A 72,089-nucleotide genomic window follows, 5' to 3' on the forward strand; every position below is an offset into this window, starting at 1 on the left:
AACAATGTGTTCTGAGTAATTATTATGAACATTTAGGTGTTTTACGAAATTAGGAAGTATTATGTAGCTTATGTAGCTACTTATGAAAGCTTATGTAGCTAATTCAGCCTGCCACTGGGCAGATGCTCAAACTAGCCTAATAGATCAGTGCAGAGATTTGGTGTCACTAGAGTCTTTACAGGAATCAGTCTTGTGCTCTAGACTTATCAATGACCACAACAGCCATCTGTTCAGAATACGGGCCGGATCCAAGATTAAGTGAACCTCGTGGCAAGAAGAAACAGACTAACAAAGATTTTATTTTAAATTGAAGCTTATGTAGCTACTTCAGCCTGTCACTGGGCGGATGTTCAGACTAGCCGAAGAGATCAATGCAGAGATTTGTGTATAACTAGGATCTTTGCAGAAATCAGTCTTGTGCTCTAAATTAATCTATAACCACAACAATCTGCTCAGCATACGGGTTGTTGCTAGATCGGATACATTTGCGGCTGGAAGTTAACAAGAATTATTTATATTATTTATTAAATTTCCCATTTATTGTATTTTATTAATGTCTACCCCCACCCCAACCCTATACCCAACCGTCCAAGTAACGTAAAAACAGTAGATGTTCAGAGTATTATTTATGTTATCTATTAAATTACATAATAAATTGTATTTTTTAATGCCTACCCCCACCCCAACCCTAAACCCAACCGTCACAGTACTGTAAAAATATTAATTATTGTTATACAGCGTCATAAAAAATGCTGCTATATTAATGTGCATATCACACTTCCGGCCGGCCGCATATCCGATCTAGACTTTACCCAGCATACGGGCTGGATTCAAGAATAAATGAACCTCATGATAAGGAGAAACAGACTAACATAGATTTTATTTTAAATTTAAGCTTGTGTAGCTACTTCTAGTGATGGGTCGTTCATGAACGATTTGTTCATTTTGAACGAATCTTCAATATGACTCACGAACTACGAGTCCTCTCAGGGAGTGATTCGTTCATTCGCGTGCACACATTTGTGCAAGTGGTATCGTTCATTTCAAGTCTTTTGAGTCGTTCATCGCGGAAACGCTGAAGCCAATCATATGCGTTTAGAGCCAGAAAAAAAAAATTATCCGTTTATCTCTCGAGTCCTCTAGCAGGTCTGAGTAATTCGTTCATCATGGGCCAATCATATGCGTTTAGAACCGTAAAAAGGATTGAACTGTTCATCTTTCGAGTCCTCGGGTTTGAGTCATTCTGTCACATGATGAACGAACTACTCAAGAACCAGAAGACTTGAAAGGTGAGCTAATTATCATGGCTCCTATCGGCTCAGACTGTGCACATTGGTTAAGATTATATGTGACTGTCAGTGTAACGTGAACGAACCACTGACATTTAAAGACATGAAGAGGTAAGCTGAGCAAAGACACAACAATACCTCATAGACAAAAGAGCAGGTAATCACTGAATTTTTATTTTCTCCTTTTTATAGTATTCTATTTATGAGTTATTTGTTGTGTGATCAACCTTTTGGGCTAGTTGTAGATGTGTTTGAAAGCAATTCGTAACATTTTAATAATATTTTGGCAAATTGAACCAAATGAACGAAATGACACAAGAAAAGTTTTTTTTTTTTTTTCAAAATTTGTTCATTTTTATAAATGAGACTCAAAGACCCGAGTCAGTCAAATTATCCGAACTTCCCATCACTAGCTACTTCAGCTACTTCTTGTGCTCTAGTCTCATCAATAACAACAACTGCCATCTGCTCAGGATATGGACGGGATTCAAAATTAGGTGAACCTTTGTGGCGAGTAGAAACTGACTGATGTGGATTTTGCTTTAAATTGAAGCTTATGTAGCTACTTCAGCCTGTCACTGGACGGATGTTCAGATTAGCCAAAAAGATCAGTGCAGAGATGTGTGTATCACTAGGATCTTTGCAGGAATCAGTCTTGTGCTCTAGACTCATCAATATCCAGAACAACCATCTGCTCAGCATACGGTCCGGATCCAAGATTAAGTGAACCTCGTGGCGAGGAAAAACAGACTATCATAGATTTTACTAAGCTTATAAAGTTTGGAAGATAGGGTCGCAGTGGTGCAGTAGGTAGTGCTGTCGCCTCACAGCAAGAAGGTCGCTGGTTCGAACCTCGGCTCAGTTGGCCTTTCTGTGTGGAGTTTGCATGTTCTTCCTGCAATCGCTCCGGTTTTCCCCACAGTCCAAAGACATGCGGTACAGGTGAATTGGGTAGGCTAAATTGTCTGTAATGTATGTGTGACATCCGCTGCATAAAAACTTGCTGGATAAGTTGGCGGTTCATTACGCTGTGGCGACCGCGGATTAATAAAGTGATTAAGCCGACAAAAAAATGAATGAATGAGTTTGGAAGATTTTAAACATCGTGTATTTGTGTTCTCCAATATAATGGGATCAATTTATTCCTCATTTTTCTCTTTCATGACCACCTCTATAATGCTTAGCAAACATTGATTTTTGGCATCAGAGGAACCTCTAAGTCAGGCATTAGCTTCAGCCTGTCATGAGAAGAGGTGTGTGTGTGCTCATGCGAATATGTGTGATCTGTTTAAATCATGCGTACAATTTCAGAGCCGCTTTCTTTCCAAGTAACATTTCATCCAATTAAATGTAAAAATGACAACTTATTAAGGGAATGGCATGCTCTGATGGTTCTCTGGCTTTGGTGGAGGTGCCTATCAGTGTAAAAAAAAAAGGATGTAAAACAAGAGACATCATCAGATTTTGACTCTCTCTGGAGTGAAAGATCAGCACATGTTCAGGATTGTGTAGGTCTGGTGTGCTTTTTATAATGAGGTGAAAAAGTACTATGTGTGTAAGTGCTGAAAGTGCTCTCGTTATTTCTGTAGCACTTTTACAATGTAGATTGTGTCAAACATAGATGAAGAAAAGTAAAAAATACATGACAATTACCATTGCAGCAAAACAGGCAGGCAGGAGACTAGGTAAAATACAGGTATATCCTAAAGTAGCCACCGCTTAATGTAAGGTTAATCATCTAAAGTGAACTGTATTGACTTAGTTACCTTAAGTTTCCATATGTAGGCTACAATTAACACTGAAGAGTAGTTTGGAAGGGCAACACCAGAAATTTACACCGTTTGGGACACAATTGAACCCATATCGATGTTAAAAACAGCATGTGTACACTTGGATTTTAACACTGTAACTCCACAAGGGCTTACACCAGAAATTCAACACCTCATCATTTGCTGTAAAGTGGAAAACAAACATTAAGGCTGGGATGCACATCGTCTCTCATCAGGTTAGTGTCGGAGCAATTTGGCCTGATTCAACATGTAGAATTGGTGAAGGATGAAGAGAGTGCTCTGATTGGTTATTCAGCAACAAATCAAAGCCCGAAAAACAAAATCTGAAGTGATGTAGCAAGTAAGCAAGTCAAGAAATAACACAAGAGACCAGGTATAAGTTCCCTACATTTGTCAAATACTTGCACATTGGAAGGTTATAATTGCTAGATAACGGATTGGTTGGTGGTTAATTCTCATGAGGCAACCCTTGATAAATAAGGGATTAAGCCGAAAGAAATTAATGAGTATATTAACGTATGTGTGTGTGTGTGTGTGTGTGTGTGTGTGTGTACATGTTTTTGTGACATATGAGGACACAAATCTTTATAATGACATAGGTATGACACAGTTATTACAAAAAGGAGGTGAAATATGAGGACATTGGTGACGTTCTCATTTCTCAAAATGCTTATAAATCCTACAGAATGAGTTTAATCAAAGAGTAAAGCTGTACACAGTCTCCTGTGATGGTTGTGTTTAGGGGTAGGGTGGGGTGAGGGCAAAACAATATATGGTTTGGACAGTATAAAATGAATGGACACCTATGTAATGTCCCCACTTTTCACAAAAGCAAACATATGTGTGTTTGTGTGTGTATAAATTGAGAATCATGTTAGTAGTATTTTACAGTTTGGCTTTTAGTACGGAATATATATAGGCATCTTCTTCACATAGTGAAATATTAATGATATGTCTGTTGATCAACAACAGTGTGTATGCCAAGCATTCCAGATTGTCATGGTCCAATGTGATTTGAAGCCTGGGGGTATTCGTGTACCTCTTTTTCCCTTGTGAATGTCTTTTTGGTTTGAAGAAAACTGATGATCTAGTAACGTGCCACTCAATTCAGTACCAGATGTTAAATAACATGCCAGTCATGAGATAAGAAGCTATATAACCCTTTCCATCTCTCTCTTAATGGAGCGTTATTAAGTCACCCTAGAATGAAGGAGTGAGCCCTGAGTGAAGGTTTAACAATCATGTATGGAGCGGTTTGTGTTCCCTTTGATCAACAGCAGTTCAACAAGGGCAAATTTAACGGTGGATTGAAACCGTGCTATTTTTCTTCAGGCAGCAGGCTATTGATCGACCCCATTTCTGCTGCTCTATTAATCTTGGTGGCCAGAGGTCATGTGATCCGATCCGGCCAATCAAGAAACAAGACTAGATTTTACCGCTCCAAATAAGACACTGGTAGAACACTTGAACCAGCGCAGCCCTCCAACCTCCGCTTTTATAAAGACGAAAACATCCTTTTGATCAATTGACCTCATCTTCCAACCCTGAAAACAGGTTACAATCGAAACCTGAAAATGGGATTCAACTATCACAAGTTTCTATCTGAAACACCATGAGCAGATCATATACTACACTGTAAAAAATATTGTAAATGAACAGTTTTCTGAAATTTTGTATGCTAAAAATTGCCTGCATTGTATGAGTGTGTGTGTGTGTGTGAATTGGAATATTCGGCACAGTAAGCTCTGGCTAATATGAATTTGAGCCAATAACGGCCCAGAAAAGATATGACAAATGTGGCCCTTTTATCCTAAAACAAATGTGAGCCACCTTTGGTGAATATTCCCCACAGTAAGCTCTGGCAAATATGGATTTGGACCTATAGTGGCCCAGAGAAGATATGGCAAATGTGGCCCAGTTTTCCTAAAACAAATGTGGGCCACTTTTAGCAAATATTCGGCACAGTAAGCTCTGGCTAATGTGCCTTTAAGCCTAAAGTGGCCCAAAGAAGATATGGAAAATGTGGTCCAGTTATCTTAAAACATATATGGGCCACTTTTGGCGAACATTCAGCACAGTAAGCTCTGGCTAATATTTATTTGAGCCAATGGTGACCCAGAGAAGATATGATAAATGTGGCCCAGTTATCCTAAAACAAATGTGAGCCGCTGCTGGCGAATATTCCGCACAGGAAGCTCTGGCTAATATGGATTTGGACCTATAGTGGGCCAGAGAAGATATGAAAAATGTGGTACAGTTTTCCTAAAACAAATGTGGGCCACTTTTAGCAAATATTCGGCACAGTAAGCTCTGGCTTATATGTATTTGAGACAATAGTGGCCCAGAGAAGATATGACAAATGTGGCCCAGTTATCCTAAAACAAATGTGGGCCACTTTAGGCAAATATTCAGCAGAGTAAGCTCTGCCTAAAGTGGCCAATAGAAGATATGACAAATGTGGCCCAGTTATCTTAATACTTATGTGGGCCACTATAGTTTGGCATACAGTTGAAGTCAGAATTATTAGCCCCTCTGAATTTTTAGCCCCCTGTTTATTTTTTCCCCCAATTTCTGATTGACAGAGAGATTTTTTTCAACACATTTCTAAACATAATAGTTTTAATAACTCGTTTCTAATAACTGATTTATTTTCTCTTTGTCATGATGACAGTAAATAATATTTTACTATGCATCTTTCAAGACACTTCTATACAGTTTAAAGTGGCATTTAAATGCTTAACTGGGTTAACTAGGCAGGTTAGGGTAATTAGGCAAGTTATTTTATATCAATGGTTTGTTCTGCAGACTATCGAAAACAAATATAGCTTAAAGGGGCTAATGATATTGACCTTAAAATGGTGTTTAAAAAATGTAAAACTACTTTTATTCTAGCCAAAATAAAACAAATAAGACTTTCCCCAGAAGAGAAAATATTATCAGACATACTGTGAAAATTTCCTTGCTCTAAAAAAAAATCAACGGGAGGCTAATAATTCAGACTTTAACTCTATATTCGGCACAGTAAGCTCAGGCTAATGTGGCTGTGAGCCAGATGAGATACGACAAATATGAGCGAGTATCTCTGGCTAAAGATGGTGTGAGCTCAAAGCAGCTCAGGTAAGATGTAGCAAGTATAATACTATTATCCTCAAACATTTAATAGGTCACTTTTGGTAGAGATAAAGTACAGTGATCATTTTATTAATTAAAGGGGTCAAACCATAGCTCTTTGACATGGCAGATATGGGTACTAATTTGTGGCTCAGATCTGGCAAACAGGGGTGGACCACCCTAGAGCCATTATTCCATTCAGTATGTGGTTTGGATGTAAGTGTCTGGTGTGGGCCAGAATAAAAGCAAACTGTGGCCCAGAATAGGGTCAGTTCTGGTTCATTTGGTTGAATTCTGGCTGATATGGGGTATTGCTATGGCTCAATTGTGGCCCAGATCTAGCAAACAGTAGTGGATCGCCCAAGTGTCACCATTCCATGCGGTATGTGGGCCGGATGTAAGTGTCTGGTGTGGTCCAGATTTGAGCCACATGAATTTTGTGAAAATAATGTGCCATAAAATAACAGAAAACCCTATGTGAACCACAAAACCTGGGGTCCGTTCTTCGTAGGTGGATTACTCAGTTAGCTGGATTTGGATATTGACGATTTAACACGATCCAGGATCGTTTCGTTCTTCAAAGCTGATCCGAGAGTTGTTGTCATAGCAACAGTTCTGCTAGGTCAAACCTGATCGGGAGCAGGTTCAATTCATATAAACAGGATTAGATCAGCCCAGTTCAAGCAAAGATAATACTGAAAGTATGTTCCGAATTCTGATATTTTTCTTACAGTAGTAGTTATATACACTTGGGAAAATGGTACATATTTTTTAACTATATATATAAAGTTATAGTCATTAATAAAATAAATAAAGTTATACATATTAATAAAACGTATGCAATCTGCACCCTCGAAATAAAAGTACAAAGACTGCCATCTGGTGGTGCAAAGAGAAAATTTATTGATATGAACTTTTTAGATCGCTTTAGTACAAATTGTGTATAATAGAAATGCACAATATGACTTTTTTTAAAGCAATAATACATTTCAGCAGTCATAAACATGTTTTGGTAGTTAATATGCCAGTGATTTGATGCTTCACAAAAGTTGCAGACGCCTTTACCAATATGAAAATGCTTTTGTAAATAACTAGTTATTCTTTACACCGATTAAAAAACGGCTACTATTATAAAGAAAATCTTTTCTAAATGTAGAACTACATTGATTTGCATTGAAATACATGATGAATACTCTTGTCTTGACAAATGAAAGTGTAACACCTGCAGCTCACAACAAATGTGAAAAGTTCTTGCGTGTCATATTTAACAAACCATACTGCTAATTTGATGTAATTTTGCTCACATGGATAATTGAATATTAATCAGATGATGTCATTACGCTGCTATGCCATCAGCCAATCGTTGCATTGTTGATCATGATTTCAAGGATCGATAGATCTGTCCTTCACAACACACGCAGCGATCTCAGATCAGTTCATCCAGACAATCTAATCTGATTCGCGAACTTGTTTGAAGAACCAAATTAGCGAGAGATCAGTTATCAAGATTAAAAGATCCAGGATCTGCCAAATAATCTTAGATCATTTAAGCGAGGTACGAAGAACGGACCCCTGAAACCGGAGACATTTTTTTACAGTGTAGATAACTAGACTAACTAATGGACATCTAGACTAACTAATGGATATCAATGCACTCTAATTTGTTATTTCAATCTAAAACATGATTTTTAAAAATTAATCTCATCATCTTTCAACCATAAGAAACTCTTAGAGGTTACAGCCAAAACCTGAAATTGGTATCGAACTATCACAAGTTGTAATCTGAGGCAGAGTTTTTATCTGCGTTTGGACACATTGGAACATCCGCAACGCAAACAGTTTTTGACTCTGAGTTAAAAACCACAGATGAACCTGCTGATAAATTCCACTCGTTTTCTCCTTGCAAACAAACCAAATGCTGCCAGGAGTTTATCGGAGCGCTCGTAACAAAGCCAATCTCGTTGATGATGGCAGATGTGGGATACGGCAGGGGAATCCACGTGTTCACACAAAAGTTTTCCGCTACCCGAGGGGGGAAAACGCTCATATTGGGTCTCTGTTTAAGAGTCTGTCTGTTCAGACACCTGGTGGCAGACATCTGCAGATCTGCCAAGGCTGGCTCGGTGGCTGCGGTGAGATCGTTTGAAAACGTGCCATTTGCGGCAGATCAAAAAGCCTGATATTTAAGTCCAACTGGCCTGGGGTTTTTAGGTGCTGCCTGAAAGCTGCATGTGCCAGCTGAACAGATCAGCATTTCCTCTGTAGTTGCATGTTTGCAAAACTATGTTAAAATACCTTTCCTTTCCTAGAGTCAAACGCAAATGAAAATGCAGTTTTTATTGACTCAGCATCATGTCAGTTGTTATATTTCCATCCGTTTGTTTTTTATGTAAATTTTGGGATAGGAATACCAAGATTCTGAAAAATTTAAATAAAAACAAAATAGTAAGGTGTGTTGTATATCTGAGAAGGGGATATGCTAGAATACTTAACTAGAAAGTCATTTTTAACCTTGATCTGCATTTGTATATATTTTTACGAGTCAAAATTATAATTTTTTTGTTTTGCCAAAAATCATTAGATTATTAAGCAAAGGTCATGTTCCATGAAAATTAGTTACACCTTACTGGTACCGGGTTGAATCCCTCTTTGGCTTCAGAACTGCCTTAATCCATTAAGACATAGATTCAACAAGGTACTGGAAATATTATATTGACACGATAGCATCACACAGTCGCTGCAGATTTGTCGGCTGCACATCCATGATGCGAATCTCCCGTTCCATCACACCACATAGACAGGACTTATTGGCCTGAATACCCAATTGAGTTTAGTATTTAATTCAATAAAACAGAATTTTTGCATTCATTATATCTGTTTTCCATGTTAATGTTTCAGGCAGGTCATAGCAAGGGCGGGACAGAATCCATGGACATTTTTGGAAATTTTAAATTTTTTTTGGATTTATGCAGAATGATTTTGAGAGTATAGTCAGAACCCCTGGTTTTTCGCGATTCTGCGATCGCTGAATTCAACGCAAAACCAACAAAAAGTTGCAAATTTTTGCGATCCTGCAAAATTCTTCATTAAATGCAAAAATAATCAAGAAAATGTAAATAATCTCATAAACATCCATTCTTAACCATTTAATCAAGATATATATATATATATATTTCAGTTTGCAATTTATTGCACACGTGATGTATTCGAGTGTCTCTCTTGAAAAAAATGCCATCTCGCCTGCGCCCTCGCATTCATTACATCACATTACATGTAATAGAGAGCGAGGGTGACTTTTCAGCCTTTGCAGTTAGCAGATGCAGATGAAGTGCGAGTGATTTACATGTGACGTCATAGCAAAGATGAGACATCCTGTGGCGCGAATTAGGCATTTTGTGCGTTTAACGACTTCAGACTGTAAAAGGAAGTTGGAGCAATCAGAGTAATTAAACAGATAGAAATTGGTTCATGAATGATGGCCGCTAGACATGACTGAATTGAAGGATATTATTTGTGCTTTATATGTTTGGGTGGTATTATGGTGTGCGTCAAATCGATAAATGTTTTCGTTTACTCTTTCCTTGCAATTAACGAGAGAAAACGTTTCTCTGCCAATGAAGAGTTTTAACGCAATCCGTGTTTTAGGTATATTGTGGTAGGGGAAGCCCTAACGCATGTGCAGGGCTTAATTTGTGCCTGGATCTGGATCCGGCACCTCTGAAATCTGATCCAGCACCTCATTTTATTGATCCCCCTCCCCAACCGCTCTCCTACCCTATCTGCTGTTAACTTTCACTTTCTTCGGCGACTCCCTAACCCTTTTCACTTTCGACCGTGACACCCCTCTGCTATACACCCCCAAACCCCCTGTCCCAAACCTCCCACCCCGCTCTCCACTTTCGTGTGCGACACTTCTCCATCCCCGGGTAACATGCTGGATCTGTTACCCCGATCTGTTCCGGGACCTCGCAATTCACAAATTAGGGTCTGTGCATGTCCTATGTGTGACATGATGTCAGGTTCTCCAGGGAGTAAAATCTGAGAAAAAGATTGTGGATAAAAATAAGAGCTATACAAACTTCCTTTAGCTTAATTTCTACCGTTTTAGATCTTGTTTTGTCTAAAGAAGCATTATTTTTATGATTTGTGTCCTTGTCATCGTTTCATATTGCACACCTAACAAAGACTAATACTACCTATTATGGTAAATTTTATATAAATATTGCAAAATTGTGTGCAAACTTCTGGGAATCATCGCCACAAAATCTGTAGTTTTTATTGCAAAAAATCGGAAAAAAAATTCATGAAAACTAGGGTCTTACTAGGCCTGTATAGTAGCTTTAATGTAAAATTTAATGTAATAACATGAAATAAAATACTTACTTTTATGTAATTAGAACCACTTATTTGGTAAACGAAGCAAGTCTCTTTTATAATATATGTACTAAAAGACAGAAAATATTACTTTACAAACTGTGTTGTAAATAAATCACAGAAACATTAGTCTATACATATTTCTATATTATTAATATTATCCACAGCCATTTCACCCTGCAGCCCAAGACAGCAGGGCTGAGTCTGGTCAGTACCTGGATGGGAGACCTCATAGGAAAATCTAGGTTGCTATTGGAAGTGGTGCTAGTGAGGCCAGCAGGGTGCGCTCAACATGCGGTCTGTGTGAGTCCTAATACCCCAGTATAGTGAAGGGGACACTACACTGTCAGTGGGTGCCGTTTTTCGGATAAGATGTTAAACCGAGGTCCTGGCTCTCTGTGGTCATTAAAAATCCCATCGCACTTCTCGTAAAGAGTCTTGGCCAAAATCCCTCATTGACCCTTACCCATCAGCCATCATGGCCTCCCAATCATTCCCCCATCCACCAAATTAGCTGTATTACTGTCTCTACACTCCAACAATAGCTGGGGTGTGGTAAGTGTACTGGCGCTGTTGTCCTGCGGCTGCCGTCGCATCATCTGGATCACACTGGTGGTGGTATGGATAGACCCACCCACCTCCCTCATGATTGTGAAGCACTTTGAGTGCATGGCCATACACAATAAATGCGCTATATAAATACACATCACACATTTCTAAACGAATTTCCATACAAATTACTATATTATCCAATAAATATATACTTACCCACATTTAAATAACTTAATAAATAGACTCAATGGGCTTTAAAAAATTCTAGACCTAGTCATAACAGACTTTTGCAATGATATATAACATCATAAATGTATTTACCCTTTAGACCAATTGAATTTAATCTTGCTTAATATGAATATTCAGAAAAAATCTGACTGAGCCCAAACTTTTGAACAGTAATGTAAGTCATGCATGTTGCTGATGGGAGAACTCAAACAGCATCTGTACAGCTCAATCTCTAATGAACCTACAGTGGAAAAACACTTTGTAGCGAGACTCATTTGTGTCTCAGATTTCAAGTCTTGTTGCGTGTCCATAAGGCTGTTCAACCTTTTGATTCAGTGTCCAAATGCCATCTCGCGCTCTCTATCCCATATGCACACCCTCCTCGTTTCATCTTTTTAAATGTCAAGTTTTGCATAAAGTCCAGAGTGATGGGCAAATTACCACAGCCGCTTTCAGAGCTCCAGAATATCTCATTGCGATAATCTTTTTCAAATGTCTCCTCCTGCCAGCTTTTGCTTCTCTCTGTGGCCGGGTCACGTCAGGAGACTAAAGGATAAATTCTTGAATTGTTTCAAATTAGTTTCCTTTACTTTAAGGAATGGATAATTGCTTAACTTTATTGCTGGTCGCCATAAATATGCTCATTCACTCTTTGCAAAAAGGATTAGTTCTCACAAAAATGAAAATTCTGTTATTAATTACTAAACTTCATGTCATTCAAATTCCTCTGAGACCTTAATTCGTCTTTAGAACACAAATTAAGATATTTTCAGGACAAATTTAGACCCAGAGATGACCCATGAAATTAAAATAAAGTTTTTTTTAGATGTTAAGATCAGTATTGTTAGTTTTTAGATATCTATAAGCTAGTGTGCTCCAAAACAGTGACAAAGATTGTGTTTATGAGATATAAAACCGATATAAACATATGAGGCATATGCAGTTCGTCACTTCTGTCTAAATGGATCAATGTTTTTTTTCCAACTCATATTTCACTTTTTTATAAAATTGTGACCAATCAAATGCCCTCTAGTATCTGACATGCCCCACCCCCTTTAAGACGCTTCACATTTGATGCACTTGAGCTCAACCACTCTCACTGTCAGAGTGGTGATAAAACAAAATACTATTGGCTGTTTTATAAAAAGGGGAGGAGGTACACTGTCTCACCCTCTCTTCATGATTTGGTTGAGATTACATCAAACATCGAATACAATGCACATTTCCAAGCACTTTACAGAACCTTAAAAGCCCAAAAAAGTAACCAAAAACATTGTCAAAACATTCCATGTGACTTAAGTTATTCAACTATAATCATACGAAACTTGAAGAAGACATTTGTATACTAAAAAAAACTGTAAATATGACTATTTTTCTCCTAAAAAATGTTTTATCCATGTCAGGCTGTCAAGCGTATAACTATCAGAGTCAGCTTTACAACATATACGCATCATATTGCCCAGAGTGAATATGCTACATCATCTTTTGCAGAAAACATAGGCAACAAAGTTGTTTTTACAATATTGTGGTGTACAAAATTGTTATTGCAGCTTCATATAATTACATTTGAGCCACTAAAATCCCATGGAATGTTCTGACAATGATTCTGGTTCATTTTTTAGACATTGAATGTCTCTGGACAACTGGTATCTACACTGTAAAAAATGCTGGGTTCCACAAAATAGATTTGTGTTAGGGTTAAGTAGATTGCACATTAAACAACTAAGTTGTACTCCAAAAACCTTAAGAGTTGTGTTGTTTCTGTAATAAATGATTCTGGATTACAGGGTTGAGGATCCAATGGCAGTGTCTTTATTAAAAATAGAACGGTCAGGCAGGCAATGGTTATAAGAGTAGGGATAGCTGATTTGAAACTGACGTTTCAACACAGTGTAGATATTGCAAAGTGCAAGTGATTTGAAACACTGCACCGAAGCATGATCCGAAACACCCAGGTCATGTGACTAAGGTGAATAGAAACACCCAGGTCACATGACTAAAGCGTTTCGAAACACCCAGCTTATGTGACTAAAGCGTTTCGAAACACCCAGGTCACGTGACTAAAGCTATTCAAAGCATTAGAGTCCCTGTGCTGCTAATGAGTTAAAATCCTGACTTGTAGAAATACTCTAAAAATTATAACTTGATGTATTTTATTAATGTAGCCTGTTTATGACCAAAAACAAGGCATATTTATTCACAAAGTGTTCATTCGGATGTCAGACCAATGTTAAAACGAAACGTGTTAAAATGACTTTTTAAAACTAACATCTCAACTCCACTATGTGGGTTTAATACCTCAATTTGCTGAAGCTGTTTCAGAGCAATACATAAAAATTGCCACTGGGTGTCACTGTAAAGATGGGTTTCGAAATGCTTCAAAGCTTCGACACATTTGCTTCGACTGTTTCAGTGTTTCATGAAGCCTCGCTTTGCCCGCCACTACACAGGAGCAAACAGTATCACAAGGTGATCCAAAGGAGTAGTCAAAAGCAAGCAAGAGATGGGTTCATGCAGCTAACATTAAAAAAAATCAATAAACTAGGCGAGGGTCTGGAAACACGGCAAGGAAAAACAAGGTAAATTAAAATAAAACGCTTCGTAATGTGTACAGATTAGCAAGACTCAGCACTGTGTGTGTGCAAGTGTGGTGTTTTAATAGTCCAGGATATTAGTCGTTGATGAGTTACCAGCTGTGGGTGTAATCAGTGTCAACCAGGAACCGTTGTGTGGGAAGTGCATTCTAGTTCATATGTAGTTATCAGCTATCTGCAGTAGCTAATCATGTGATTTTTTTGAACAAACAGCAAATGCCTATTTATTATTATTATTATTATTATTTTTTGTCTACACTGTTAAATAATGCTGGGTTCCAAACAGTGTCTTCATGTTATCCCAATGCAAATCAATTAAGTTAATTTAATGGTTTTTACAATTTTAAGTTGATTGAACATAAAAATAAGTCCTCCCAAAAAACTAAAGAGTTGTGTTGTTTCAGTTAATTTAAAATAAGTAGTTTGGAGGGTTAGATAGCTCCAGGATTTCATCTAAAATTTTCTAATTTGTGTTTGACTATGAATGAAGACTTAAGAGACTGGATTAGTGTGTGTAATTAATAACAGAATTTTATTTGTATTACTTTAATCCTATTTTTACTTGAATCCTTCAGTGGTTCAAATGATTTACTTATACATGTTATTTGTTATGATGCTTATATCAGTATTGTAATGCTATGTGAATAACTACTGTATACCTGCTGGCTTTAGAAGACTTGGATTAAAGTGCATGAGTGGACAACATTTAGACATTTATTATCTACTTTTATAGTGCTTTTACATTCTTATACAAGCTTTCATTATTGTATGGAAAAGATAGGCCAGCAAATCATATAACATTTGTTTTGTTTGGCCGAAAAATAAAGATAAGCACTTTGAGTGCACTTTAGGATGCCTTAAGAGGATCATATAGATTGTGACCTCTGCCATTTGAGAGTGCTGAATGTCTCTTTGTTTTGTCTATTTTGCTTACAGTGTTTGTGTGTTTGTACGAGTGTGTGTGTGTGTGTGTGTGTGTGTGTGTGTGTGTGTGTGTGTGTGTGTGTGTGTGTGTGTATGTGTAATTAAACTCACTTGACGATGAGGGGTCATGTAGGTCAGGTCCATAGTAGTTTTGTATTTGTTCGTATATGGTGTGTTTTCCTGTGTGGGTGTTTGTTTGTTGTTTCGGTGAATGATTTCTTCAGCGAGTGAATCTTTAAGGTTAAAGGTCCTCAAGGAGCTTTTAAAGGTCTATCATGGCAGCCGATGGCAGTTCATTGATTGGTCTAATGCTTGGTTCACTTGTAGGACACGGATGTGAGGGTACGTTTTCTACAACACAAGGCCACAACGCTGATGTTATGCACTGTTTTGTCTAAAAATGAAGCATTAAAGGAAAGAAGAAAGAAAATCACTAATAAAATCTCAATGTCACTTTTTTTCTAGACCCTGTTTCCATGTTTTGTTAACATGCTTGTTCAGTGATGGGATTACAAGTGGTCTGTTGAGATGCATTACTGTTTTCATCTATTATTTTATGCATCCAAATGCATCTCTTATGAGCACTTGTGTTTTGATTTTGTTGAGATGTTGCTCTACATTGCTTTTGTGGGGTATTCAATGTGACATATGTACCATGACTTGTGAAGACGTTTAAAGGATGTAGAAGGTAAACTACAGGTTCGTTCATGGTTCATATCTTTTGCTACAACACACACAGTGAGGTATTAAGACCTTATTTTGTGTCTTTTCTGGCAGTTTGATAACATTTGACTACATGTGCATTTGAATTTAAAATGTTAAATTTTAAATTTTTAATTTAGATTGTCACTTATTGCAATTTCAAGAGTTCACACTTAGCTGATTATTGATTAAAGCGAGTTTGGCATGCTGTCTCAGGAGAAAGCCCTGACCTCATAAGATCGTCGAGCCCGGGGCTCCCTCCTGTTTTCAGGGCAAGAAGGGAGTTAGAGCCCAGGTAGGTCTCGAGAACTCCCCCTCCTCCCCTTTGTTTAGGGATGACAGATCACAATTTGCATTCTAGAGATGTAATGCTGGTTAGGAGTTTGGCTATAGTGTTAATTTAGATTGATCAATTCATTTATGACACGTTTTTTGGACTGTGAGAGAAAATGGGAGAACCCGGGGGAAACCCACATGAGCATGGGAAGAAAATGTAAACATCACACAGAAACAACAGCTACTCTGTTAAGGACTCAAACCAGAGATGTTCTTGCTGCAAGGCAACAGTGCCAACCACTGGGCCACCGTGCCGCCCTATAGATGGAAAGGTGGAGGAGAAAGAGGGAAAAGGGTGGAAAAGTAAATTCTTTAAGGCGAAGATAACTGTTGTCAGAAACTCCTGGTTAATTATAGTGAGTTGGGGATCATCTAATTGCTGAATCATGCATTAGGTAATTCACGACCAGCTGGGTTTAATCATAATCACGTGCTCCTCTCGAAATTAGTTTATAAATAATCTTCACTTCGAGTACCTCAGGAGGTGATTGAAAGTCTACAGCTTGTTAAACTTTGCTGATATCTGATTCCTTTTTAGAATTGTGGGTACATTTAATGTATTTTCAATGCAGTAATCAAATAGAATGAATCCGCAAATAATTTACAGTGAACTGAGTTATTTTTAATTATTAGTGCAATAAAATTCAAAATGTTTAAATTTGACAGGGAGTAGGCATGGAACGATAACTGTTTTCAAGGTAGAACTTGGTTTGGAAAACTCAATGTTTTAAAACCGCCAAAATTTTCTGCTATACCGTTCCTGTATGTCAGATTTTATATTTCTGATACACAACAGTATCTCCAGCAGAAAAGGTCTCCAAAAATGCATTTTTAAATAGTAAAGAAATAAGTGTTTCTGAAACTAATGAAGGACAGCTGAAGTCAAGGATTCTTTTGAATTATTCAGCCTGACGTGTTTAGCTTTCCAAAATATTTTAAATGTTTCTCAAAATAAAATATTTTGTGCTTTAAAGAGGAAAAAAAAGTTTTTACTTTTATACCTAAACATTTAAAAAGAGCATATAGAGCAGTAATCACTATACCGTTGTAATATTGTTCGTTGTTGTGCGGGAAGAAGAATACAGGGTCGGCGATATCAGGGAAGTAATATACTTTTATTTTTTAAATGCACAACACGTGTAGCAGTTCTCTCTCCTCTGTGTTCTCTCTCCTCTCCCCAGCTGCTCCTTCTCTTCTCCTTAAGAAGGGTGTCTATCCGGCTCAATCACTAGAATAAACAGGTGTTATTTATTATTTCTGATTGGCCTGCTGATTAGCCGCCGGGCTCTGAGCATGCTCTCCCCCCTCATTGGGTGGTTGATCATGCCCACTTCTCCACAACCGTCAAACCATGAAATCGAATATTTTTTATCCAAGGTGGTCTTACCATCAGAATCTTATACCGGCCCATACCTAACAGGGAGCATTTGTTTGCAATTGTTGTTTAAGGAGATGGAAGTGCACAATGAAAAAGTCAACCTGTTATTGTCAATTCATTTAGTGATTTAAAAAAGTTTAACAAAAAGTTAACAGTTGTGTAGTTAATTGGCAAACTTTGTTATAAAGGCACATCAATCATAGGTTTGATCTCAGGAAACACACACATTAAAAATGGGTACGCTGAATAGATGGTGCATTGTGTTTCAAAGCTTCTACCAAATACAGTACAACCCAGGCTCATTCTGAAAATGTTCCGCTTTCTAGAAAGCGATTTATTTATTTTTTAATAAAATTTATTAATTCATTTTTTATTATTTATTTACTTTTTGCTGTATTGTTCTTGCCAATTCCACCAGAGAGTGCTGTATGCCCTATTCAAGATCTCAAATTTCTCTCGCGAGTACCATTCGTGCCTACTGTTCTCGCGTAAATTTACCAGAGGTCACTGTCAACTGACTGACTGACCAACCGATCGATCGACTGACTAACCTTCCTCCTTCCCTAACCACCACCGATAGTGTATTCAAAAGCACCGACTGACTCGCCCACCCTCTTCCCTAAACCTAACTGACAGTTTTAAAAAGCAGTCCAGAAGAAAAAAAGCCTGTTATTTACTTGTGGGTAGCATGATCGCCTCACAGCAAGAAAGTCGCTGGTTCGAGCCCTGGCTGGGCCAGTTGGCATTTCTCTGTAAAGTTTACATGCTCTCCCCGTGTTCGCGTGTGTTTCCTTCGATTCCCCCCGCAGTCCAAAGACATGCACTATAGGGGATTTTGGTAAGCGAAATTGTCCGTAGTGTATGTGTGAATAGAGTGTATGGGTGTTTCCCATTAATGGTGGAAGGGCGTCCACTGCATAAAACATTTGCTGGATAAGTTGGTGGTTCATTCCGCTGTGGCGACCCTTGATTAATAAAGGGACTAAGCTGAAAAAAAATTAATGAATGAACGAATTAATTTACGTTTCCTCTTGTGTGGGTCCACATTGGTCCTAACAACTTTTCTTAAGTCTCTTATTTCAGTTTTTAAAGATTCCTCGAACTTTCAACATGCATTTCCAGATTGTACTCCATGTGTCATTCTGCTAAGCTGATGTTGGAACACCTAACTACAAAGTACTGAACCGTATCTAGTTAGTTCAGACTTAAAACCAATAAAAAAAAGTCCATTTCATTGTCCTGCTGCAAGAAAAACCATGGCTGCAGAATGTCACTCCCACAGATGTCTTTTGAAACAAGGATACATTCATTAGGAAGGGTAATTAAGCTAACAGCGGGAGATTCATTCAGGTTTCCGTCCTCTGATGTGTCTGTAATGAGGGAGAGTAGGAACGTGCCATGTCCTGTGGCTGGCATTCACACGTCCACCGCCAGATTGGGCTCCTATGATGTTCTGCTTTGTCCGGAGTGATATGAATGGCAGCCTCTGTTGGGCGTTGTAAAACTCTACATTGAGGCTACATCCAGATGAAGCCAGAGTTTTCTCTAACCGATCTTTTTTGTGTCGATCTAAGAAAATTCTCAAAAAAATCTTCGCACACACAGAACGATTTAAGCAGAATGCAACCTTTGTAGTATACATGTCAGACCAGTATGTAATGCTGTAATTCCCACACAGAAATTTACAAAAACAATGTAAGAATGGGATATGTTGACCTCTGTAGTGCAATTCACAATAAAAAACAACCACTTCCATATTCCAAGTGTCGTTCCAGACTGAAGTGCTCAAAACTGGCCACTTCAAAGGAGTCTTTCCGAATTAGGTATTCTGTAGGATACAACCAGGGCTTAATTTGTGCTGAAACAAGCTGGATCCGGCACCTCTGAAATTTAATCCGACACCTCATTTTACTAAGGCCCCTCCTCACACGCATCCCCTCCCCCTTTACCCCGCTCTTTCTTTCTTCCGCGACTCCCCAACCCTCTTCACTTTCGTCTGTGACACCCCCCCAACCCACTCTTCACTATCATCCGCGACACTGCCCCCACTCCGCTCACTTTGACTTTCATTTGCGACAACACCCCCCACCCCTTTCCTTCCTTTATGTCTATGACAAGCCACCATTACCCCCCCTGCTCTTCAATTTCATCTGTGACACAATTTGCAAATTAAGCACTGGGTACAACTGATGGCCACTTCCAGGCCCCATGATCCTTTGTGAAAGAACGCTGTTTGGTGTTTAAAAGTACGTTTTTTTGGAAGGACCTCGAGCTTGGTGATAAACGGAATTGAAATAGCAAATGAGATTGTCATGCACATCTTTGGTGTGCATGGTGTGAATTGTCCTCCTGAGGTCAGAGGGTGCTCTTGTGGAAACTAGGGGTTGAACAATTTTAGATTTTTGGAAGTCGACTTTTATGTCATCAAAGTCGAGTCAACGTTGACTAGTCGATACACTTCCCTAATATTAAGAACAATATTAATAATAACTTCTTACATTTATATAACACTTTTCTGGACACTCAAAGCGCTTTACGCATTGGAGGAGAATCTCCTCATCCACCACCAGTGTGCAGCGTCCACATGGAGGATGCGACGGCAGTCATATTGCGCCGGACCAAACACCACACACTAGCTGATTGGTGGAGAGGAGACAAAGTGATGAAGCCAGTTATCATATGGGGATGGTTAAGAGGCCTTGATAGATAAAGGCCAATGGGCAAATTTAGCAATGATGGTGGTGTTTAACCTCTACTCTTTTTCGAAGAACATCCTGGGATTTTTAACAACCACAGAGAGTCGGGACCTTGGTTTAACGTCTCATCCGAAAGACGGAAAAGTTATTCATAACATAATGCACAAAATGCACCAATATGATATAAAGGTGCTTAAAAGCCTGCTTGTAACCAGGAGATGTGACACTGACAACAGTTTTATTGACAGGATGGTCAGGCATGCAATGATCAACACAGGAGCAAACATATGTATGAGGGCAATCCAGAGTCGTAGTCTAAATAACAGGCAAATGGTCAGAAGGCAGGCAGCATACAGGAATGATCAAATAAAACAAAGCAAAGGTTCAAAACATGAAAGATAAGGCAAGGAAAATGCGTTATAATGTCACTAAACAGATAACAAGACTCAGCAATTAGTGTCTCAAAGTGAGCTGTATATATTTGTGTGTGTAATCAGTACTTGAGCAGCATCAGCTGTGTGTATGAAATCAGTCAGGATCAGGAACCGGGTGTGTGTGTGTGTGTGGTGCATGACTGGTTCTTGTAGTCCATTTACCAGCAGATTTGTAGTCCTATGTGAGTGTGAATGTTTTCCAGCGATCTCTGGTGGTTAGATTGCAGATGATCGTGACACTGCTCAAGTCGAGCGTTTTTTTTTGTGCTTACTGGCTCATCTTAGTTATCAGACGTCTCCTCGCTGCACATGTTTACCGTGTTCACCAGGGATGATGTTTACACATGCTGTGAAGTTTGTACCATTACTTTTCCAGGCTTGCGTAAACGTGATTGTCTAGCATATGCTCTAGGGCAGGGCTGTCCAAACTTGGTCCTGGAGGGCCGGTGTCCTGCAAAATTTAGTTCCAACTAGAGATCTGCGCGGGACTAAATTTTGAATCCTGTTCCCACCAGCTCCCGCCAGGTTTTAGCCTGAACCCGACCGCTCCCGCTTATAATCAGCATTTGTTGTCCGCCCCATTTTCTACCCGACGCGCCCGTTCCCGCTAACGAGCGGGGGGAGAACAGAGAACAAAACCGAAAACCACCAAGCTATACAGAGTCCAGACAGCCTATAACAAGCTGTCTGTATAAACACACACACACACACACACACACATAGACAGCACAAAGCTCTCTTATTCACGCACGCGCACACACGCAGACACACACGCAGCAACAAACAAGCTAAAAGCAGCATCACGCTGTCTCATTCACACACATACATATGCGTGCTCGCTCGCTCAGGAGTCGGGAGCAATATTGTTGGACCACCCGCTCCTGTCCAAAATTTAACCAGTGACCAACCGATCCCGTGCTTTATTCGTTAATATTTTCCGCAGCAATCTGGTCGGGTCCCGCGGGTGTACCAGACCTCTAGTTCCAACCCCAATTAGGCACACCTGAAGCAGCTTATCAAGCTCTTTCCAGGTATAATAGAAACTTCCAGGCAGGTGTGTTAAAGCTAGTTGGAACTAAACTATGCAGGACACCGGCCCTCTAAGTTTGGACACCCCTGCTCTAGTGTATTTGCATGGAGCGAATCTTTGATGCTGACATAAGAAAAATAACACTTTAAATAATCGGAGGGCAGTTTCACTCAGTTTCATTCATTCATTCATTCACCTTAGTGTACAAAGCTGCCATGTAGTTCAGATCAAAAAACACTTGATCTGTGCAGCTTGACTAGTCGACGTCCATCAAAAAGCGCCACGGCAGAACATTAAAGTCAACTAGTCGATTAATTGACTTGTCGGTGCAAAACTCACAAAACTCTGCCTTTATGTTACAATTTTATTGTATCTACAGCTAACTGCACCTCCATGTAGATGGAGTCTTAATAGAAAATAAAGATCCTTCTTATAGTTTTATGTAGGTCCTTGTTTTTATCCTTTATGTTTAAAAGCAAACTAGAATATGTTGGCAGCTATATAAAGAATAGCACATCTTTTTTTTCATTTTGGGTTATTGTTTTTTTTCTATCATTGCTGTTTTTCACCCTCATCCAGGGGCAGGGCAATAAGGATCTCTCAGTCAAGGCTGCCGAGTGAAAATATTGCGGAGGGGAGAGCAGTAACGATTTCAATAAGGCCTATCATCTCTCATTCCCAGTGTGGCTGAACTCCGAATGGGAACAGCTCTCAGGGGAATGGATATTAGAAAAGATGTGTCAAGGTCTCCTCCGCTGGTTCTCGCTGGCTCTGGAGCAAAGGGTGCCAGAGAGAATAGAGGGTTCGGTTGGGGAATTGTGTGTAACCTTTCCTGGCTTTAAAACAATCAGAGGCTATATCCATCTAGGCGGGCTATAATAATCAGTTTCAGCTCTGAAATGACTCCATCATTGGCGAATATGGCTTGGAATGGCGGTAACACAGTTTAGCTAATCTACGACATTTGTTTCAGGGAATGTCTAGAGGTTTGTGGACTGGGTTGTAGCTAGTTTTTTTTTCGCTTGGTACATGACAAATTTGCCAGTGTTTTTTTTTTCTTGTTTGATTTTTAAGTTTAAAACTCTGTTGTTTATTTGTATGTATACATCATATTTATTGCATATGAAAAATCGCTTAAAATTTGATGGCCTGTAAGTTTTATATTTATTTATTTATTTATTTAAAATAAATGTGGGCAGCTCTGTGGCTCAGTGGTTAGCACTGTCGTCTCACAGCAAGAAAATTGCTGGTTTGAGTCCCAAACAATGACTGTAAAAAATATGGACGACGCGACAGCCCCTTTTCCTATTGAACGCCTTGAGGGCACAAACTGTCGCAAAAGACTGCTGAAATTGGAGCCTTGACATGCGCAGAAGGACTGTCTGATGGAGCCAGAGGAGGAGCCGCGAAAATGAGCGGAGTCGAGCTTCCAACCAAACTCTTTATGTAAAATCAACCACGCCCCCCGAACTGCTCAGCATGCGTTTGCTGTCATATCAACACAAATGGATGTAATAACGTTAACAAATATGAGGGTTTTTTATATTCAATCGCGCCAGCTCCGGGCCGCAGCGCATAACCTACTCGCGGCGTCGCGGGCTGATTCAGGCTCGCATGCGGTAGCGCCGGCTCGCTCGGCCGCCGCATCTGGCTCGATTGACTCGGGCTGGAATCGGGCAGTGAGTCCAGGCATCCGGAGTAGGTCCAGCAGAGGTAGTCAGTCTGAGCTCTGAGCGGTAAGTCTCCGGCAGGCGAGAATCTAGCTGGAACTGGCCCCGAGTGTATTTTGCTATCTGGGTGGCTAGGCGTGTATCAGCAAACTAATAAAGCCCGAAAAAAGCCCTGCCCTTAGCGAATAAACAGTGTTCCACCAGGATCATGTATGTCAGAAACTGTAGTTTAATGCTGAACTCATTTTGTCATGGTAAAATAACACAGAAATCGAATAATAACACTTCAGTCTCCTGCCGAAGCTCAGACGCGCTTTGAGAAACTGTCAATCACAGCTGTCAATCACGATGACACGCCCAGCATTAAATTACTGCTAAAAACAAACTGTTTACAAAAATGAAGATCTGCTTCTATTTCAGCACAATAACCAGTGCCTTAATCGACCAGAACCATCTTTCGGGACATTTTATTGCAAGTGTAATAATTTTTTTTATTTGGGCTCAAGTCTCCTTCATTAACACGGAGGAGGCGGGCTTTATGACTTGTACTGCAGCCAGCCCCCAGGGGGCGATCTAACGGCCGAGACCTTCACTCAAACGCAGACTTGCGGCACACTTGGAGTATATGCATGAATTCTCAGTGCAAACGGAAGTTATTTCACATTAAAAGGAAGTAGGTCAATTTCAACTTAAAAGTCCTTTGAGCATAAATGAACAAGATCATTATTTGTCATCAATCTATGTTATTGCAAAGCTTAGGAAACAGAAATCATGCAAGTAATCGAGGAATTACATCTGTTTAATAATGAAAATAGATTATGGTAATCATAAAAAATATAAAAAGATAATGCTAAGGAATGCTCCAGCAAAATGAAAGGTTTATTATGCAATTCAAGAGTTCAGACTTAGCTGATGATTTACAAAGCTTATTTGGCATGCTGTCCTGGGAGAGAGCCCCGAGCTCAAGGGCTCCTCGAGCCCGGGGCTTCCTCCCGTTGGCAGAGCAAGAAGGGAGCCCGAGCTCGGTGGATCTCAGAACTCCCCTGCCGCTGTAGCTAAGGGAACGTAAGGAATTAGACAAGCTTGATTGTTAAGTATGTTGAATGTCTTTGGATGGTGGGAGGAAACCGGAGAACCCGGGGAAAACCCACGCGGACACGGGAAGGACATACAAACTCCCCACAGAAACACTCACCGGTCCTATAGAACTAGGACCGGCAGTATTCTTGCTGTGTGGTTCACAGTGCTAACCACTGGACCGCCGTGCCGCCCAATCGCAGGTAAAGGAGGAGAATAGGGGAGGAGGGGGGTTTCTTCCAAACGAAGATAAAGTGAACTGAAAACTGAGGCTATTTATGGTGCCTTAGGGCTCATATGATTGGAAGATTAGTGATTAGCAAATACGAGACTGGACGTGATAAATCATAGGCACGTGATCTCTCGAAATTAGTTTATGAATAAACTTCACTTAAATTATTAGAAAGCTATGGGTTTAATAAATATAAGGTTGCATAAGTAATTATTTGGAATAAATACTGTTTGTTTAATATTAGTTTTTTATGTTTGTTTTATTATTGGTGTCATCATTCGTCATGGGTTACGATACACACTTATGTCCAGTAGGGAGCAGGAATGCACTTGTAATAACCTGATTCGTGAATTTTATTTTGTATGTTTGCGCGAGTGTTATTTGAGTGTTATTTGGGTGTTTATATATATATATATATATATATATATATATATATATATATATATATATATATATATATATATATATATATATATTATTTGGGTGTTTATATATATATATAAAAAAAAATACAGCTATGATCACTTTTAAATGAACATGCTGTGATTTAATTTGTCAAAGATAAGGCTATTGTGTGCGAAATACCACATGACGAATGCTAGGAGGAGCTGATTTATAATGTAAAGCATATATATATATATATATATATATATATATATATATATATATATATATATATATATATATATATATGTATATATGCTTTACATTATAAATCAGCTCCTCCTAGCATTCGTCATGTGGTATATCGCACACAATAGCCTTATCTTTGACAAATTAAATCACAGCATGTTCATTTAAAAGTGATCATAGCTGTATTTTTCATCTTCATCATCACCTTTAAAAGGGAAGATCACTGTTAGCAGTGTTTTGAACACTTAAGGGCACTCAAAAGAACATGTATGGCTGATTTCTGCCAGTGACATCTTACGTGCACTTCTGGCATTTTGCTGTCTGTAGAAGTCTTAAGACTAACATATATTTAGGGAAAGCTTGTTTCTGAGCCTATTCTTGTATATTTTGGAACATTCAATTTGGGTATTTGTTCCAAATCTTAAGTTAAAATAATAGAAAATAGTGAACATAAAATTGTTCACTCAAACTATTAATTAGCTCTTAAATCTATTGCATTTTTAACATCTATGGGTCATAATTTTTGCTGCTTGAAAGTTTTTCAGTTGAATCAATTGAACTTTTCTAGTCATCTCAACTCAAACTGACTAAAATTGTTACAAAGTTAAACTTTGTTGAACTCAAAATATTTAGTTGAAACCTGACTAACTATAAAGTGAGTTTAAAAATGTATTTGTAACATGATTAAATAAAAAAAAATATTCTTTTTTTTTTCAAGTTTTTAAAGTGTATTATTTTAGCAAACATCATTTGGTTGTCTGAAGTGATGACAGTCAAATATTAAGTCTATAAGTGTTTGTGTGTCCTACATAGACTCACCGGCCACTTTATTAGGTACACCTGTCCAACTGCTCGTTAACACGAATTTCTGATCACCCAATCACATGGCAGCAACTCAATGCATTTAGGCATGCAGACATGGCCCAGACAGACTGCTACCGTTCAAACCGAGCATCAGAAAGGGGAAGAAAGTTGATAGTCAAAATATACAGCTATAGACATAAGGAAGTTTAGAAGTTTTATAGAAGTTTATGTTGGGGAAAAAACTGTATGGATACAAGTAGAGCTGGCTTGTTTTTTTACAAATTATTTAAAATATTTAGCTAAGAAATAAAATCTAAAATATTTTAATTGTTCATTAATAATGTATTATTAGTATTACATTTTTATTTTATTTATTTATTTATTTTTTTGAGAGAGAGGTCAAATAAATATTTTTTCCATCTGGGTAATTTGAAAAAAACCCTTAGTCTTTAGCGCTTTATGAGTCTAAAATTTCATTCAAAATGGTCTTAAAATGTCTTTTAAAAAGGTGAAACCTGTAAGAAAAAAAGTATGAAATCAGTGTACAATCAGTAACTGGTCACATAATAAATAAAAACAAGGAAATGATGTTGATTTTATAATGTTTAATAATTCACCAGTATAAAAGACACACACATGACATATATAGTGCATTTGCATATGTGTATAATAATAATATAATAACAATACATTCATTTGCCCTGCATTATTAAAGAAGTTGACAAGGCAACAATACAATACAAAAATCAATTCAATTCAGCAGTCCTCAGGTGTGCTGGGGTCGCTGAGTTGTTTCTCCTCTTTTACTCCATGACCTGAAACATAAATCAGTGTTATTTGTCTAAATGCATTACATTTTGGACACAGTTTAAAGGATTAGTACACCCACAAATGAAAACCCCGCTTTTAATCACTCATTCCAATCCCCTGAGACTTTTGCTTATCTTCTGTATTTTTTTGTAGGCTTACAAATATGTTCTTGGACCCTTATATGATTAGAGTAAGTCACATCCATTGTTTAAAAATTTTTACTTTTTTTGATTTAAGAAAGAGGTGCTTAACCGTGTTCCTGAAGATCTACCTTCCTCCAGAGTTCAGCTCCAACTCTGATCAAGCACACCTGAAGCAATTAATTAGTACCTGAACAACACTTGATCATTACAGGCAGGTGTGTTTGATATGAGTTGCAACTGAAATCTGCAGGAAGGTAGATCTCCAGGAACGGGGTTGAGCTCTCCTGATATCTTAATTTGTTTTCTGAAGATGAAAGTCTCAGTGGGTTGGAACGACATGAGGGTGAGTAATTAATAACAGAATTTTCTTTTTGGGGGGGTAAGGTAATGCTTTAAGACTTAAGATCAGCGGTGTCCAAACTTTTTTCATGAAGGGCCAAAAACCAGTCTTGATTGAGCTTGTTGGACCAAAGTATACAAAACTCATTACATTAAAGTTGCTATTGGTGATTTCCTAAGTCATTCAACATTTAAACAAAACTAGAGAGCATTGATTTATATTAACTAATGGAGTGTATATTCGTACAGTAAAAACAATCCTATTTATAACCAAATGGAGTTACACTAGTCAAGCTGCACCTGTTTTTTGCCTTGATGTGCATCACCGATGTGTTCCTCTATTTATTGAGTGACTATTTATATTTAATATAACATTTAATCGAATCATTTACTTTTAGTTTGCGTTTTTGTTGTCATTCTCACACTCTTCTAAGATTGTATGTTGGGCGAAATCAAAGGGCAAATCAAGTTACCAAGGGGCCAACTTTGGCCTGCCGACTCTAGTTTGGACACCTCTGCTTAAGATGATCAACAAAAATGAAAAGGCTTCATACCTTAAACCAGTTATGGAGATGCATCTGCTGCAGAGCGAGTCTCTCATCTGGGTCTGGCTGCAGACAACCGCAGATCATCCGGCAGCATTCTGTGCAGAAAGAAGAATGGGATGTTTAAGGTTAATAGTTTATAGACCTTATTCTACAATGCCGAAGTGCCTTAGTATTTCCGATTTAGTTGCCTACGGGAGAAATGACTAGGAATCATTAACAGTCAAACTGCTCGCTCTACAAACAAGCGTGTTCATGACTGTACATAAAAAGTAGAATGATATAATAAGACGATGTCGGTGTGCAACATTAACCAGCATAGCAAGCAGTTTATAACGTCTTAAAATCAGATTACATTACATTATCAGATAGATTACAATGGTTGCACTCGCTCGTACGTCAAAAATAGTTACAGTATAAGACCTGCTCTCTTTACACTTTGATGAAGCTCTCACCTTTTGACAGATCAGGGCTAGTCCAACGATAGTTCCTGATCAAGGAGTGGTCGGAGATACTAGGTAAAGCCCCACACATCATTGCAAACAGGACGATCCCTAGAGACCAAACAGTCGCCGGCTGTGCATGGTACCTGCCATACATTTCATATTCCGGAGGGAAATATTCTCTTGTGCCTAGAAAAAAAAAGATATCATCCAATGGTTTATATATTTAAACAGAATCTTTAGTGTGTGGTTTTTATGACAACAAAGTTCATAACACTTACCACAGAAGACTTTGTAGCCGGATCTCTTTACGGTCGAACCACAGCCGAAGTCTATTAGCTTTACCTCCAAAGTGTCTGGATTCACCAGGAGGTTTTCAAGTTTTATGTCCCGATGGAAGACACCGCGATCAAAGCAAACGCTCGCAGCATGAATGGCCTGCCACATTATATGGCGTCCCATCTTCTCATCAAGAGGTTTGTTGTTGTGGTTTAAGAAGCGAAGCAAGTCCATACAAGGTGTGGGTCGCTCCATGATTATAATGTAGTGGTCATCGTTGTCCTCCCAGTCTATGAGTTTGATTATCTCGGGGACGTAGGGACCATTGTTGGCCATGATTGCCAGGGCAATTTCTGTAGGGAGGGGTTTGGCATAACCAGGCTAAAGGAGAGAAATGATGACAATTAGATGGTTTCCTAAAGCTCACTTAATAAAAACTCAATAGTAATCTGACATTAGCATACATATAAGGCTCTGAAACAAACTAATCAAGTGGATTTATCTAAATACTGTTGTAAATGGAGTCTTTAGCTGATCTACTTTTTTTTTCTTCAGATGTTTTATGTAGTAGGCCAATAGTTTCACAAAACCATTTTGTTTTCACTTCTGTTTTAATTTCTACACGATAAAGTCTAGTTTGAATGTAAGCTGCTCGTTCTTCATGTGTGCTGTCATCTTTGTTTAGATCATGATTCAATTACAGTGGTTACCTCTAATTTCAAATGGAAAGCACACAGCAAAACAAAAGCCTTACTTTACTTGCTTACGTACTTACTAAAAGGACATGTTTTCATTTACTATATAATGTCTTTAATCCCATTTTGTCCCATGCTAAGAAAATCAAATCTAGAATCAAATCAAATCATGACATTGAATTGTTTCTGGACTACTCACCACCTTCATTTCCTTCATCATCGGTGACTTTACAGTATATTTCACAGCAACCTGATCAATAAAGCAAAGAATTAGCAGTTAGCATGTGGTAGAAGTTTTAAATAAAGCAATGATAAAGAAATGTTCTGTTAGTGAAAGCACCTCAAGTCCATCCCTGCGGCGTGTGGCTTTGTAGACTGAGCCGAATCCACCTTTGCCCAGCTTGTCACCAATTTTGTAATGCCTTAAAATGATGTCTGGTAAAAAATAAACAACTCTAGTCAGTATGATGTACAATTTTAGATATATATATATTTTTTTTCACGTGTAATACTAATAACAATTTTTATCTTACCATTTTCTGTGACGTCCTCCTCTAGCTGCTCAGCAGCAGGGACATGGTCCTCTAAAGCAGAAGCTGTAATATGAATCAAGTCACCGTTATGTAAATAGCACTTTATATAATACAGATTTTTTAATTAGTCTATGAATGTGAAGTCACATATTGAGACTTATTTTAATTTCATCCCACTCAGAAATCTGATATATGTAAATTTGATATACTGTGTGTGTGTGTGTAGCCACAAATAAACATATATAATTATAGCTAATATATTTGTACATATTACATATTTGCTTATTTTTTACTGCTTATTTTTGTACATATGTATGTATTTATAATGCAAAAGGTTGAAAAAACATACATAAACGACAATTTTTGCAATCATTTAACATATATGGCTATGATTAACTTGTATGTCATATTTGTAATTTGCATATATTTTATATATCACATTTCTATAGACCATTTTGAGGGATGTAAACATTAACAGTGGTTCTAACATATATCCTGTTTTAGATTTTTTATTTCCACAGCTTCCGAGAATACAAAAATGTCCACATATTGATAAATATTGCTGTGATGGCTGTTTTAACGTTAAGTTATGATTGGATTTGCCTTTTGTTAAGGTTATGAAATAGTTTGACATCAAGCAGGAATTGTTCACGGGCCAATGACATTAATACATTGAACATTGAATATACATTGAATATACAAGACCAGTTATAAATTATTACTTGATTAGATTTTTGGCTGTTAAACAAAACTTGTATCATAACCACTTGTGAGTGTGATTTTACCTCTACTAGACTTCGAAGTGAAGAGATGAGTGAGTCTCTTCCAGAAGCCCTTTTTTTCCTTTCTTGCTTCAGGAACCTCATCAGGCCCAATGGTTGTTTCAATGGGCTGACAAGATACTTTCTGCTTCAACATGGCTTCATGGTAGTCCTTCGTGGCCTGGACAAGGTCGTATGTTCTAGATTTGCAAAGAAAGTCTGGCCACTTCCAGAAGCCCTTTTTTTCCTTTCTTGCTTCAGCAACCTCATCAAGCCCAACGGGTGTTTCAATGGGCTGACTAGAAACTTTTTGATTTAACATGGCTTCATGGTGGTCCTTCGTGGCCTGGACGAGGTCGTATGTTCTAGTTTTGCGATGGAAGACTGGCCACTTCCAGAAGCCCTTTTTTACCTTTCTCCCTTCAGTAACCTCATCAGGCCCAACGGGTGTTTTAGTGGGCTGACAAAAAACTTTCTGATTTACCTCAGCTTCATACTGGTAGTCCTTCGCAGCCTGGACAAGGTCGTATTTTCCAGTTTTGCGATGGAGGAGCTTCCAGGAGCTTCTCTTTTTCTCCTTTCTCCCTATCTTTCCAACCTCAACATGCGGCTCATTAGAAACATGAAGATGGTTCTCTGGCATGTTGGGGGTGTACTTGAGTAGTACACAGGGACTGCGATCAGACTTCATGATGACAAATGTTTTCTAATAACAAACTGTTAATAGTAAACCGATCAATCTGCAACTCAAAATGCCAAAACTACAACCCACAAAAGCAAGTAGTAGAATGTCAGGCGATGATGTCATCCAGGGGCATTCTAAGAATTCTAATATGGAATGCTTTGGGCTGTTGTTATTTTTCAAATGTTCTAATCTTTCCAAGTTTGAAATGAATGGGATCCCGTTTTGTGTTTATAGTGGTTTGTAAATGCAGCAAAGGGTTGCTTACAGGCTAAAATTGTTAAGAAATCTGCATGGAGGAGTACATCAGATGTCAATAATATGACAATTGTATTATATTGGGCAAATAAATTGCAGCAGCCTCATATACATGCTGCTGTTTGTGTTGTTATTAATGGTAAAAGAAGAAAATGACTCACTTTTTGTGACTTGTAAGGATACATATACATAAATATGAATGTATACGTCCCTTTTTTTGTATATTAATTTTTAGTGAGGTCCAAATTATCAAGGTGAACCAACAGAGTGTCTTTATTTTCGTACTCTTATTTCTTGGTTATCAATTTCTAATGACATTATGAATAATTAAATTCAGCAAAGAAGCAGTGGAAAAACTTTAATTCTTTGATTTACTGCACATTTTGTTACAAATCTCTGAAATATTCTTGCAAAATGTGACATTTTGTAAGGAAATATCCAAGAAAATGTGTATGTCTTTGTCTTGCTTTGACTGCTAAGTCTATTTAATAGATTCTGATGTACAGACATGGGAAAAAAATCTCAGCTTGAGTAAAACATAAGTTTTTGTTTCATTCTACACAGTTCTGATCAAATTTCTTCCCAATTTAATATAACTATGTAGCCATTTTAGCATAAATCAATTTAAAATGTAAGTAGAAGTAAGTTTTAGACGTGTTTATAAAAGTTTAGTTTATTTAAAGTTAAGAAATCAATAGCTTAGGACACATTAAGCACATCAAATAAAAACTTTTGTTATTTTGACCAACTTAAAAATGCTCTAAATGACAATGTTTTTATTTGAAATCTGGAAGAAATTGTATCAGTCCTTTATAGAATAAAACTAATAACAGCTTCCCCAAACCCATAACTAATAAACCCAGAGAAATGGAGAATCTCTAATTCCCAAATGCAGGGTTCCACATAATTTATTCATGCCATCCCAACACCAATCGACTAAGTTAATGTAACAAATTTAAGTGGATTGAACAAACTGAGTTATCTCCAAAAAATCTCAAGAATTGAGTTGCTTCAGCTAATTTTACTTAAATCAGCAGCAAAATCAACAAAATCAGCAGCAATTTTATGTAATTTTATTTTTATAGCTGTATATTGTGACTCAAAAGTTCGAAATATTACAAATATTTAGGACACACAAGCACTTATGTACTTATTATTGAAATGTCATCATATTAGACAACAAAATGACAACAACTGTTGACTACAATTGTTTTATGTTACTTTAACTTATTTAAATAAGTTAATTATGTTCCAACTACATTTTTTTCAGTGTTTCAAAGTTTAAATTCATATTTTAGTCAGTTTGATTAATATAAGTTTGAACAGAAAAGTTAAAAACAGTGTAGTTATAACCTGTAATCTGTAAGACTTGCTGCGTGTTTATTTAGGTCAATGTCTGTTCATGCTCTCCTCTTTCCGTAATATCAAACAGACTCACATATATATATATATATATATATATATATATATATATATATATATATATATATATACACATTGAGTTTGTTTGCAGTGAGTTTGTGTATGTGCGTGTGTTGTTGTGGGTGTATTTGCAAGGATCGAGTTTATATGTAGGCCCTATATGCGAGTGTGTTGGTGTGTTGGCAGGGCCGGAGTGGGACACCTTTTCAGCCCTGGAGTTTCAAGCCTCAGACCGGCCCACCTCAGTTCACGACAGACTATATTAAAATAAGGTCATTTCCAAATCAGTTTCTAATTACACTATCACGTCTTTTTTTGAGAAAACAGCTGCTTTAGAACTTTAAATGTTCAACAACCCTAACAGTATCATCTGTCTTAACAATAAAAATGAAAACAATAAGCTACTCTCACGAGGATCGAACCCGGGTCCACGGTGTCTTGATCTTACGTGCTAACCGCTGGACCACAATAGCTGTGTTCAGAAAGGAGACACAACTGACTTTTATAATCATTAAAATAGATGAAAAGAGAAGCGATGCGGTGAAATAATGAATAAAAAGGCTGTGGTCAAGTAAATAAATAAATTTAAAAAGTGTGACTGCTGAGAGCAACAGATTCTGCAGCTAGGGACACCGGCCCTCGCGGCCATAAAACGGACCGGCCCACCGGGAATTCTCCCGGTCCTCCCGATTAGCCAATCCGGGCCTGTGTGTTGGTGTGTTTGCATGCTGCAAGTTTATATGTATGTGTGTAAATGTGGGTGTTTATGCGGGAATCGAGTTTATACGTATATTAATTTGAAATATTGATTTCAGCTTTGGCGGGTTAGACAGACACCTCCACTAGCCACTTTGGCTGGTTGTAAATAATATTTAAATTGTGGTTTTCTTAAAAGCAGGGTTCGACTATAAGAATGACCCAATATGCGTGCAAATGTGATCTTAGAGTTGAGAAACAGCACGACTGACAAAAAATTGCTTTCGCGCGAGAAGAAGAAAGCAGATGAATACGGAATGAGAGGATAATAATCACTCGCGCTAACAGCCGATGTGATGCGCGCGATTGCTTAAAGCGCGTGCGCGCTCCTGTTTCCTTCCTTGAAAGCATTGCTTTCGCTTTGAACAGATTATTAATTGGCCTTAACCGTGTGATCATCCCTATCACACAGTATGTTTTTCGCCTGCTTTCTTTTGCCTATACGGTTATTTTTGTTTGTATGGCTTAATTATCATTTTTTACAACAACATTTGCTTTAATATGAGATAACTCTCTATTTATGTGTAGTTAACTGATCTGAGAGACCTTTAGCATATTACTGTGCATATTTTTGATACATGACAATTATTATTTTTAAAAAACTATTATTTTTCTTTGTTTTTTTTAAAGAAATGTTTTGTTAAAAAAAAGTATACTCCTATATTTATATTGTGTTGACGCATTTAAAATTTGTGGCTAAGAAATATTTTTAGTTTGGTGTGGTCAGAGATAAGTTAGGTAAATCCTTAATTTTGAGTTCTGAAAAGACCTGTGAAATAAAATCTAATTGCAGTATAACACTATGAAACCATGACCCATTTGCTCATACACGACACACAAATTGTGAAATGAATGAGGAGGCATGTGAACATAACACAAAATCTAAATCATGTAATTTTAGCATATCAAAGTCATATTTATGCATATACAAAAATTATTTTCCCAACAACAAAATTGTGGCTAGTAAAAATGCAGAGTGGCTACGTTGGAAAACTACTAGCCATTGTGGCTGGTGTTTAAAAAAGTTAATGTAAAGCCCTGATTGAGTTTATATGTATGTGCGTGTGTATGTGGGTGTATGCGTGCGTGTATCTGCGCGTTTCATATATGTTGTTTGGAATAACCAATAGTATAGGTGTATATGCGAGTAATTTATAGGTGTATATGCACATGTTTTATGACTGTGTTGATAAGCGAAGTTTGATTTAAATCCTACACGGCGCCGAGTGTGTTGATAAGCGAAGTTTGGTTTAAATCCTACACGGCGCCTCACACTGCTCTGACCAATAGACCTTTTACGCACTTCCGCATTTTTCGAATGGAAATACGTCAATGTAGTGCATTAGAACTTCCTGTTATCATAGCGGCAGATACGAAAAATGGCAGAGTCGAAGAATCGCAGTTTCTGTTGTGTTCCAGGCTGTTCGTCTTCTAACCAAAACAGCCCTACCTTTTATTTAATTCTTTTCCTGTTGATCCAAACCTGAAACCCAAATGGATACAGGCGATCTGAAGAGAGGAAGGGCATAGTTTTCATGTTAAAACAGGTAGCACCTATGTCTGCAGCCGGCACTTCGCTCCGGATGATTACGGTGGTGTAATCATGAAGACTGGTGTTGTCCCGAGCCTATTCCCTTGGAACAACTTTACAGCTCCTTTGAGAAGGGAGTCAGTATATGACAGAACCTACAAACGTCAGTCTAAACAGCTATGCTGTAAAGATAGCGATATGGTGGTTAAGGCAGTAAGGAGGGATCACGACTACGTGACACACCCACCTGCATTGAGTTAAACCAATGACTGTAAAAAATATGGACGACGCGACAGCCCCTTTTCCTATTGAACGCCTTGAGGGCAAAACGCCTGCTTGACGGGCACAAACTGTCCCAAAAGACTGCTGAAATTGGAGCCTTGACATGAGCAGAAGGACTGTCTGATGGAGCCAGAGGAGGAGCCGCGAAAATGAGCGGAGTCGAGCTTCCAACCAAACGCTTTATGTAAAATCAACCACGCCCCCCGAACTGCTCAGCATGCGTTTGCTGTCATATCAACACAAATGGATGTAATAACGTTAACAAATATGAGGGTTTTATATATTCAATCGCGCCAGCTCCGGGCCGCAGCGCATAACCTACTCGCGGCGTCGCAGGCTGATTTCGGCTCGCATGCGGCAGCGCCGGCTCGCTCGGCCGCCGCATCTGGCTCGATTGACTCGGGCTGGAATCGGGCAGTGAGTCCAGGCATCCGGAGTAGTTCCAGCAGAGGTAATCAGTCTGAGCTCTGAGCGGTAAGTCTCCGGCAGGCGAGAATCTAGCCGAACTGGTCCGAGTGTATTTTGCTATCTGGGTGGCTAGGCGTGTATCAGCAAACTAATAAAGCCCGAAAAAAGCTCTGACCTTAGTGAATAAACAGTGTTCCACCAGGATCATGTATGTCAGAAACTATAGTTTGCTGCTGAACTCATTTTGTCATGGTAAAATAACACAGAAATCGAATAATAACACTTCAGTCTCCTGCCGAAGCTCAGACGCGCTGCTTTGAGAAACTGTCAATCACAGCTGTCAATCACGATGACACGCCTAGTATTAAATTACTGCTAAAAACAAACTGTTTACAAAAATGAAGATCTGCACCTATTTCAGCACAATAACCAGTGCCTTAATCGACCAGAACCATCTTTCGGACATTTTATTGCAAGTGTAATTAATTTTTTTATTTGGGCTCAAGTCTCCTTCATTAACACGGAGGAGGCGGGCTTTATGACTTGTACTGCAGCCAGCCCCCAGGGGGCGATCTAACGGCCGAGACCTTCACTCAAACGCAGGCTTGCGGCACACTTGGTCCCAAACCTGAGCTGTGTCATGGTAACACAATGAGGACAAGGAAGGTTATCTCTTTTCATCAATTTATTCGAACACACAGTGGATTAATAAATAGGAGAAGCAGGTAAGTGATAGTCTTTGCAGATGAGCTGATGAATGTAGTTCACAATGTAAACAAGGATCTTCATTCAAGCATAGAGCATAAAGTCACTTCCCTTAATGATAGCTTATGCATCCACAGGCTTAGGAGAAACGTCCTTAGGAGAAACATCCAAAGGAGAGAAGAAACATCCATGGAAGAAGGCGAGTCAGGGAGAAGGTAAGGTGAACCATCTGACATCAATTCCAGCCACTGACTGACTGGAATCGAGGAGGCTTTATGGGGAACAGTAATTGCTGGTGCAGGTGTGTCCTATCAGGATTCAAGTGAGAGTGCTCTGGTGTGATGAGAGGTGGCAGGAGGTGGGGAGCGATAATTGGTGGTGAGGGAAACTGATGGTGAGAGGAATGGTGACTGTAGCAGCAAGAACGAGCCGGGTATGTGACAAGCTGGGCCAGTTTGCATTTCTGTATGGAGTTTGCATATTCTCCCGTGTTGGCGTCTCCCTCCTGGTGCTTTGGTTTCCCTCATGCGTCCAAAGACATGCGCTATAAATTAATTGAATAAACTTAATTGGCTGAAGTGTGTGCATGCGAGAGTGTGTGAGTGTTTCCCAGTACTGGGTTGCTGCTGGAAGGGCATCCGCTGCGTAAAACATATGCTGGAATAGTTGGTGACTCATTCTGCTGTGGCGACCTTTAAAATAGAGACTAAGCCAAAGGAAAATGAATGAATGAAATATTTTAGAGAACAAGGTCTGAAGGAATGAAGGTTTCCTCACCATTTAATCACAATCAAGTGGTTCTAAGCACAAAACTAGATATTTTGAAGAATGTTGGGAAAAAGCAGCCATTTCCATCTATTTTTTTAAAAGTTTTTAACAGTCTTCAGTATGTTTTTATTCAAAATGTTCATTTTTGGGTGAACTATCGCTTTAAGGGTACGCTTGAACATAACATACAACAGATCGACGTTGTTTATTGACCTTTTGAGCAAAATGAGAGCATCATAGAAAGCAAAAAACAACAAATATAGATCTTTAAATATGGACAGTAACAAAGTATTATGCTAATTTTGAGTTATTTTTAAACAGCAATGTACTAAAAATAATAGATACTTGTAGAAACAGCAATGTCAAAATGGCTTCTGTTCACATAAATCCATAAAAATGATAAAAATGATTTATTATGCATGCCGAGGTGGCATGGGGGCTCAGTGGTTAGCACTGTTGCCTCACATCAAGAAGAACAATGATTCGAGTTAAAGAGCCCATATTATGGGTTTTTGAAAATTCCCCTCCATGTAGTGTGTAACACAGCTCTAAGTGAAGTGAAGTATCCAGCTAAGGCTTAAATCTGTAAGAATACAGTGTTTAAAACGGTTGATTCATCTATAAAAGAGTCGACTCCTAGTGCTTCAAACGAGTCGCCTTGATACTGATTCATTAGGTGTTTCGCCATGACGTACGAACGAAACCAAGTTATTCATGTGCACGCGCAAACCCGGGAGATTTCAAACCTGAGGCCCCGCCCTCTGACGCAGAAACCCAGACACACACACACACACACAAACATGCCGGTCGATTGAAGTCACACTGCAGATGGATATATTGAGTCTCTACCCAAAGATGAAACCTCAGCATTATAGCCAAGCAGTTGGAAACTACTGGAAACTTCTGGAAACTACATGCTACAAAGAATACTTCATCAGCGTTTGTTAAAGGAAGGATCAGTAAAGAGTAACTTACTGATGGACGTCAGGATGGGTTTCTTCCTCCATTTCTCAAGTGTAAGTACGTGCGATTAAAGTTGTCTCGTTGTCTCCAGCTTGCAAATGTATTTAGTTGTGATTTGTTACTTGTAACCGCGTGTACTGTATCAGGTTAACTCGCTATATTCTCTTATCGCGTGCAAAGCCACGTTAAAAACGCGACGCGTGCAGCTTTGTTAACGGAGCTCCGTGGACGAGGAGTAGTGTGTGTGTCTGTGTGTGCGTGTGCGCGCGCTGTCGTCCGGAGGTGTGTGTAATTGTGTGTGTGTGTGTGTGTGTGTGTGTGTGTGTGTGTGTGTGTGTGTGTGTGTGTGTGTGTGTCTGTGTCTGTGTCTGTGCGCGCGCGTTGTCGTCCGGAGCAGGGTTAAGTGCGCGTGTGTGTGTGTGTGTGTGTGTGTGTGTGTGTGTGTGTGTGCAATATGTGTGTGTGTGTCTGTGAAAAGAGCAGAGTGAGAAGCTAGGAGATCTCCTCAACTGTTTTTGGAGTTTTTGCTCAATAAAATAGTTAGTCGTCTGAATTTTCAAGTCCATAGTCTGTATTTACATTGACCCACTGGCAGCTAAAATCCACGCCTACACTATCGAGCGTGCATGAACTGTGATTACTTTTATATTGCTGATTAGCTGTTGTGCATTTCACTCTCTGACTGAAGGCAGTCGACCAATCGCAACAGACTGTCATTGGTCCAATCAGCGCAGATTAGCTTCGCGCTAAGGAGGGGTTTGGGAACAAATGAATCACTGGACGATTCATACAGGAGTCGCTGGGATAATTAGGTAAAAATAAATGCAGATTATAAGACCACGAAAGTGTTTTTTGACCTTGCATGTATATTAAACTGTTGTTGGAGACCCTTACAACCAAGATATGACCCTATTTCATGTATAATATGGGCTCTTTAAGGCTGTGTCAGTTGGCATTTCTGTGTAGAGTTTGTCCTCCCCATGTTGGCGTGGGTTTCTTCTGGGATTCTCCACAAGTCCAAAGACATGTGCTAAAGGTGAATTGGATGAAATAAATTGGCCTAAAAACTAAAATGAGTGTGTATTGGTGTTTCCCAGTATGGGGTTGCGGCTAGAAGGAGATCTGCTGCGTAAACCATATGCTGGATAAGTTGGCAGTTTATTCCGCTGTGGCAACCTGAATGAATTAATGTATGCATGCCAGGCCATAGGTGGCGATTTGACTTAGTAAGAAACACTGTGTCTGTGCATATACAGTCTTGTAGTCCAACACTTGTTTTAGTTGTAAAGGTAACACACAAAAGTAGTACTGATTTACATGCCCTTTAAAACCTGTCTTAAAAAGTTTGCATTTTTAGGCCTCAAATGCTGTTGATGTTTGAACAAATGGCCAAAACGTTTTGTAATAGTTATAAACTCTTGTATAGGGCAGTTCATTGAAGTCTAAATGAGTGAGAGCACTAAATTTGTACATTGATGAGAACTGTCAGGTCACACATATTGCCCTCACTCTGTCTGTAACTGCTAATTTGCTGTGTTTTGTGGTTCATGCTGACATAGCCAATATAAATGTATGTCACCTGACCTTCTTATCCCACAGACTGAACTCCGATGGCTCTGGAATCGGGAATTTTGATGACACGCACATTTGAATGGTAATTGTTTGTCAGGCAGAACATTTGCCTGACTCGGTCATGATAAAACTGCATTTGATTGGCAATTAATTCACAGGAACGATGGAAATGCATCAACATTTTTCATTCATATTCATACACTGTGTAGGTCAAGTACACCCTGTCTTTATAGTGGCGTGGAGAGTATATGGAAAATCAGGCATAATCAAGACATGCCGTTTGTGTAATGTGTAAATTGGTCTTTCTTTAATTAACAATATCATAACTTCAAAAGGGTTAAAGTGGTCCCCTGCATGTTGCATACCGGTTATCACCTGATGCAAATAAATAAATAAATGAATAAATAAATAAATACATAATAATAATAATAAATTATTAAAAACCTAATAATAATATTTCTAATATTGTTAAATAATAAAAACTATAAGTAATAATAAATAAATTATAATAAGAATAAATAAATAAACAATTAAATAAAAACAATAAACAATAATAAAAATGATAAATAAATAATATAAACAAATTTTTTAATAATAATAAAAACAAAAAAATACATGATAAAAACAATAAATAAATGAATTAAAAGCTAAAATCAATAGTAAATAAATAAATATAATAAATAAATAAGTTATAAAAGAAATAAATAAAAAAATTAATAAAAAACAAAATAAATAAATAATACAAATAATAAACAATAAAACAGCAAATAAATAATAAAAACAATAAATAATGAAAACAATAAATAAATAAATAAATAAAAACAAATAATAAAAAACAACAAATAAATTAATAAAATAAAAAACAAAAATAAAAAAATAAAAAAATAATAAATAATAAAAAATAAATAATAAATAAAAAAATAAAAAATAAAAAATAATAAAAAATAAATTTATATTTTATAAAAAATATAAGAAATAAATAATAAACAAATATAAATAAACAACTAAAAATAATAAACAATAAATAATAATAATAATAATAATAATAATAATGATAATGATAAATGATAAAATAAATAAATAATAAAAAACAATAAATAAACAAATTATAAAAACAACAAATAAATAATGATAAATAAAAAATGATAAAATAAATAAATGATAAAAAACAATAAATGAAAAAATAATAAAAACAATTAAATAAAATTAAAAAAGTAAAATTATTGCTAAACGTAAAAACCTAAATAAAAATGAATTAGTAATTAATATTATTCAAATAAAACATTTATTTTTACTATTTAAAATGTTAATAAAATAAGCAAAAATAAATAGCAGGCTGTCCAAATAATTCTAAAATAACAGATTTTGTATACCGACTCTGTAGGGATTTACATCCGAAATCCCCATACTCCATAAACATTTCAATAACACAGTTTTCACACTGACTTTTGGCCCAAATCCTTCTCGTCAACTCAAAAATAAAACTAATTAAATTACCCCTCCGACCCGCTGTTTATCAAAAGCAGGAGGTAATACAGTAGTAGGATTTCTCCTGGGTATAGTGCAATACTTAAGAGGCTGAAATTACCTCTGGCTCATAAAAATGTTGAAATTACATTCCTATGTAAAAAGAGATTGTGAATCAAAGGGGTAGTTTGTGAACTGCAGCTTACAAATGCCAACTGCTATGGTATTACTTTTACCAATTGTTTTTGTGGCTTTCAGCATCATACTAATGCCACACGGGTATTTAGAAAGCTTTGGAGGTCAGCACAATTAGGTAATTACCTAGATGCTAGCATATTAGCATACCAGCTCATGTAAAATACTAGTGTGACTCCGGAAACAAAGCAATGGCACTGGAGAAAAAAAAAGCAGAAATATCTCTGTTTCTGTTTAAAGTTTAATGTTTATGCTGACAAAAGGCCAGGGCCGAATAAGCCAATGGGCATCCCACCCCTGGGAGGGGGGAAAATGCCTATTTTGGAGTGTCTATCACAGAGACAACATAACTAAAGAGAGCAATAAACAGCAATATGAGTGGTATTGCTTGCAAAGTGCATGGCAAATTGTTTTGACGTGATCGATCGTGAACCCGGTTCGAATAAAGCGTCTGATGAACATGTTCTTCCTTTTTGCCTATTATATATCAGATTTTGCCTACTCTTTATCACAAGGAAGACAATTAGGAACCATTAATACGTGTGTGTTATGGAGTACTCAGATTAAACTGATTAAAGAGGTGTTATATCCAAATCATATGCATTAAAACTCATAGAAGCTATATATTAAAAATACCCTTAAATATGCATTTTTAGTACTGCTTCTGTGAACTTGAACAAGTAAATTAAAGTCCATTCATTTTCACTAGTATTAGTATTTTTTTTTAAGTAGACTAGACATAGTAGACTAGAAATATATGTACTGAATATCATTTATTTAAAAAATGCGAGCAATACATTATAGATTAACTTTATTTAAAAAAATATATAATATTAATGTACTGTTTCATTCTGCTGCGGCGACCCCAGATTAATAAAGGGACTTTAGGTGGATTCAAACAAACAAAAACTGCACAAAAAATTTAGCTCCTGGGACATATTTGGCGCTCTCCACAAATGTATATAGTGGTAAGTAATCAGAATGAGCTTTGGTTGTGTACATCTGTAAAATCTTCAGAACACAAATGAAGATACTTGTAATTAAATCTAAGATAAATCTTAATGCCTATGCCGTACATTAGAGCCAAATAGATTCATATGTTTTATTTAATTTGATTCTTATTCACAAGCTTACACTTTGTTTCAATTCTTGATTCGGTTCCTGATTGAGTGAGTACAGGTTCAGCGCAAATGCAACTAATGTTTCTAAAAATAAATAGTGAACATTAGTTTAGATGTTTTAAGTACTTTTTATTAGTGTTAAATATGAAATTTGTAAAATAAATAAATAAATAAATAAGATTCATGGCTTTTCATAATTGATATTGAAATGTAATAATGACATAAACAAAGATCAATTGCAAAAAAGTTAAGTCTTAAAAAATCCTTAAGTAGTGTGTATCTCAAGTAATTAAATCTTACATTTATTAGTTAATAAAAAAAATAAAAAAATAAAAGATGATCAAATGTTTTTGTTTTGTTTCCGGCACATTTAGAAGAACATGAGTGTGTAAATGATAACTGATAATGATAAATTCAAGTTCCATTTTAGGTGAATCATCTGTTTAAACATTTTAATTTGTCTTTTTATGTCATTATTCTCATTCTAAATATGCATGACAGAATTAAGTTTGTTATACGGACTGTTAAAAGTTTACTTTGTGTTTCTTGTGTTAAATCCTAATGAAAAGTATGCCAATTATTTGTGTTTTTGGCTTAGAAAAATACACAGAGAAACATCTTAATGTACAGTATATAGTATATAATATACAGTATAAAGTCAAAATTATTATCCCTTCTGCGATTATTATTATTTTTTATTTGTCAAATATTTCCCAAATGTTGTTTAACAGAGAAAGAAAATTTTCACAGTATTTCCTATAATATTTTTTCTTCTGGAGAAAGTCTTATTTGTTTTATTTCAGCTAGAACAAAAGCAGTTAAAACCATTTTAAGGTCAATATTATTAGCCTCCCTAAGCAATATTTTTTTTTCGATTGTCTACCATACCACAAACCATAGTTAATAATAACTTGCCTAATTACCCTAACCTGCCTAATTAACCTACACTCTCAGAAAAAAGGTACAAGAGCTGTTACTTGGGTGGTACCGTTTCGAAAGGTACATATTTGTACTTAAGGGTGCTTATTAATAAAGGTATTAATTAATACCTAAACATTTTAAGAGGAGCCCTTTTGTACTTAGCTACTAAGATGTACCCTTAAGGTATTAATAAGGACCCTTAAGTACAAATATGTACCTTTCAAAAAGGCGCCCCAATGACAGCTCTTGTACCTTTATTTTTTGAGAGTGTAGTCAAGTCTTTTGATTTCACTTTAAGCTGAATACTAGCATCTTGAAAAATATTTAGTAAAATATTATTTACTGTCTTAATGGCAAAGATAAAATAAATCAGTTATTAGAAATGAGTTATTAAAACTATTATGTTTAGAAATGTGTTGAAAAAATCTTCTCAATGTTAAAAAGAAATTGGGGAAAATTTAAACAAGGGGAGTAATAATTCAGAAGCGCTAATAATTCTGAATTCAACTGTAAAAAATTGTAATGCCTGAAAACCCCTTTTCATCACCCATAACTGTCCTGTTTTTGCTTTTAGGAGAAAAAAATAACGTATACTCAAAAGTTCCACAAGTGACTGAATCAAGGTCTTTCAAGGATAAAAAACCAAGAGGGTCTAATTTACCTGCTGAAATGGATCCATTAGAAACTCTATTCATTGAGTGCACAGCCCAGTAAGTCCATTTCATGCTTTTAAGAGCTCTTTATTTTGCAAAAAATGCATGTTGCCTTTACTATAGTAACACTTTTGCAGTTTATTCGAAATACATGGCTACTTTTGAATGGCCATCGGTGCAGAAAGATTCATTATTTTATTTTTTTAAACAGGTAGCATAAGCAGCTGATGTTAACCAGCCAAAATTCGACCTCTGAAATTTGCAATACTGAAAAAACACACCTGCTTTCCTCTCATTTGAACTTCAGAGATGAATTCCCACCCGTGTCCTTTAAACTCCAGGGGTCACTGTTGCTCTTTATTCTGTTTTTCCCCATCTAGCGATTGTGAGCAAGGCATATTCATCCAGTCAGGACCGACAATTTGATGCATTTCTTTAGTAGCATTGTAAAATATAATAACAACATAGTCTGTTTTGCACAATCCAACTTTTTTAGTATAGTAGATAAAGAAGGTCAGAGGTAAATAATGAGGTAAAGAAACAAATGGCTGGTCAGCAAACCTCTCTGTCTATCTTTCTCAATAACAGAACTGGGAAATATAATCTGAAGGGAGCGCTTGTTTCTTTGAGGGAGTTCAGGGTTAAAATTGGTAACTCTGACTGTGTTAGGTTGCCATGATTATACTGGGAATGATACTGTCTTTGTTCGGTGACGGAAACCAGAGCAAACCCACAGTAACATGGGGAGAACAAGCCATCGCTACACAGAAATGCCAACTAGCCCAGCCAGGACTCAAACCAGCGTTTTTCTTGCTGTGAGGAGACAGTGCTAAGCACTGAGCCGCGAAACTGTTATAAAATTCATTACAAATCATGTTTATGACAGATTTATGACAAGTTATGTTGTCTTAATGATGTCAGGTTGTCATGACAAAGACATAAACCCTAACCTGTTTTTGTCTATGTCAAGTTGTCATAAAGACATCTCGAACAATGTCATCTTTATATTTAAAATTACTTAACTGAGCTAATGACACACTGTAAAAAACATCTGTTAATTAACAGTTCATATACAATATTTTGTGAATCACAAGTGTTTTGCGTTTATTTACAGTTTTGAATTGCTTTATGGGATGTTGATCTCTGCTCTGTTGAATTTTGATGTTGAAATTTCAACTGTACAGTTTAACAAAGTGACTTTTATTCAACCCTGGCTCATTCTGAAAATGTACCGCTATATACATTTCTGGAGAGCGCCAAATACGTCCCCGGAGCTTTTTTCAGCCTTTTTTTCGCAAATCCACCAGAGGTCGCTGTGTACACTTTTTGAGATCTCATATTTCTCTTGCGAGTACAATTCGTGCCAGCTGTTCTCACGTTAATCTACCAAAGGCTGCTGTCGACTGACTGACTGACCGATTGACTGACCCACCCTCCTCCTTCCTTGAAGCCAACCAATAGTGTTTTCAAAAGCACTGATTGACCAGTGCCCACTCACTTCCCTAAACCCAACCAACAGTTTTAATAAGCAATCCAGAAAAAGAAAAGCCCATTTTTACCACGTTTTCAGACCTCTTTCTCGCCCTGTTATTTACTTGTTTATTTTATTTTTTGGCTTCTGTTTTTGTCTTACCTGCTTTCTGGAACCGTTTTTACTGGACTCGAACCCCAACATCGAGGTCAACTTCTCTCTGCGTCTCAAATATCCTGACATACATGGTGAGCTAACTAGACAAACTGGTAAAAGCGGGAAAGCCATCCATGCAGACGTAAGCGGACAGCTGGTAAGCTTGAAAAGGAACGGTGTCATACCGCCCCATTGCATTCGTTTTAAAAACAAAATGCTGCCATACATACTTCTGGCTACGTAATTCGCGATCTTTAGAAACATACATAGTGAGACCTTTTCAGAATGAGCCTATGTTGCTTTTATTGACATTTAAGTAGTTTGAAATAATATAATGTATCAGAAACGTGTAGAATAAGTCTGTAAAATAACAGAAAATGTACTGGCAGTTTATTAAAAGTTATTTTTTAACGTAATATACAACAGAAATCCAGACAATATATCACTTTAAACTATTAAAAATGTTAATAAAAGTTAAATCTTCGATCTTTTCAAGGTTAAAAGTTGTTGGAAGAAAGATCAAGCTCCCATAATGCATAAATAAAAGAGGGAAAAAATCCAAACATGAATCGCAAAATACAGATGTCTTTACAGTGTACTTAATGATAGTTGTCTAATAGGGTTGCATAAAACTGTCACGTCATGATTATAAAGGTTACATGACAGTCTTATGAACAGCCCCTTCAAGTAAAGTGTTACTATACTTTTTCTTTTACCCAACATTGAATCATTGTTGCAAGTTTCATTGGGAGACAGAACCTGATGAATCTTTAATAAGAGGATGTGTCTTTATCTGATTGTGCAACTACTGCGGCAACACAAGCATCTAAAACTAAAGAGATGACACTGATGTTATCTGCCGTGATCCTTATCACAGTTAACATCTCTCAAACACAGGAACAGCTAAGAGTTTTAGGTTACCAGTGAAGAAGCTTTAGCTTTTAGCTCATCTTTCTTCATTGCATTTATTCCATGCAGAGGTTGGACTTACATTCTCACCACGGGAATATGAAGCATCCGAAACAGTTCATGCATTATTTATTACTATTTAATGCACAGATGCTGAATAAATGTGTTTATGTAAGAATCACAGTTGTGGGAATTGATGAATCAGTTCAATATATCTACTTGTTGATTCTCTTGCCCAACTTGACGTAGTTGCTGAATATCTGTGGAATTACTGTACGCAAACAACACCAAGACAATTATTCGTAATGATCACATTAAAACAGTGTTTCCCAACCATGTTCTTGGAGGCACGCCAACAGTGCATATTTTAGATGTCTCCCTTATCTGACCCATTCATTTCAGGTTTTGGAGTGTCTTCTTATGTTCTGATGAGTTGATTCAGGTGTGTTTTATTAGGGAGAGGTTGAAAATGTGCACTATTGGTGTGCCTTCAGGAACAGGGTTGGGAAACACTGATTAAAAGACAATTTAATAAAGTAATCAAAGATTAAATTGCAGTTGTGGGTAGTCAAAGTAATCTCTCTGCGCCTAATAATGCACAATTAAAGATTGAATTATATTAATGTTTTAATTTGAAGATTTTGGCATTTATTGATTTAACTTATTCTTAATAAACGGCTGGAAATTATTCAGTTTCATAAAATATATTTTAAAATAAGTAAAAAAAAACTATAATTAAAGTTTTAATAATAATAGAGTGGAAGCATGCACTTTGTGTTCAACTTGAAAATATTTGAAAATAAATCATATTAATTATGAATTATTCTGGATGAAAAATAAGCATGAGATAAATTATTTTGGCCTTTAAGGGCTATTTAATTATCACTTACTTTATTAAAATATGTCTATCCAAAATTCATTTTAATTTCATTTAATTAATTGATAAATCACAATAGCCTCACAGCAAGAAAGTCGCTGGTACGAGCCCCGGCTGGGTCATTTTGCATTTTTGTGTGGAGTTTGCATGTTCTCTCTGTGTTGGCGTGAGTTTTCTCCGGGTGCTCCAGTTTCCCCCACAGTCCAAAGACAAACGCTATAGGTGAATTGAATAGGTTAAATAGGCCGTAGTGTATGTAAGTGTGTTCAAGAGTGTGTTGTTGTTTGCTAGTGTTGGGTTGCAGCTGGAAGGGCATCCGCTGCATAAGTTGGCGGTTTATTCCGCTGTGGCGACCTCTGATCAATAAAGGGATTAAGCTGAAGAGAAAACGAGTAATTGAAAAAATGTATTTAATTTAATTGGACTTCATGAATTTAAAAAAAAAATTTAAATATCCAACACAGGCTCATTGTGGTTACGTACCACTGTCTACATTTCTGAAGAGCAGGAATTATGTAGCCAGAGGTACGTCTGGCAGAATTTCATCTTTAAAATAAACGCTACTCAGCGGTATAATGCTGGCAACGGCTTCTGTTCATTTTAGCGCTACCAGCTGAACGCTTACCTCCGTACAGACAGCTTTTCCAGTGTTACCAGTTTGCACAGTAGCTCGCCACGTATGTCTGTGGACTTGGGAAAAGGAGCAGAGTTGACTGTGATGACGGGGTTTAAGTCTGGCCAAGAATGGTTTCAGAAACTAGGTAAAACAAAAGCAAAAAAATTATGAAAAACAATCCTTTTTCTAGATTGCTTTTAAAAACACTATCAGTTGGGTTTAGGGAAGGGGATGGTTGGGTCAGTCGGTCAGTTATTCAGTTGACAGCAAGCTGGCCTGGTTGGCTGAACTAATAAACCCAAATTAAATAGAGAATATCTTTAGACTGAAAGTGTTTTTTTTCCCTCTGAATATCTGCATATGTTTCTGTTGTCCAGTAAAAAGTTTGTGGTTTATTTTTTTCAAGCTAGTCAGATTCTGATTTGATTTCATGCTATATTGGACCACATAGAATTTCAAAACCGCAAATATATTTAAGGACTAAAAGCATTTCCCCCATATTCTTTCTTTTTCCCTCTGTATCTCAATTCTCCTTTTATCAACTGACAATTTTTGGTGTGTTTTTCAAAATCAGAATTTGTTTTATTTCCCAGTATGCTTACACACATAAGGAATTTGTTTTGGCTACAGAAGCTGCTAGTGTACTTAAAGTGACAAGTGACAACACAAAAATAAATATAAAAAGGCGATAAACATTAAACAGAGATGCAATTAATCAAAAAGCTCCAGATGTTGAATTGTATGTACAAATTTGAAATATACAAGTTATAAGGTGCTTAGTACAAATGCGTATGGAGGAAGTATATTGTTATAAGCTCCTGTGTACAAGTGCATATGAGAAAGTATTGCACATGTTTATTGCACAGTTGGGGAATGTTTAACTGTTCATGAGGTAGATGAGGAAAGAAACCTTTCCTGTGTCTGGCTGTTTTTCTGAGGTTGGGGCTCTGTAGCACCAACCAGACAGTAACAGTTCATAGAGGAGGTGTGCTGAGTGTGAGGGGTCCAGAGTGATTTTGCGAGTTCTTCAACTCACTCTGGAAGAGTACAGTTCTTGAAGTGTATCAAGGGTAGTGCCAATGATTCGTTCAGCAGCCAGGACTATTCACTGCAGTCTGTGGAGGTCGATTTTGGCAGCAGAGCCGAACCAGAGGGTGATTGAAGTGCAGAGGATGGATTGGATGACAGCTGAGTAGAACTGTACGAGCAGCTCCTGTGGCAGGTTGAACTTCCACCGCTAACAAAGGAAGTACAGTCTCAGCTAGGCCTTCTTCACAATAGAATCTATGAGAATGTCCCACTTCAGATCCTGAGAGATGGTGGTGCCCAGGAACCTGAATGACTCTACTGCAGCCACGGTGTTGTTCATGATGGTGAGTGCACCATAAAGCCAGCTGCTCCACCTCCTGTTTGTATGCAGACTTGTCACCGTTCCAGATGAAGCCCATAACAGTAGTGTCGTCCGCAAACTTCAGGATGGAGGGGTCTTTTGCAGTGCTGTCGTTGGTGTACAGAGAGAAGAGCAGTGGGGAGAGAACACATCCCTGGGGGGCACCGGTGCTGATGGTGCGGCTGTCGGACAAGATTTTTCTCATGTGATATTTTGACTAGCTGTTGTCTATCTGTCATGCTGGTCAAATTAGCAAGAAAGTCTTAGGGCTCTATTTTGACGGGGCATGTGCAAAGCGCAAAACGCAGGGCGCAAATGCTTTCAGGGCGTGTCAGGACGTGTTTTAGCTAATTTAAGGACGCGAAATCTGCCTTGCGCTTCGGCGCATGGTCTAAAAGGGTTGAGTTTATTTTCTTAATGAGTTATAGGTGTGTTTTGAGAATAAACCGATTAGAGTCTCATCTCCCATTCCCTTTAAGAGTCAGCTGCGTCGCGCCAAGAGCGCATTCGCTATTTACAGGAAGCAAGTCTACGTGGAAAAAATGAGCATTTCACAAGCAATCAGTTAACAGTTAACAGTTTTTTAACAGAAAACTGTTAAACAGAGCATCTACTGCGTGAGAATGAGAAATAATGGATCACTTTCACTTTCGCTCTTGGACCTTTACGCAGAGACATCAATTAGTCTATAAATAAATACTTTTGTTTGTTAAGCGCAAATATTCGTTTCAAAACTATTTCTAAATTCAGTTCTAATTTCCAGCAAACGAATAAATGAATAATAATAGCAAAATGTGCTCAAAAACCTGAGTAATATCCTAAAACACATGCTGTGCCCCATATGGTCTAAAACCTGACAGGTGGGCAAATCTAAGCTTGTTTTTAATAAAACAAATATAAATATGAATAGAATAAATAATACTGCTAATAATAATAACATTATACAAAAGCAAATTGTTATGAATGAACTGAAAAAGCCTCCCGAGATGAAGAAGACATAAAAGCAGTGATTTTTCATATTTATGTAGGCTAGAAAATAATATGTTTTGTAATATTTTAATCATTTATATTTATACCCTATATCTATTCTTATTATATCCTATATATATCCTTAATATTTAATTTTTTTTCATATGTAAAGATATTTGCCTATTGTTCTCTTGTGCGTATTAAGCAGTGTGTAAGCGAGGCGCAACTCTGCGCCGGAGTTTAGACCGGGTTAGTTTTGGTCTAATGAAAAATCTATTATAGTTTCTCAAAATAGCGATGCGCCAGCGGTCCGCCTCAGAACGCCTTCCTTTTTAGACCAGAACGCCTATGGGCGCACAAATGAGCGCTAATGCATTTGCTATTTAAACATCGTAGCGCAACGCCTCAAAACGACTCTAGTGCCAAGCTGAAACTACCAAAAGACTACTGCACCACGCCTTGCGCCACACTGCGCCGGGTGTATGATAGGGCCCTTAGCCTTTGCTTTTATTTGTACAATGTTTTGCAAAATGTACAACCCACATGCCTTTACTAAATATATTTGCAGATGATGTCCAACCAGTTGTGCTAAAACACATAATAGTGCTTTTTCATTATCTCACCAACAAAGGCAGAGTCCTAAACTCCAGCTGTTCCTTCACTTCTCTTGTATTCAGAGGAATCTGAATTGTATACAATTGACAATGGCACCATCGTGCTGTAATTTTGTGCTGCATCCCTTTTGAAATGATAAGTTTGAGTTAGACTGTAAAAAAATACACTCGGCTGGAGTCTCGTGCGATTATCTGAGGGATCATTTAGCAATCTGTGTGGCGGTCTGGATTTTTTCGCCGCTTTAGCGCACATGTGGGCTGATCATTGTGTAAATGGCTTTGAGTCAGAGACACAGGACAACCATCAGCCTCCCAGTAAGCTCTGCCATTAAACTCTTTCGACGGGAAAATACCTCGTATTGACAATTCATCCCTCCCTTTCAGACTGGAAGTGCAATAAATGCGCTCTTCACTCCATGAAAGAGGTTTAGACATCTGAGGTGTACGGGCGGGCATATCTGACAGTAAAGAAGAAGAGAGCTTTTCAAAGCATTTTCACTTCCACTGACACATTGCAAAGTATATATTACTATAAATCCGACTTGTGATATCTGCTAGTTCTTGTAGTGTGGCATGAAAATTGTACCGTTGCTCTCTTTTCCTTTACAGAGATATTGATTCACCCATTCAGGCAGTTGAAGTTGATGGTTTAAAGAGATTCCAGACATAGTTCCAGACATTTATGAGTTAATTGTTTCTGTTTGTAACCAGTAAAGCCATAGATATCCATAGTGGGAAAAGATATAGTATAAAAGTCAATGGTTACCAACATTCTTCAAAATATCTTCTTTTGTGATCAACAGAAGAAACTCGGACAGTTTAAAGGTTTTAAGCCCATCAGACAGATAGCTAGTTAGCTCGCTAGATTTTAGGCATGCTAAATCACTTGAATTGATTTTTACATAATTAGATTTCTTGCATGTTTCTGAATGTTGTTTGGGATATTTAACATCAAATTTGCTAGGCTATTGTTACTTTACACACATTTATCTTTGTGCAACTGCTGGTATGTATTAGTACATTGCTAGCATGTTTGTAATGGATGGATGGATGGATGGATGGATGGATAATGCTAGCATGTTTGTGATAGGTAGGTAGGTACAGTAGGCAGATAGATAGATAGATAGATAGATAGATAGATAGATAGATAGATAGATAGATAGATAGATAGATAGATAGATAGATAGATAGATAGACAGATAGATTATGCTAGCTTGTTCAAGTCAGATAGATGTTTTAGCATGTTGCTAGCATGTTTTTGCTAGTTTCCAACATGTTTCTAGACTACAAGCCATTGAATTATTAAAAAAATACCGCACACCTGAGGTGTAATAATTCTAATTATGCAGAAAATTCAATTCAATAAATCAACAGTGGCAGCTATTTTGCTTATACCATGATTAGCAAACCTCCCTGGAGCTACTTTAGCTGTATGGTTTCATCAAAATAGGTACACACATGATTATCAGCCAATCAAAATCAAGCATCCAACAGCCCTGTAGTAAAAGCATATTACAGTCCAGGTTTAGACAAAATAAGTGTATTGTATGTGAACTGAAATATCATGTTTCTATCACTCTTGTTTACATTGTTACACTGCTGAACTTTGCCACACTTTTACAGTTATTTACTGCAAAAATGCCCATTATAATACCACAAACATACTTTACAGTTCACTGTAATATGCACAGCATTGTGGGTAGTTTCAAAACTTTTACAGTAACTTACTGCTTATTAGGAATTTGCTGCACTCTAATCAAAGTTCTGCTTCTGTAGTTAATGAAACAAATGATGAATAAGCATCAATAATCATCTTGTATGATGCACAAAATGTATTTAAAATAGATTAATAAAAATTACTTTTATAAACTATTTAAAATGGACATTTGATTTGTTTTGATTTGATTTATTTTCGAACAACAACATCACACATAAAATATCATTAACAAAAAAAAATACATTTAAACATGCTCGAAAATGAAGCGGGATGAAGCATAAGCTTATTATTCTCCCACCCCATTACCACATACATCATTCATTTATTACTTAAACTTATTTATTCTTTTACTCATCTCTTCTTTTTACATGAAACATATTTTATCCATTTAGCATATTTGACAAACAATATGTTTGATTCTATTTGTACCTTTTTATTTTGTAAAATAGACCCAAAGAAGAAAAAAAATACATAGTACTGCAAATAGAAAAAAATAATTAATTAATTAACAACAACTACATAGTACTGCAAATAGCCATTATTTAAAATTTCATCATACCTTTCTCTTTTTATCCTTTTACAATCCCCTTCATCTTTATATTCCTTTATTAATATATATTTATTAGTTTTTAGTTTTTTTATATTTAGTATACATTTCGGAAGTATTTTATTCCTAGCTTTAAACATGAACTGCGCTGTTTTAAATTTAACCAAATCATTGAACTTAAGTATCTTTAATTGAAAAAATAAAGGATTTGTATGCTCCAAATACCCCACATGTTCTATTAGTCTAAATATTTTTTTCTGCATTGTACATATGGATCGTAAATCAGGTTTATATGTATTCCCCCAAATTTCACCAAAATAACTCATGTATAGCAACATAAGTGTGTTATATAATAAATACATTAATTCATTGTCCAGGATAAATCTTTCTTTATATACTATTGCTACAGTTTTTGCTAATTTTGATATCACATTATTTATTATATGAATATATAATGTGATAATGTGATATAATAACAATGATTAATAAAAACACTGTTGCACACGATCTCATCACTTGTTTAAAAATGTATTAAATTCAACAATAAATACTAAAAAAAACTAATGATTTTGTACTGAGCCGGTGTAGAATGTAAATAAATTACAGTAAAGTTACTGTAAATATTGTCATTTTGTAAAATTAATAAAGAGTGTTTTAGCATAAAAAAGAAATTGTGGTTGGGCTATTTTACTATAAAATGAAATCGCGGTAAGGCCCTGCTACTGTAAAACACATTCACAGGTAAGTTACTGTAAAGGGGCAGTTGCGGTAACATACCGGCAACAAAATACTACCACAAAAATACAATAAAATTTGTAGCATGCAGTATTTTCAACCCATGATCATTCTGAAAACATATCGCTTTATACATTTCTGGAGAGTTCTAAAGGCCGCTGTGTATGCTTTTTCAGATCTCAAATTTCTTTCGCAAGTGCCATTTGCTCCTGCTCATCTCTTGTAAATCCACCAGAGATCACTGTCAACTGACTGACTGACTGATCAACTGACCCACCCTCCTCCTTCCCTAAACCCAACCAATAGTGTTTTTAAAAGCACAGATTGACCAGTCCTTCTCCTTCCCTAAACCCAAATGACACTTTTCAAAAGCAGCCCAGAAAAGGAAAAGTCCTGGCCTGATTTTGACCACATTTTCAGATCTTACCACATTTTCACCTGTTATTTTCTTGTTTATTTAATTTTTTGGCTTCTGTTTTTGTCTGCTTCCTGGAACCGGTCTTCACCGGACTCAAACATGTCGTCGTGGTCAACTTCTCTCTGCATCTCAAGTCCACCGACGTACATGGCGAGCAACTGGACAAACTGCTAACAGCAGGAAAGTCTTTCATGCGAAGGTAAGCAGTCAAGCATGAAAAAGAACAGCGTCATACCTCATCGTAGCGTTTGTTTTAAAGACGAAATGCAGCCATACGTATTTCTGGCTACGTAATTCGTGATCTTGAGAAATGTGTATATAGGGCTACGTTTTCAGAATAAGCCTATGTTGAGCATTTTCCTTATATAACTTAGCATAGTAGCTGTGCTGTTAGCTTATTGCTAACAAAGTTCTAACATGAACGGTGAAAAATTACTTTGACAGACTCTTAAAACCTGACAAAGTTTCAATAATCAGCTGTCTCTTTGGTGCAGATAGTGGATTATCTTCCTCTGAACTGTTGGTGATCTGTGTGTGAGTTACTGAAGCTGGTGTGATGGTGTCACTGAGACTCCACACAGCCTCTATGGGGGGTTAAAGATGAGGTGCTCCTATGATTTTGTAGTTAGGTCAGTAGCATTGCGTTGCTGGGTGAAGAGAGTGTAAAATGAAGGCAGGGTAGTCAGACTACAGACAGTGAAGGGCAAGCATCAGCCTTGGGGGTTTGCAGGAGGTCACTCGTTTTTTTTGTTGTTTTTTTTTCTTCTAAGTTCTGTTTGTTTGTTAAGGTGAAGAGTGGTTTTTGAGCACTTTCATCTCAGTTTAATATGCATTTAATGTTTTGGAGTAAGCTATTCGTAGGTGGAAAAGTCTGTTCCTTGTGGTGTTTGCTTGAGTGGTCCGACAAGTGCATTGTAAAAATACTTGTTCTACTTCTAAATCTCACATTTTATTTAATGTTGCTTATGTTTCTTTGAAATTGTTGGTGAATTGTACTGGTAGTGTTTCAGAAAATGGTTTCTATACCATTGATTTTTACAATGTAATGATAAAAAGTCAAGACAACAAATATATTTATGTTGCTTTAACTTATTTTAATATGCTTATCAGGTTTCAACTACATTTTTTGCGTTATACAAATTTTAGCTTAGTATTTTTGCCCTTTTTGATTGATGTATGTTGAGATGACTATAAGGGTGTACTCGCACTATGTACAGTTTCCTTGAACCGGGCCGAACCACACTTGTGCCCCCTTCTCTCTCCCCTGACGGCCAGCACTCACATTACATTTGGGCCTGGGCATGCATAAGTCATCGGTGATGCGCTGTTCAGTAAGCACTTTTGCTCAGTACAGTGGAGATTTCTTTAGTTAGATTGTTATAGTCGTTTGGGATGTGCTAAAAACGCAGTCAAATAATTCGCCGAACAAATCAGCCACTTTTGACGCTCATAAACAATCATAAAGTCCTCGTGCTGCAGGAATTATGAGGTTTGCTGAAGGTGCAACTGTCGTGCAGTGAGGGATTGGCATCTTTGATAATCTACGACAGTTTGCGTTCATTGAGCGGTAAGAATGATTCATTAATCCATACAGTATGAAACAGTCCCGTAAAAGTCATGTCTCGTCTTCAGTTTCGAGCTCAGGCACGCTTGCACTCACACTACAACCTTATCGCGCCAAAGCCCAAGTGAACCGCGCTCTGGCACATCTTTTCCAATCGAGCCAGGGCTGGCCAAGTGAACCGTGCCTGAACCCGATTCAGAGCACTCACACTTTTCAAACGATCCAGGAAACGGGCCTGGGCACGGTTCAGATAGCATATTGTGAATACGCCCTAAAAGTTCATTTGAATCAACTTAAAAATTTAAAGCTGCAAGAGTTTTTAACACTGTAGCATAAAGAGGCATGAATAATTTAAATGTTATCTTAAACTGACAATTATTTTAATATTGTTATTTATATTTAATTGTATGAGGATTTGTATGATTTATTAGATTTATTCATGCATTCATTTTCTTTTCGTGCTTAGTCTCTTTATTAATCTGAGGTCACCACAGTGGAATGAACTCATCCAGCATGTTTCGTGCAGCTGCAACCCATCACTGGGAAACATCCATACACACTCATTCACATTCATACATAACGGTCAATTTTAGTATATCCAATTCACCTATACCACATGTTTTTGGATTTGTGGGGGAACCGGAGCACCCTGAGGAAACCCACGCCAACACTGGGAGAACATGCAAACTCCACACAGAAATGCTAACTGACCCAGCCGGGGCTCAAACCAGAGACCTTCTTGCTGTGAGGCGACAGCACTACCTACTGCGCCACCTTGTTGCCCTTTATTAGGTTTATTAAAGGGATAATTTAGGGGTGTCAAACTCAATTTCCAGAGGGTGGCAGCACTGCAGAGTTTAGTTCCAGCACTGCTTCAACACATCTATCTGTAGGTATCAAACAAGCATAAAGCACTCAATTAGTTTGACCAGGGGTGTTTAATTAGAGTTGGAACTAGCAGAGCTGCGGCCCTCCAGGAACTGAGTTTGACACCTATGGGATATTATGCATTAATCTCAGCTAAAATGCAACATCAAAAATGAATATCTCTTCAAATACTTCAAAAACCAAACCAAACCAAAATAAAAATACAAATTATATATTTTTATAACCACATAAATTATTAAAAAAGATTTCAGAAATGGTCAAATATTTTAAAGAAAAACAAATATATATATATATATATATATATATATATATATATATATATATATATATATATATATATATATATATATATATATATATATCAACAAGACATTGTACATTGAGTGTTATTAATTATTTTATATGACAATTTATAATCAGCATCAATCAATATTATAAACAGAAAACATAGAAAACAAATTTATTCATTTTTCTTTGTCTTAGTCCCTTGTTAATCAGGGGTCGCCACAGCGGAATAAACCGCCAACTATTGCAGCATATGTTTTACACAGCGGATGCCCTTCCAGCTGCAACCCAGTATTGGAAAACATTCATACGCTAGGGACTTTTTAGTTTATCCAACTGACCTATTGTGCATGTCATTGAGTTGTAGGGGAAACCTGAGCATGCAGTGGAAACCCACGTGAACACGGGGAGAACATGCAAACTCCACACAGAAATGCCTCCTAGTCCAGCCAGGACTCGAACCAGTGACCTTCTAAATTGACTTACATTGGATTAAAATAAAAATAAAGATTGCATTACATATTTATTTATTAAATTGTGGTGAGTTTACAGCCTTTAAACATTAAAGTGATAGAAAAGTGAACATGAGATATAATAAAACTATATCAATACAAGTTGGCAATGGATATTATGTAATTAATACATTATATAATAATATTCACTTTTAGCCTTGAATGCATTGAATATACACACACCAGCCACTTTATTAGGTATAAATAATTAGTACCGTGTTGGACCCCCTTTTGCCTTAAGAACTGCTTTAATCCTTCGTCACATAGATTCAATAAGATACAGGAAATATTCCTCAGAGATTTTAGTCTATATTGACATGATGGCATCACGCAGTTGCTGCAGATTTGTGGGCTGCACATCCATGGTGCGAATCTCCCATTCCACACCATCCCAAAGTTGCTCTATTGGATTGAGAACTGGTGACTGTGGAAGCCATCTGAGTACAGTAAACTCCTTGTCATGTTCAAGAAACCACTCTGGGAAGATTCTTAGTTTGACATGGCACATTATCCTTGCTGGAAGAAGCCATGGACATGTTTAGCAACAATACTCAGGTAGGCTGTGTTATAGAGTCTGTGGAGATGATTGTACATGAAAATCCCAGTAGATGCATGACTAAATGCACTGAGTTGCTGCTGTGTGATTGGCTGATTAGACATTTGCGTTAACGAGCAGTTGGACAGGTGTACCTAATAAAGTGGCCGGTGAGTGAATGTTTACACTGGTATGTTTTAACATAATCATTATTTTTTCACCATTTATCTTCAACCAGGTTATGTCAAATTATGAAACAAGTGTATAATTACATGACATTACTATGCAAAATTCAGCTTAAATGGGTTAAAGGAGCCTTTTTAATAAATAAATAAATTTTGGCAAATAATTTTAAGCTTTAAACTTGCTTCTTTTCTTGTCTTTTTCTTGCTTGTACTCACTGACCTTGCAAAGTGATGTAAACAAAATATGTGGGTGCAACACCTGTTCTCATCAGTGTAAATGTGGCAGTAAGTGCTTACTAATGCAGCCAGTCCGCAGGGAAATAAGTGCATTATTGTGCTTCACTTTTTTTAAAGTTCATGTTGAGTCGATTTAATTCAGGGTTGTTTTGTTTACTGCCAAAAAAAGGGAACTTCTTAAAAGTGCTTTATCCCCCACTGGTCTCAGTATGAACTGTACAAAATGTTTGTGCAGCACAACAAACGGCAGCCACTCACAGAGAGTTACGCTCACTAGTGCTCATTTTGCAGTTCAGTCACTTCCATCCAATGTTTCATCCAAAAACAGCCCACCAAGAGCGGAAGTGTGTCGCTCAAGGGCACAACGACGATACACTACTAATTCTTTAATGTTGTTGACTCTCTGGCATTCAATAAGGCTGCATTTATATCTTCCAGGGCTACATTTTTGTTTTTACTAGAATCGCTTTTACTGAAAATTTAGCGGCACACACACTCACTCAAAAGAGTATTTTCTTTTACCTGTTCAAACTACTTAATTAAACTGAGCTGAAACAACATAATTCTTAATATTTCTTTGGGACAACTTAATTTTTTATGTTTAATCCACATAAATTTGTTAAAAGTGTTAAGTTAACTTAATCGATTTGTGTTGGGACAACATGAGTGAATTGTGTGGAACCCTGCACTTTTTACAGTGCATTTGACAGTGCATTGCTGTTTGTTTAAACTGCTTGTTTGAAATAAGCTGAAACAACACAATTCTTGAGATTTTTTTTGGACAACTTAATTGTTTTATGTTCATTTATTCATTCATTTTATTTTCGGTTTAGTCCCTTTATTAATCACACACTCATACACTACGGAAAATTTAGCTTATCCAATTCACCTGTACCGCATATCTTTGGCCTGTGGAGGAAACCGGAGCACCCGGAGGAAACCCACGCGAACGCAGGGATAACATGCAAACTCCACACAGAAATGCGATCTTCTAGCTGATAGGCGACAGCACTGCCTATATATATATATATATATATATGTATATATATGTATATATATATATATATATATATATATATATATATATATATATATATAAAATCAAAAGTAAATAAGGGCCTACTCACATTTTTCTCACAGTGCTGTCCGAACCGTGCCCAGGCCCATTTCCCGAATCATTTGAGAAGTGTGAGTGCATTGAATCGGGCTCTGGCACGGTTTACTTTGCCGGCCCTGACCCGGTTGAAAGAGGTGGGCCTGATCGCGGTTCACTTGGGCTTTGGCGCAGTACGCTTGTAGTGTGAGTGCAAAACGCGTCAAAGCCCGAAACTGAAACCTTGACGTGACTTTTAAGGGGCTGTTTCATATGGAAGTCGAAACCCACTGCACGACAGCTGCGGACCTCCAGCAAACCTCCTCATTTCTGCAGCACGAGGACTTAATGATTGTTTATGAGCGCCAAAAGTGGCTGATCTGTTCTGCGAAATATCTAATTGCAAGTCACCGCATTCCTAAGGACTGTTTGGCGAAATATTTGACTGCATGTCACTGCATATCATACGACTTAAATTATATAACTAGAGAAATCTCCACTGTGCTGAGCGAGAGCGCTCACTGAACAGCGCAGCATCGATGACGTAAGCGTGCCCAGGCTCGATAGTAGTGTGAGTGCGGGCCGTCGGGGGTGAAGGGAGGGGTGACAAGTGTGCTTTGGCCTGGTTCGAGGCAACTGTAGATAGTGTGAGTACGGCCTAAGTAACTAATTACTTGAGAAATTTTTCATAAGGTACTTTTTTACGCTTACTCGAGCAACTTTTAAGATTGTTACTTTTACTTGAGTAAAAATTTCTGCAAGTACTTGTATTCTTACTTGAGTACAGATTTTGGATACTCTACCCACCTCTGCTACCGAGCAAACTGGTTATATGGAGATATATAGATGACAAAAAGACATTTGATTGCAAATCATAGACACTCTTAAGATGTTTTGTTGAAATTATTTAGTGTTGTGCAAGAAGAACTGCACAAAAAACATTTTTTAGTTTATAATATCTTCCTGTAAATATCATTAGTGTGAACTGCAGTCAAACGTATGTTGAAGTATGTTTTTGCAGTTGTAAGCTGTGGCATGTATTTCCTCCGAGCCTGTGTTGTGGATATGCAAGAGTGTAGAAACACCTGCTGCTCATTGTCAGCTTCAGAAAATCAACATCTGTTTTGTGCAACAAGGCCGTCGTTCAAGATGTGAATGCTGTCTATGAAATTGAAGGTCCACATCCAGAGAAGGGATTTGATGCAGGTGGATGCCATTTCCTCTGCAATTTCCCCCGTCAGGATTGACGTAATTGCATGAAAGTCAATCCACATACAGTAAATGCATGATTTATAGTGTTCATATGAATCACTCATGGAAGTGATCCGATTATCCTTTGACAGTATATCTTTACAGAGAAAATGAAGGAACATAAACATCCTTATTGCATTCCTGTGTCACTTTTAAGATTCGCCACATTTTTTTTTGTTTTAAATCTGTAAGTGTGAATTACATCACGCCAGGATTGCATTGCAATTTGCACTAAAAGTGTTTGTTGGCAGAGACGTTGTTGGCCAGGAGGCAAGAAAAAGGGAAAAACATCTTTAATATCTTCAATGCAACACTTCTCCAGGGATCAGGCCTGTAGCTTATCATTGAACCCTGACAACTTTTCATTTCCCTGGAAGGAGCTCACAGCAGCATGACATTGTTGTCTTTATTTACACATTTGTCTAGCGCCGCTTCTCTTGCAGAATAGATGCATTTGGGCTGTTTTTCACACAATGTGTCGGTGTTGTTATGCTCAAACACGTAGTCGAACATGATGGGAATTAGTTGTTTTTCTAGTGTCTGGCTGAACTGAATAGACAACCTTTTGTGTCTTACTAACAAAGCAAGTTAAAAGGTTTCATAAAGAAATGAAAGTTGCTTCTTGTGACTGTATATTTTGGGAAGACGAGTGTTTAAATTTTTGGGTCAAAGATGTGATTTTTTTTAATCTTTGCATCAAATTCATTCATTCATTCATTTTGTTTTTGGCTTATTCCCCTTATTAATTAGGGGTCGCCACAGCAGAATGAACCCCCTACTTAACCAGCATACGTTTTAGAGCGGATGCCCTTCCAGCTGCAACCCATTACTTGGAAACACCCATGCACACTCTTTCACACACATACACCACGAACAATTTAGCTTATTTAATTCACCTGGCGCAGTGGGCAGCACGAACGCCTCACAGCAGGAAGGTCGCTGGTTCGAGCTTCGGCTGGGTCAGTTGGCATTTCTGTGTGGAGTTTGCATGTTCTCCCCGTGTTGGCGTGGGTTTCCTCCGGGTGCTCCAGTTTCCCCCACTGTCCAAAGACATGCACTATATAGGCGAATTGAATAAGCTAAATTGGCCGTTTGGTATGTGTGTTCCCTGTGTTGGGATGTGGCTGGTAGGGCATCCACTGCGTGAATAAGTTGCCGGTTCATTCCACTGTGGTGACCCCTGATTAATAAAGGGAGTAAGCCGAAAAGAAGATGACTGAATGAATACTCATTCAAGTATATAAAATAAAATATTTAATAAGTGATGAACTTTAATAAGTGATGATATCCAAACATCCACACACTCATACACTGCGGTCAATTTTAGCTTACTCAATTCACCTGTACTGCATGTCTTTGGACTTGTGGGGGAAACCGGAGTACCCCACATAGCAAACGGACTTGGCCCAAATGTGGCCTCATTATGGCATGAAAACACTTTGAAATTAACATAAAAACGGTGCGATTCCTCTTCCTTTTCATTATCTCCTGTTCATATGCTATCCTCAAAACAGTCATATACAGACTGTCAGCTGACGCGCTCCATGTTGATAAACAGACTCTGTTTCCCTTACAGATTCTGCACTCGAAATTTAAAGCAGAGCAAAAGTCTGGGTTTTGGGTGAGTGTTTAAACAGACATATACACATAATTAATAATATTAATATCTAAAGATGTTGATCTTGGTAAGTTTTTTTTTTTCAAACACAAGTAATTTTGTCCTCAATGAACATAAACAGTTAGGAAAGCAGTCAAAAGCTTTTATTTCAATGTTAGATGTGTGCATTTTTAAAGTGACACCTGCTATTTAATGTAATCAAAAAAAAAAAAACCCAAAAAAAACTAAATAAATCATTTATTCGTTGCTCCTTAATCAGAATGTGTCCGTTATACAGTGAAGAAACGGCTAATGAGATTTGATTCTATTTCATCATAATAGCTATTCATTATAATAAGCTTAACTGTTTGCTAATTTATTTACTGCTAAAGTATACTATTTAATTTTTCTTTTGTAAATAATAATAATAATAAAACATATTACTGACCAACTGTTTATTTTCCAATGAAACAGCTCCAAATGAGCATATTTAGTAATTTGCCGATTTTTTATTTATTTATTTATTTATTTATTTAAAGTGGGTCGAGGGAATCACTTATTATGGTGGGCATGTCTTTTTTTTTCCCATACCAATGTTGACAGGTATGGTAAAAACTGCAAAATCACTTTAGATAGTATTAACTCATAGAAATAACAATAGAAACAGTTGCTTCCAGCCCTCAGTTCCATTCAAGGTCTCTTTGAACCATGAGCTAGTTTGGTGGCTCCTGAAAATAGTTATAAAGAGACAGGCAAACGCACTAAACATTCTTATATTAAGCAAATTGTTAACTTATTCATTATTCAATAATCATCTTTATTAAAACATATGAAACAGGATGATGAGAAAAGGATAAACGTTGAGTCATGCTGAGACGGATTGGAAGGTAGAAATCCAATTCCTTCAAGATTGATTGACAGTAGTCAACAGCCAATCAGAACGCAGAACACAATGCACTGTAAAAAAAAAAAAAAAAGCAAGTCAAATTGCACTAAAAAACATCTGCGAAATTGCGAGGCTGCGAAAGTTTAACTGTGCTATGGCAATGTACCACTGTAAAAGAAATGCTTTCAGTTTAAGTACAACGCTGTTGTAGAAAAATACCTTAAAACAAAAACAAACCATCCCTTAAAAACAAAGGGCACTTTGAGTGCATGAGAAAACGACCTAGCAGCCAACAGAAAGAGCACTTCTATTCAGCCCTAAACCCAATTTGTGCATTTTACACCAGCATTATTTTGTGGTGTGTCTGGCCATGTAAGATAACACACTTTCAGTTGTGGAGCTAATAAGAATATATGAACATTGCTGGCCAGAGTCGGTTTGGAGGATTGTCACAGGGTAAGAACGGCACTTGGGCAAATAAAAACGAGCTGACAGAAAAAAAAAAAGCTAGCAAATGTCAAGGCACAAGATCCTCTCGGGTGAAGTCGTCCTCTCATTGTATCCCTGAGTACACTGGTTAACATGCAGTACAAACAAATACTCTATGGGAAAGAGAAGCAGAAAATCCTCACTTCAAACTCTGCTCTGCACTGCTCAAGGTGATTTAGTTAATGGTTAAATGGGAAAGAGAGATGTAATGCTATGCACTATAAAAGAGCAACATGGTGGAGAGACTCCATATTTTATGCATTATGCCTGGCTGAAAGTTCAATATGTCGCCATATTAACTTTAAACCCATCTTTATCCTGTTAGTTTAGCAAGCGCAAGAGCTGTCTTTGCCAATTAAGGTGGCATTTTACAGTCTCAGCCAACAAGAGTTCAAGATTTTTTTGAATACCATTTAGAATATTACTTTATTGCCATGCAACCTTTGCAGAACAGCAGCATGTTAAGTGGCTTCTTGTAGTATATATAGGGTTAGGGATTTACACAAACCCTTAACCATATTGTACTTTGGTAGGTACTGTAGCTTGCTCATTGTTTTTGCTATGATTGATGATTTAATTAAATTAAATTAATGATTTGTGCAGCTTTTATGCAGCTTGTGAAGAATAAAAATCAAAAACTGTTCAGATATGCTTAGTTTGCATCAAATTCACCTTAACCACAGGCTATAGAATTGTTGGAGTATCACACCAATTCCACACGTGTTCAATAAGAAAAGGTCTGGAGAGTGTTTTCTTCAATGCCAAAAATATTAGTCATTTATTAGATACAAATGAATAATTCGATGACAGAGCTCTGGGTTACGTTACCCCAATGCAATACAAGAATTACATTCAAGAGGTTCGCAACTCACATACATTTCCTGACTCCAGCATATGTACACAACTGATCTTAAAAGGTGGAGTTTTGGTTTAACGTCACTTATCAGTCATTCTGCAGTTCTTTGGCTCTTTGTAACCCCTAGACATACTTCCTCTTTCTGCAACCCTTCTCTGCATACCAGAACTGAACAATTACATGCATCTTTAATGTATTTCACAACTTCTACAAGCATCATGACAACTTGTGACATGTCTAGACCTTGTATTAAACAAAGGCCCCCACACTTATTCTTATTCTGATTTTTCCACTTGTCAGCATGTTCCTTAAAAAGTATGCAGCACAGTAAAAAAGAGGAAGTGTGTCTGGTCAAGATGTGTTATAATACAATAGAAAAGATTGATTAATCTGTTGTTAGTCTAAACATTTTTCTAATAAAAAATAAAGACACAAAATCAATAAAAATAAATTCCTTTTCTCCAACAGAATACACAAGACTTGTCACTTGTATAGTGAATGGGGGGAAAAATGCAAGGATCCATCTAGCAATAGAGGCCCTGCCTTCTAGTACAGAAGCCAATCACTGATTGCTATAGGCCAGGGGTGACCAACCCTGTTCCTGGAGAGCCACTTTCCTGCAGATTTCAGTTGCAACCCATATCAAACACACCTGAACCAATTAATTAGGACCTGAAAACCCTGTGATAATTACAGGCAGGTGTGTTTGATTTGGTTTGCACCTGAAATCTGCAGGAAGGTGGCTCTCCAGGAACAGGGTTGGCCACCCCTGCTATTGACTGATGATTCTATGGGGGAGGGGCTTGGTCTAGACGTGTGTTCTTTGTAGTTTATTTGTTAATGTTCCTCTAGGGTTTTGCTAGATGTCCTGGAATATAGTGAATACTTGCCTTACAGACATGAGAAATATATCTACATAAAGCTTGAAGTCTCTACTTTTAAACAAACTATTTGCTGGTTCCGTAGTCTGAATAAAATTATCCCGTCTGACCTCATTATTTTAAATTCCCACCTTCGCCATTCAAATGTAAGTCACATGACAGCAGCAACTGTCATGGCTGCTGTCATTTTGGAAGATTTGTTGTCGGTAATAAGTTGAAAATTATCCCATAAGTTTGGATACTAGATCCTTATGAGGAATGAAGTTTAGCCTGGATATTTATATTAAATTTGGAATGATCCGATTGGCTAGCTAGTGATTAGTGATTGGGACCAGCTGCAGTCAATCCTTTCATGTGCTCCTCTCGAAATTAGTTTGTGAAACTTAACTTTGTCCGAAACTGCCTACTACTCAGTAGGTACTGCATTTGCACGTACTACTCAGCCATTACAAAAGCACATTCTATACAGTATGAATGTAAGAAGTATAAATATAGTTCGGACATACTACATCCGCCATTTTGTCATGGTCACGTGACCTACCTGCGTCAGTTGCCTCGCTTCACTCCCATTCATGAATTCTCTTGTGGGGCATCATGGGATAGCGCAGCGTGCATGGGATGCGCACTTCAGAATCTCACCGAAAGTAGTAACTCACCCAGGTTCATTTTGCATACTGATTTTCGAATTCTGTGAATTCTGACGTACTACTCGGCTCACATACTGATTTTAGCGTATTGTGTAGTATAGAAAGAATGCGATTTCAGGCGCAACCTTAGTGTACTATATAAAGGGCACCTAGGGCACCCTTTTTTCAGATTTAATATAAGTCTTTTGCGTCTCTAGAATGTGTATATAAAGTTTCAGATCAAAATACCCATCAGATTTTTCATTATACCTTTTACAAGATGCTGTTTTATACTGATTTCCAGCAGGGGGTGGTTTTGGCGTACTGCGCCTTTAAGACGAGTTTTTCCTGCCTACTATTTCTACATGCCTCCTCAGCTGCGTCAGACAACAGACAGACTTAAAGGAAGAAGGTCTCACGTAGCGTTTGTGAGATACTACAGTTAAAACTAACCTTTACTAATCAGTATTGTGAAGTTGCATTGATGAGTCACACACAATATTGTTACAAAGTTAACACGCACGCACACACACGCAGATGACACACACACACACACGCACACACGCAGGCAGGCAGACAGACAGAGCGCGCTTAGCTTAGTTAAGGCTAACCTCAAGTACTGTGTGGATATCTGTTATGCTAATGTAAAAAATAAACCTGATTTGACTTCCACAAACCAGGATTGAAGCGTCTTCTTTTATAATTGTTCTGACTCGCGGCTGTGCTGATCAAGTAAAGCTGAAGTAAAACGCTGTAATTAATTACACACATACTCTGTTTTAAAACACTTTAAACATGTGAAACTTACTCTTAATCACATTTGATGATGATTGCTGATCCTAGCGAACAGAACAGACCTTTTATTCCCGGTTGCTTTGCGTACGTCTGCCTGGTCTTGTTGACATATACACACGACTACCGGAACATGTTAATGCGCGCAGCTGTCAATCAATTCGGTGGGCGGGGGGATCGCACACCTACGTAATGGTGCGATCGATTTGAAAACAGCTCCAATTGGCCGACCCTTTTTTTTGTAGTTAAATTGAAAAAAAAGGACTGGGTGTGTTCATATCACCCCAGTATGCTGGTCTATACACTATACCAACACACAGATCTGTCCAAACAGCTTGAAAAGTAGATTTTTTACCATAGGTGCCCTTTAATTAAATTATAAATAGTTTATATTGGATGTGGGCAACGCAGTGGCGCAGTAGGTAGTGCTGTCGCCTCACAGCAAGAAGGTTGCTGGTTCAAGCCTTGGCTGGGTCAGTTGGGGTTTCTGTGTGGAGTTCCCTGCGCTTGCGTAGGTTTTCTCCGGGTGCAAAGACATGCGGTACAGGTGAATTGGGTCGGCTAAATTGTTTGTAGTGTATGTGTGTGAATGAGTGTGTAAGGATGTCTCCAGAAATGAGTTGCAGCTAGAAGGGCATCCGCTGCGTAAAACATATGCTGGATAAGTTGGCGGTTCATTCCGCTGTGGCGACCCCAGATTAATAAAGGGACTAAGCCGAAAATAAAATAAATGAATGATATTGGATGTTTCTGGCCTGTATCTAAACTGAAAAAAATTCTGGAGGACGGTTAGGAAAGTGGGGAACAACTTCTTAATAAAGTGTCTGACCTGAAACGAAACAAATGACTGTTGGGGAGGTTTTGCAACCTTTATTTTGAAGTGCATGTGTATGACTGCATTTAACAATTCAGTCTGTGTGTTTGGCAGGAACAGCCACAGAAATAAACCCCCATCCTAATGTTGGAATTAAAGCATTTACACATTTCTGATTATGTAGCTGAAGTATAAAAGATAACAATGAATATCATTACAAAAATGGCTAGAGGACCATAATGGTGTCATTTGTGCTCCAAATGAGAAACCAAGCTTGATTGAGTTTAATTTCGCATGACAGTAAATGTTGTAAAAAGCGCTCGTCTGCTTTTTGCAGCAGCAAAATGTTCAGTAACTCCCACCAGGGCCACACAAACAGCCTGTATCATTTTTAATCAGTAAACAAAAGCCTACATCCATAAGCTTCACAAACAGCGCGATAAACAGTGAAATACCAGCGAAACACAAAGCTATTGTCCGCCGGGGTGTTTGATGAGGAATCTGCCTTGACCCGTACAGCCCTTGCTGCAAGCACATCTAAATCCACTTGTGCTCTGCAGATTGATGAAAAGGCCTCCAGGTGAATGTGTCCACTTATTTGTCTGCTTTGTTTAATATGGAAGGGGCCATATGCAGAGAAGCCAGAGGTTTATCATGGTGATTAATGCATTTAGGCCCGTGACAGTCTCTCTCAGCATCGTGCTGTTTTCACTCAGTTCCCTCGGCGCTTCTACCTTTATCCTAATGCTAATGACATAGGCTGTCAATTTAACATGTTAATTTAAGGTAATTCATTATATATTTAAAATGCCCCATAATGCTTCATTATTTATAAAGTCCCTCATTTTATTTTGGAAGTCTCCTAGACAGTTTATTTCGTTTACACTCACCGTTCACTTTATTAGGTACACCTGTCCAACTGCTTGTTAGCGCAAATTTCTAACCAGCCAATCACATGGCAGCAACTCACTGGATTTAGGCATGTAGACATGGTCAAGAGGATCTGCTGCAGTTCAAACCAAGTATCAGAATGGGGAAAAAGGGTGATTTAAGTGACTTTCAACATGGCATGGTTGATAGTTCCAGACAGGCTAGTCTGAGTATTTTGAAAACTGCTGATCTTCTGGGATTTTCATGCACAACCATCTCTAGAATTTACAGATCATTTTTTGAAAAAGAGAAAGTTTTCAGTGAGCGGCAGTTCTGACAAATGCCAGAGGCCAGAGGAGAATGGCCAGACTTGTTCGAGCTGATAGAAAGGCAACAGTAACTCAAATAAGCACTCGTTACAACAGAAGTATGCAAAAGAGCATCTCTGAATGCACAACATGTCCAACCTTGATGCGTTACAGCAGCAGAAGACCACACTGGGTGCTACTCCTGTCAGCTAAGAACAGGAAACTAAGGATGCAATTTGCACTAACTTGCAATAGAAGATTGGAAAAACGTTGCCTGGTCTGATGAGTCTTGATTTCTGCTGCAACCTTCAGATGGTAGGGTCAGAATTTGGCATCAACAACATGAAAGCATGGATCCATCCTGCCTTGTATCAACGGTTCAGGCTGGTGGTGGTGTAATAGTGTGGGAGACAGTATTGTTGCTGACCATGTCCATCCATTTATGACCACAGTGTACCCATCTTCTAATGGCTATTTTCAGCAGGATATTGCGCCATGTCATAAAGCGTGAATCATCTCAGACTGGTTTCTCAAACAAGACAATAAGTTCACTGTACTCAAATGGCCTCCACAGTCACCAGTTCTCAATACAATTGAGCACCTTTGAGATGTGGTAGAATGGGAGATTTGCATCATGGATGTGCAAAAATGCCACCGACAAATCTACAGCAACTGTGTGATGCTATCATGTCAATATAAACCAAAATCTCTGAAGAATATTTCCAGTACATTGTTAAATCCATGGCATGAAGGATTAAGGAAGTTCTGAAGGCAAAATGGGGTCCAACTTGGCAGTATTAGGTGTACCTAATAAAGTGGCCTGTGAGTGTAATTTACAATGCAGAATCAGCTTTTTTCTCACAATGTCTAAAAAAATAGGTTGGTTTAAGGGCCTAAGGTCCTGTTTAATAAATTTGCATAAAAACCTTCTTAAGAGCACATGGACAAGAATGATTTATGTAATAATTGATGTATTCATTTTTATGGTTGATATGAAGGTTTAAAAATGGTTCAATTTAAATCAATATTTAACCCTTGTGTGCTGCTGGGGATGTTTTCATCCACTCTGGAGTGATTTTGAGGCTTATTTGGCCACAGCCTTCAATGTGTTTCAGCAAATGGAACAAGTTTTAGTGACAAATCTTATTTTGACACATATTTTAGGAAAATGCTTTGGAATTTCTCGTAAACTTAACAATACACTCAAATTTACTATCCTTTCTTTGTTCATGGCTGTTTTTGCCCCACTGACTTCAATTATAATGACATTCTTTGACTGTGTAGCCACAACACCATATAATCAGGCATTCTTAACTGTTGGTGGTTTTCACTGTTAGGAAGAGGTAAAATATCTGATGAACTGGTATTTTTCTCACAAATTTTGGTATGCTAAAACCAACATAGGCTCATTCGGAAAACATATCCCTATTTACATTTAGGAGATCGCAAGTTATGTAGCCAGAGTTACGTATGGCTGCATTTCGTCTTTAAAATAAATGCTGCTGGGCTGGCGCTACGTATGACTTCATTCCTTTTTGCACTTACCAGCTGACCGCTTACCTCTGTATGGACGACTATCCTGCTGTTAACAGTATGTCCAATAGCTTGCCATGTATGTCAGCAGACTTGAGAAGCAGAGAGGAGTTGACCACGATGATGGGGTTCGAGTACTGCGAAGAACGATTCTATATAGGGGGTAAGACAAAAACAGAAGCCAAAAAATGAACAAGTAAACTACAGGGTGGGAATGTGGTAAAATCTAAAAACATGGTCAAAAATCAGGAGTGGGCTTTTCTTTTTCTGGATTGCTTTTGAAGATACTCTTCGTGTCAATCTCTGGTTTTAAAAAACAATATTGGTTGGGTTTAGGGGAGGAGGAGGGTGGGTCAGTCGATTGGTCAGTCAGTCATTTAGTCAGTCAGTCAGTCGACAGCAGTCTCTGGTGGATTTACGAGAAAAGAGCAGGCACGAATGGCACTTGCGAGAGAAATTTGAGATCAGAAAAAGCCGTGAGTTTCGTTAAAACAAAACAAAAAATAAAAAATAAAAAAAACTTAGCTCCTGGGACGTATTTGGCGTTCTCCAGAGATGTATATAGAGGTACATATTCAGAATGAGCCTGGGTTGCTTAAAACCGGTATGCTATGGTTTGCTATTTTCGTACTTCTTACAGTAGAAATTGAAGTAAATGTATACCATATTGCACTCTATCGAAACAAGTGAAAACAAGCCATTACAACACAGCCAGTCCCTCATTACAATATCTATATTTCAGCCCCGGAAGCTTTGTGATACCGTGATGCAAACAGTAATGAAGGCGTTATTCAAGCGTGAGACTTCATCCTTTGGATTTGCTTTCACAGCACAGAAAATAGCCTCATTTGGATATGTTGACAAAGCAAACCAGACTCTTCCAGACCCTCAGCTACAATTACAGTACTTGAGTATCATAGCAGATGTCGTTCACAGAAAGCCTGTGAAGACAATAAACTGAAATTGATGCAAATTTGTGACAAACCTACCTAGATTTGTGCAAGAAGTAAGAAATTACGGATTACTCCTTTCAGCAGTTCAGAATCATGTCTTACCTTTTTAGACAACAACTCTATTTATCTGCCCATTATATAACATTCTTGAGTGTGTATATATATCTGGATCATATGTATTTATTATCCACAAATTGACTTGCATTTGTATGGGTCTTATTATGTTTTTTACACTTTCAACTTTCCTAAGTACTTAAAGTTGCTGTTTTGTACAGGAAAAAGATCTGCAAAGACAGATAGGAAGTTACTCGAAAGAGATGCCATCTATATGTTAGTAAGCACTGTTTCTGAATGTCTTCTGAAGTCTTATGCTGTGTTCATACCAGACGTGGCACGCGTGAATAAATCG

The 72,089-nt window shown here is 37.6% G+C and overlaps 1 protein-coding gene across 2 annotated transcripts; it reads right to left on the reverse strand.

The window, feature by feature from the left end:
- Positions 1-26,439: 26,439 nt before the first annotated feature.
- LOC141378530 (serine/threonine-protein kinase pim-2-like) lies at positions 26,440-32,749 on the reverse strand. 2 transcript variants are annotated; one of them, XM_087290160.1, is made up of 8 exons: positions 30,427-32,749; positions 29,642-29,704; positions 29,449-29,543; positions 29,308-29,358; positions 28,416-28,794; positions 28,147-28,323; positions 27,701-27,789; positions 26,440-26,669 (listed from the first exon to the last, which is right to left on the reverse strand). In XM_087290160.1, exons 1-8 carry the CDS (start codon positions 31,091-31,093, stop codon positions 26,658-26,660), a joined length of 1,533 nt encoding a protein of 510 aa, XP_087146286.1. In that variant the 5' UTR covers positions 31,094-32,749; the 3' UTR covers positions 26,440-26,657. The 2 variants fall into 2 exon arrangements, with proteins under 2 accessions (XP_087146286.1, XP_087146287.1); XM_087290161.1 differs by lacking the exons at positions 29,308-29,358; positions 29,449-29,543; positions 29,642-29,704 and having other exon boundaries at positions 30,427-32,524.
- Between the last annotated feature and the right edge of the window lie 39,340 nt (positions 32,750-72,089).

Source organism: Danio rerio, chromosome 17 (genome assembly GCF_052040795.2).
Source record: "Danio rerio strain M-AB ecotype USA chromosome 17, GRCz13ab, whole genome shotgun sequence".
In the NCBI taxonomy this organism is placed as follows: Eukaryota; Metazoa; Chordata; class Actinopteri; order Cypriniformes; family Danionidae; genus Danio; species Danio rerio.

Bases quoted from the DNA above. Each gene is read 5' to 3' on its own strand.
- LOC141378530 (XM_087290160.1), bottom strand. From the start codon at position 31,093: ATGAAGTCTGATCGCAGTCCCTGTGTACTACTCAAGTACACCCCCAAC. The intron at 29,544-29,641 runs GTAAGATAAAAA...ATTTTTTACCAG, and splicing joins GGAGGACGTCACAGAAAATG to ACATCATTTTAAGGCATTAC. The intron at 28,324-28,415 runs GTAAGTGTTATG...TTTTTTTTCTAG, and splicing joins CGGCTACAAAGTCTTCTGTG to GCACAAGAGAATATTTCCCT.